The sequence below is a fragment of the Mixophyes fleayi genome, chromosome 5, assembly GCF_038048845.1.
Source record: "Mixophyes fleayi isolate aMixFle1 chromosome 5, aMixFle1.hap1, whole genome shotgun sequence".
NCBI lineage: Eukaryota > Metazoa > Chordata > Amphibia > Anura > Limnodynastidae > Mixophyes > Mixophyes fleayi.
Window position 1 is genome coordinate 4,428,208 of NC_134406.1, and position 61,837 is coordinate 4,490,044.

At 44.3% G+C, this 61,837-nt stretch overlaps 1 protein-coding gene across 3 annotated transcripts; it reads right to left on the minus strand.

Annotated features, from left to right (window-relative positions):
* Nucleotides 1–23,132: 23,132 nt before the first annotated feature.
* RHPN1 (rhophilin Rho GTPase binding protein 1) lies at nt 23,133–58,956 on the minus strand. 3 transcript variants are annotated; one of them, XM_075211616.1, is made up of 16 exons: nt 58,868–58,956; nt 57,657–57,743; nt 45,707–45,822; nt 38,156–38,284; nt 37,567–37,642; nt 36,829–36,906; nt 36,569–36,693; nt 35,848–36,014; nt 35,185–35,372; nt 32,860–33,016; nt 29,063–29,182; nt 28,430–28,624; nt 28,091–28,167; nt 27,132–27,278; nt 25,611–25,769; nt 23,133–23,600 (listed from the first exon to the last, which is right to left on the minus strand). In XM_075211616.1, the coding sequence occupies exons 1-16, from the start codon at nt 58,898–58,900 to the stop codon at nt 23,385–23,387; spliced, it is 2,070 nt and encodes a 689-aa protein (XP_075067717.1). In that variant the 5' UTR covers nt 58,901–58,956; the 3' UTR covers nt 23,133–23,384. The 3 variants fall into 3 exon arrangements, with proteins under 3 accessions (XP_075067717.1, XP_075067718.1, XP_075067719.1); XM_075211617.1 differs by having other exon boundaries at nt 58,838–58,956; XM_075211618.1 differs by lacking the exons at nt 45,707–45,822; nt 58,868–58,956 and having other exon boundaries at nt 57,657–57,744.
* Between the last annotated feature and the right edge of the window lie 2,881 nt (nt 58,957–61,837).

Below are 61,837 nucleotides of genomic sequence, written 5' to 3' on the forward strand. Positions count from 1 at the left end.
TGAATGTAAACACCCTGAGCAGATTATGGAAGATGACAGCAGGTAGCCCCTTATGTATATGGATGGAAAATATGCGGCCAGTATGTCAAAAAATCAAAAGCAATATACTATTTTATAGTTACATGGCTGCACCTTAGCCTATACACTAGTCCGATACATAAATTAAAACATAAGTTATATAAATTGGTTATTTCATAATAGACCCAACACGATGACCGGGAATGTTTTGTAGCTGGGCTCCTAACCGCTAGTCCTATGAGCTGACATATATCTCTTCATCATAAAGAATGACCCTTAGATATGATTTCCTCACATGCACCCGGATTAGGAGGGCGATGGGAAGGAGAGCACACGTCTCAGGGTTGGGCGGAATTTCTGAAATAATACGAGAGGTGCCGCTAATATGACCAAAACTAAAAGCGCTATTTACAAAGTGATTAGATCCATTATTACACTGAAATCTACACCTGAATGAGTTGGGTGAGAGACAGGAGAGCAATGTGTGTGATGGGGTTTCCTTAGACCCTCCGAAATGACCTCTTGGTGAGAAGTGTTTAGGGACAGGTGTGGGAGAAGTAAAAACGTAACTTTTGTGCAAAAGCCCCGATTTTCTGTGTAGGTCTATTGATTGTGGAAACAAGACGGCAACACTTGCAGGGTTTAGGGGTTTACCTTAAATATGTAGTAGATTAGCACCAGCGATAACCAGATTGTTGGCGGTGATAAGGGTTGGGTTGGATATATCTATAATGAGAATTACGACACACAGAATTCCTGCAAAAGAAATCCGAAAGAGTGAAAAAACGAAAGGAAATAAAACAGACTTACCTTGAATCCGCCGCTGGAGATGACCGATGGAAACAGCATGCTGACAGTAAGCCATTCCGATGAAAGAACTGTGCCGCACTGCAATTTGACATAATCGCGACGTCTGTCAATCTAAATTTAAAGCGGCAATGTGGGGTTAAGTGTTTAAACACTTTACCTTACTGGTCCCCACATTGCTGCTTTAAATTTAGATTGACAGAAGTCTTTTTCATTTTCTTTAGTTTTTCACTCTTTCGTTTTCTTTTTGCAGGAATTCTGCATGTCGGAATGGATAAACCCGCTGGTCTATCATTTTAGACTTTGCTTGGGGCAGTCTATTTATCAAGCATCGTGGTGGTACATGTACCGCAGCATTGCCCGTTCTGTTAGCGCCATCTCAGGATGCCACATGTAATGAAGATGGCGGTAACAGAAGAACAGAACGAGGAAAAAAAAATATTTCTTATTTTTTCCACTCCAGAACTGGACTTTCAGGCCACAGGAGGGTGTGAAGCTGTTTTAGGGATAATGTTTCAGCATCCAGGTATAAAGATTATACCGAGAGTGGTACATGCTCAACTGGTGAAACAATTCATAGTATAAAGCCCAGAGTAGGTAGGATGGAAGGGGCCCCTGAGACCGAGGTTTCCATTCCGAGAGGAGTGACTGGGTTTAATACCCTCTGGATCAGGTGAGAACAGAGAGCAGATCCGCACAAGAGAGAAGCTCACAGATCTCACAGGCTTTTCATTACTGCCACTGAGCGCGTGTTGGCTGCACAGGGAGGAAACTCACAATCTCCTTTGAGGGACAATCTCTGACATCCTTGTCATTCCCAATTACTTGCTAATTACCTACATGACGTGCGGTTTTATTAATCAAATTAATAAAACCCACTGGCCTGACCTCAACGGATCTGCTGACATAGGGTGAATCTGCACAGGAGAAGCTCGGAGGGTGGGGGGAGTGGGAAGATGGGGGGGTTATGTGTTAGGCTTTGTGGGTGGAGAGATAGTAGGAGTTTGGGGAGGGGGGGGCTGTTTTATTTTCCTTGTTTTGCTTTCCTTCTAATTAAAGTGCAGCTGGTTTACTGAATTCAGGCTCTGGGGAGATTCAGGGTTATTGCTTACACGTAATGTAAAAAGTTTCTCTTTGTGGGACTTCGGATTTAACCCTTACATGCCCAATGCGTCCGTTTTTGCTTTCTCCTGTTGTACTATAAGGTCTGCTCTGACATAACTACACAATAGATCAGGGGGTAAATGTATCAAACTGAGAGTTTTCCGGCGGGTTTGAAAAGTGGAGATGTTGCCTATAGCAACCAATCAGCTTCCAGCTATCATTTTGTAGAATGTACTAAATAAATTATAGCTAGAATCTGATTGGTTTTTCAAACCCGCCGGAAAACTCTCAGCTTGATACATTTACCCCCAGGTGTTAATATAGGTGACATAAAGGACTGTGAAAAAATGTCACTAGCCCTGTATCCTGTCCCTAAATGTTCTGCACCCTAGGCACATGCTCAAAGTAATCCGGGCCTATCGCTCAGAAATTGTGATTATAATGTGACTCATACTGACCATGGAATCACATTCAGAGACAGCAGCAGGACCAGCGAAAGGGGCAAATTTGCACTTGGACAAACCATCCTAAGGGGCAAGTGGGGCAAATGCAATTCAGGTTTTGGTAAAATGTTTGCAGTAATGCGGCAGCTGATCACATTTCTTTGTGTAAATTCAGTTTGGTGCTAGCCCATTGCAGTCCCTACTTTCTGAGCGCGCTCTATTGGTGATATGAGCAGACAGACTGCACAGAACAACTTCTATCTGTGTTATATCACACACATCCATTATACGACAACTACTGGTACACACAACGGCACTGAATATAGACTACCAAACAATCAGGACAGTTGGGAGATACCATTGAGCTTGTTTTGCCTATGGAACTAGGCCTTAGGTGTTCTAATAACAGTGGCAAACGAGGGTTATGGGGAGTTGCTCAATGTTCTAGAATGTCCAAGAAAGCGCTCACCTGTCTGCAAGGTGGGCGAGGATGTGGTGTGATGGCGGAAATCACATTATCAAGACCCGCCCACTTCTTCTAACACTGAGAGGGGAGGGGCTTGATGATGAGCTGAGCATCACCACAGGTCTTCTCCCGCCCACTTGATGATGTAAACGGCATCAAGCCACGCCCAACTCTTCATTCCATACCTTGCCTCCGTATCTCCCAGCAGCAAGGTATGGAAAGCAATAAACTTTTTTTAAAATGTATTTTAATAACCTTTGTCTGTCTTTAATTGTTTTTGGTATAATAGACCCCGTCCCATATACTAGACCACTGGGGTAGTAAAGTAGCCACTCCTGGGGTCCAATCTTGTAAATTACCCAGCCCCTATAGCTTACCTCCCACTACTGAGGACATAGGACACAATAAGCCTCAACCCCGATTAGCTCAACCCCTGCCCACGCCCACCCTAAAACATCCACTTTTAGCCGAAGCTCCACCCCTTTTGAGGTCCATGAATCGGGACTGTTCCATCAAATTCTGGGCAGTTGGGAAATATGCCTGGGAGGGGGGGGGGCAAGTTGGAAACAGCACAAGTGCTTCTCAGCTCAAGCAGTGACGGCCCTGGGACGGGTGGGGAATGATGCCCCCCCATATAGGCAACAAGCTCTAAATTAACGTTATAGATGTTGATCCAGCGTTTATGTCTCATCCTACCTCTCCTCTGTATTTAATCTCCATCCACACCTCCATGGACCTGTGCGCCCACACTGACCTGTATACCCTGGTGAGAGAGCGGGAGACTGGGTTACGACTGGGCGTTTGACCTGAGGACCGGATGGTGTCAGGGAGCACCTGCTATCACACCCCCCATCTGGGCAAATAAGGATCACACACAATTGTGTCAGTAACAAGCACATTTTTACAAAGTGTCAGTAAATAATGTTTTCTCATGTTTAGATCCCTGTCGTCAGTACCTAGAAGCTTATTCATAGTGGTATCCAAAGTGTGGGATCATATTGCATGTTTCTCTGAATCTCTAACGGAAACAAGTTACGTCAGACTTTACACGGTTCACGCCTAGACATAACGGTCAGACTGTTACATGAGTTTTCAGGACACAACCCTGTCGTCCTGAGTCAGGACAGAAATCGCTCTGGCTGACAGTATACCACCGGAATAAGTCGGAAGAAACGGGAAAACCCGGGATAAACTGCTTCATAGCGCAGTTCCTGGAACTCCACTTTACAGATGAATTAGCTCAGCTGAACATGTTAATGTTTAACTGTGAGTGTTTGTTTAATTGACCTTTGATATCTGCCTGTCTATTGATTTGTGGCAATTTTGCACACTTTAGGTTATATGGTTATTTTTTATGTTCAGACAGAGCATATCAGGCTGCAGCATAGGGCGCAATATTTTGGAGGGGTGCCCTGGCTTAAAGGGGGTTGAAGAGACTGCTGAGAGAAGACTAAGACACGTGTCAGGCTATCAGCAGGTAAGTGACTTAAAGGCAGCCTGCCGCTGGTGAGATGAAATGTCTGGGAGGGTGAGGAAAGGGCAGAAGGGGCTCATGTATTGGCTTGGGGTTGATATAATTGCTAGGGGGGTCATTAATTTGTTGGGAGGTGATAAATTCGCTGGGGGGGTGATGAAATGTGTGTGGGTGGTAATGAAATGGGAGGCGGTGAATTGGCCGGGGGGCTGATGACTTGGCTGGGAGGTAATGAGATGGCAGGTGGTGAATTGGCTGGGGGTGAAGAGATGGCAGGGGGTGATGAATTGGCTGGGGGTGAAGCGATGGCAGCGGGTGATGAATTGGCTGGGAGGGTTGATGACATGTGTGGGAAGTAATGACATGGCTGGGGGGTGATGAATTGGCTGGGGGTGAGGAAATAGCAGAAGGGGCTGATGGGTCATTAATTGGTTGGGGGTGATAAATTCACTGGGGGGTAATGAGATGGTAGGAGGTGATAAAATGGCTGGGGGGCTGATAACATGGCTGGGGGCTGATGACATGGCTGAGTGGGTGATTAAATGACTGGGGGGTATTGAGATGGCAGGCGGTGATGAATAAGTAAATTTAGACACATTGTCAAAGAAGTGTAACATTGATTCGTTGCTGGGGAGGGGTGTTGGGGATGCTACAGGTGTATTACCTATTACCCTAGGGCGGCCGAAACCCTCACTCAGTCCCTGTGCTCAGCAATACACATCAGATGATGCATAAGTTCCTTATTTCAAGTTAAAGGATATTAAAACAAAACTATTTGACATGTGGTACACAGACTTTTAAGAATAAGACAAAATGTAATTGGAAAGATTTCATGAAAGGTTTCTGCATTTTTAGCTCAAGTCTTCTGTCCATTTGATTAGGGGTCTGCAACTGGCGGCCAAAATTGGCCAAAAAACAGTGCGCCTTTTGCTGGTGGAATTTAACATAAACTAACCCCAGCCCCACCACATAGCAGAAAGAATTGGACGTCCCCCTCCCTGCTTTATTCATAGACTGTAAATTAGGCAAAATGCACATTTACTGATATATCCAGAACGACAACGAAACCGTGAAACTTGAAGATTGTATCGTCTAAACTTTGTACCTCTTCGAAACTCAATTTCTCAATAATCTTGATTTCATTTGAAACATTTGGCAAAGTTTCTAAACTACCCAGACATTATTAGATATTAGAGATGTCCCACCTGTACTAGGTAACGGATTGCGCAATTACTCCAGAACTCCGGCGCCGTTGCGTGCTAGTTTCCTGAGCGCATCCCACAGATGAGAAAAGCTTTCTCTGGTCTCTTGCGAGGAGACCGTATCGTCTTACTGCATCTCTCCCCGCAGATACAACTTCAATTAAGTTCGGAAATACATTTTTTAATAGGACTTTCACCTCAGCTCCCTCTCGGGCTATTAAGACGGTTATTGTAGAGTTAAGTAAAGAACTAGCAGGGAGGTAATAAGCTTAAGAGGCTTCTGCTGTCATAATATGTTTATTGAGGAGACGATGTTTTCTTTATTAAACATTCAGCAGCCATTCCCTTCCGCTGCGCTCTGTCCCTCCATTAAAGACTAGACAGCGGTGAGCAACATTAATGACTGTGGGAATCTCGTTTTCCATTTGTACTGGGAATTGCAGATTGTTCCTTTCTTACTGTAAAACAGAACGGCCGTGGACGGCAGTCTATCAGCAAATCACTGTCGGGGGCTCTGCAATTAGTGAGAGAGAGACATTGAGACAGAGTGCGGGGGGAGCACGTCCACAGCAGAGGACTGGAGCGTTCATGCTGCAGAAATGTGGAGAATATTTGGGTGTAGTTCCATCACAGAACACTTACACACTGAGTCACGTGACATCGCTGCTCTCTGAATATAAGAGTATATATTATATTAGTTTGTACATTCATGTTATAGTATATTAATATTTACCAAACTTAACCACAGAAAACGTTTAAATTATCAATGAGCCTCTAAACCTAAAAGCAACCTAGTGTGTCGCCTGCGGAAAATGACCAGATACACACAGATCACGATGCAACCACTGGGACAACCACAAAAGGCCCCGGGTGGGGGGGACCAGTTGTCCTTGTAGGAATTCCTCAACATCTCGCATATAAAATACGGATTTTCTTTCCTTCACTGCAATCCGCAGCACTCAGGGAACAAAGCACAAGACACACAGGGACAAACAAACACAAACACAGGGACCACTCACCAGAAAAGTGGGAGCAAACAGAACACAGACCATCCCACATGGCTGATGGGCCCTAAACTACGGCTAGTGGTACTCACCCACTGTAGTCTACTTACAACTGCATCGGGTCCATGTGTAACACTGCAGCTGACTAGGCCTGACCAGACCCTACTCACTATAACGCACTCTCCCTGACCAGACCCTACTCACTATAACGCACTCTCCCTGACCAGACCCTACTCACTATAACGCACTCTCCCTGACCAGACCCTACTCACTATAACGCACTTGCCCTGACCAGACTCTACTCACTATAACGCACTTGCCCTGACCAGACCCTACTCACTATAACGCACTCTCCCTGACCAGACCCTACTCACTATAACGCACTTGCCCTGACCAGACCCTACTCACTATAACGCACTTGCCCTGACCAGACCCTACTCACTATAACGCACTCTCCCTGACCAGACCCTACTCACTATAACGCACTCTCCCTGACCAGACCCTACTCACTATAACGCACTTGCCCTGACCAGACTCTACTCACTATAACGCACTCTCCCTGATCAGACCCTACTCACTATAACGCACTCTCCCTGACCAGACTCTACTCAGTATAACGCACTCTCCCTGACCAGACCCTACTCACTATAACGCATTCTCCCTGACCAGACCCTACTCACTATAACTTACTCTCCGTGACCAGACCCTACTCACTATAACGCACTCTCCCTGACCAGACCCTACTCACTAGAACGCACTCTCCCTGACCAGACCCTACTCACTATAATGCACTCTCCCTGACCAGACCCTACTCACTATAACGCACTCTCCCTGACCAGACCCTACTCACTATAACGCACTCTCCCTGACCAGACCCTACTCACTATAACGCATTCTCCCTGACCAGACCCTACTCACTATAACGCACTCTCCCTGACCAGACCCTACTCACTATAACTTACTCTCCGTGACCAGACCCTACTCACTATAACGCACTCTCCCTGACCAGACCCTACTCACTAGAACGCACTCTCCCTGACCAGACCCTACTCACTATAATGCACTCTCCCTGACCAGACCCTACTCACTATAACGCACTCTCCCTGATCAGACCCTACTTACTATAACGCACTCTCCCTGACCAGACCCTACTCACTATAACGCACTCTCCCTGACCAGACCCTACTCACTATAACGTACTCTCCCTGACCAGACCCTACTCACTATAACGCACTCTCCCTGACCAGACCCTACTCACTATAACGCACTCTCCCTGACCAGTCCCTACTCACTATAACGCACTCTCTGACCAGTCCCTACTCACTATAACGCACTCTCCCTGACCAGACCCTACTCAGTATAACGCACTCTCCCTGACCAGACTCTACTCACTATGATGCACTCTACCTGACCAGACTCTACTCACTATAACGCACTCTCCCTGACCAGACTCTACTCACTATAACGCACTCTCCCTGACCAGACCCTACTCACTATAACGCACTCTCCCTGACCAGACCCTACTCACTATAACGTACTCTCCCTGACCAGACCCTACTCACTATAACGCACTCTCCCTGACCAGACCCTACTCACTATAACACACTCTCCTCCTTGCAGAATGTCATGAAGAGTGATCAGATGAATTGCAATTTAATTTTAAGTCCCTCTTTGCCATGACAATGAACTTGATCCCAAAAACAACATTTCCACTGCTAGTACCTAAATCAACCATTTATCGGATCATCAAGAACTTCAAGGAGAGAGTGCAACGGTTGTGAAGAAAGCTTCAGGGCGCCCAAGAACGTCCATCAAGTGCCAGGACCATGTCCTATAGTTGATTCAGCTGTGGGATCGTGGCACCACTAGTGCAGAGCTTGCTCAGGAATGGCAGCAGGCAGGTGTGAGTGCATCTGCACGCAGAGTAAGGCAAAGACTTTTGGAGGATGGCCTGGTGTCAAGAAGACCAGCGAAGAAACCACTTCTCTCCAGGAAAAACATAAGGGACAGACTGATACTCTGCAAAAAGTACAGGGATTGGACTGCTGAGGACTGGTTTAAAGTCATTTTCTCTTATGAATCCCCTTTCAGATTGTTTGGGGCATCTGGAAAAACGCTTGTCCAGAGAAGGAAAGGTGAGCGCTACCATCAGTCCTGTGTCATAACAACAGTAAAACATCCTGAGATCATTCATGTGTGGGGTTTCTTCTCAGCCAAGGGAGTGGGCTCACTCACAATTTTGCCTAACAACACAGCCATGAATAAAGAATGGTACCAAAACATCCTCCAAGAGCAACTTCTCCCAACCATCAAGAACAGTTTGGTGACGAACAATGCCTTTTACAGCAAAAGTGATAACTAAATGGCTTGGGGATCGAAACATCGACATTTTGGGTCCATGGCCAGGAAACTCCCCAGACCTTATTTTCATTGAGAACGTGTGGTCAATCCTCAAGAGGTGGACAAACAAAAACCCACAAATTCTGACAAACTCCAAGCATTGATTAGGCAAGAATGGGCGGCCATCAGTCAGTATGTGGCCCAGAGGTTGATTGACAGCATGCCAGGGCGAATTGCAGAGGTCTTCAAAAAGAAGGGTCAACACTGCAAATATCGACTCTTTAAACTTAATGTAGTTATCAATAAAAGCCTTTGACACTTATGAAATACTTGTAATTTTACTTCAGTATAACATAGCAACATCTGACAAAAAGGTCTAAAAACACTGAAACAGCAAACTTTGTGAAAACCAATACTTGTGTCATTCTCAAAACATTTGGCCATGACTGTACCATTGGAGATAGGAGAAGACCTCCCAACTGTCCAGATTTCTGGGGTCGGCCCCAATTTTAGAACTCTGTACTGCCCGAAGACATGTTTGGGGGAAGGGAGGTATGTAATGACAGCCTAGTGTTTTACACATTCGGGAATGATCCTTTTTGAATGTTCACATGAGATTAGTTGTCACAGGATCTTCAGCCCAAAGGATAGCCCACACCAGCCGCTAATGTACAATAAATGACGCAGTACCAGACAGAGAGGGAGGGATTTTTAATAGGGGATTGTTTTTAATAATGGTATGTGCTAATAAATGTATAGTACAATTAACCTTGCACTATTAATATTAGAGATAACCATGTACTTTAAGTCCTGTGATTTGTGGGAAGTTTTATATGTGAATGTGATACCAGATGGGTGTAAATAGGATTAATGTATAAATATTGTCCCTTTAGTGTTATGTAAATGGGAGGAAGGAGATAGGATCAGCTGTTGCTATAATCCTCACTCCGGGACTTTGACGAGATGGATAAAACGTACAAACAGGAGTTTCTAGGTTTCTACACAGACAGATCCTCCGTTGATTTGATAAAACCACCACTGATGAAATTCACAGAACTCGAGGGGTCACTTTATAACGTTGTTCTTTGTCCCTATTAGATATCTGTCGTATTAACTGAAATCTCGCTCGGTCGGGACCAGCTGGTGCTCATAATATTCTGATATACTCACCACATATGATTTGTGTGTAGTACACGGGTAGCGCTATCTGTAAGTCAATAACAGGCGGCGTGAATCTAATATAAAGAACCACTACAAGTTATATTACATAAGTTACTAATAATAACGTTCAGCAAAATTCTTGTTTTGCTGCCAATTCTCGCAAATTTACAGGGATAGTCCCAGGTTTTAAACATTACGCCTCAAAAATGTTTGACCCAATTTTTCAATAATGTCCTAATGGTTTTATCTTTTTTATCTTCGCTATATAACACCCAGAAAATCCTAATCTACGGCCGAGCGACTACTAAAGTCTCAAAAATTGTCTGTGAATCACTCGCAAAACTCTAATTACAAGCGGTTCGCTAGTTCGGGTGTTCAAAGTCATCTTCATCCGCTACTTACACCCCCCCCCCCCCCCACCGACCACCGTTTACTTTCTGAGTATGCGCAAATGTGCGCACGTCTCACTCAGAATCACGCCCTTAATATTCAAACACAGGTTCATATTTGGTTCATAACAAGATTTGGTGTTTGGGACAATCCTAAAATACGGAACGGAAGATCCTAGATAAGACATTGGTATTTGTATGGGGCTGACTTAGAACTAGATGTAACTATTGCCCGGGGAAGATTTTACAGCCAGGGAAACCTTGTTACACCGCAAGGGGTGCAGAGCCCTGCAGAGCATACACAGCGCTCTGCACGTGCACAGCAGCCGGATATATTCTCACAGTTTCGTTGGGCTTTGCAGTTTCCCCTTCACCACTTGATGCCAGGTTGTACATTTTATATCTCCCAACCTGCAGCGCAAAATGATTTTTACAGGTATAAACCTTGCACCCTGTAGCTGAATTTGCTCTTAAATCAGACCCTGCAGAGCATGTTATGTATTTCTATGTAATTGCTTATAATTATCCCTGGTTACATTGGTACAGAAATGTAATAAGGTCGAGTAAAGAGGAATCTGTGTCTGTTTCTGTGTTGGTGAATTGTGAATAGTGCCAGAAAGGGCTGAAATATACCGATTAGGACCACTAAACATAACGACTTTATTTAACCCTCCATATGCCTCACCTGGGGCGAGAGGATCACTGTGTGCTTTAATGAAAATGCAAAAGTGGTCCAGAGTAGATACTAAAGACGATGTAATGATGGATCTACAGACCCCTCATCCTCATCCTCGGTGTGGAAAGATTTCAGGGGACCAGTAAGTGTCAATCTCTCCGAAAAAAATAATAAATACACAACGTACAATCAGAGAGCCCCTCCTCTCCCACCAGTGCCAGCCCCTCCATCCGGTCAGTGCCAATAGGAATACGGTGGACTGTCCTCCCCTTAAATAAGGTCACATTCAAGGCCTGAATTTGAATAACTGAGGGGTGTAGGATGAGGGGCGAATCCTCTGACACCATCCACGTCTCTGCCCCCAGCACCTAGAGCAGTGTTGGCTAACCTGTGACACTCCAGGTGTTGTGAAACTACAAGTCCCAGCATACCCTTCCAGCAATAATCTGCTATATATTGGCAAAGCATGCTGGGACTTGTAGTTTCACAACACCTGCAGTGTCACAGGTTAGCCCACACTGACTTAGAATCTTACGGATCCGTCAGTGACATTTAGACCCCCCCGATAGTTATAATAATGCAGACAGATGTGATAATGGCAGCAGAGACGTCAGCTCTCTAACCACTCTCAGGAGTGTTATATGGGTAACACCTCTTACATTACAATCTATTACAATATTGTGTCTCTTCCTGCTTTCTACATATGAGATACTCTGCAGCGTATATCAATATGTATCTGATAATGGTCAGTGGAACCAGTGTAATACTCTGCAGATCTCTGGAGGACTCTGTAAATTATTTACCAATTATTAGTAAAAAATAAAATCTCTAGATTGTAAGCTCTCGAGGCCAGTGCCCTCTCTCCGCCTATCCTGTCCTGCCACCTATCAGGTACCTTCTGCCTGCTCACTGTCTCCTCCTTCAGCGTCTCACACCTCATTGTTGCGCACTTGTCCCCGGGCGCAGTCTTGGTGCCGCCACGATGCTCCCGGCTTATCCCCTTCCCCTGTCTGTATTATGTAATTTTGTTGCTGTTTGTTCATGTTTCATATTTTGGTTGTTTTGTTTCTAGTCCCCTTTGTACGGCGCTAACGACCTTTGTGGCGCCTTCTAATAATAAAAAGAGGGACTCTGGATGGTGAACGCTTCTATATGGATCATGTTCAGGAACTATAAGGAATAATTACCGTGAGGAGCAGCCGCCTCCCAGTGCGATAATCCCTAAACATGAGGCCACACGTCCCCATCATTTAATCGCTCCGTTCACACCTCCGTGAGCAAAGTACTTACTGCGCTAAGCACAGGAAACACGGATGTAACAGGCACTTTATATACATGAGCTCTGAGATGATCGACACGGACACAGGAGTGAGGGACGTTTATAAAAACAGCAGCTGACAGATTGCTCTAAACCCCGTTATATGTAGTAGCAGATTTCCCTCCATGTTTGCGAAGCTGCGTCACAGAAGGGAAAGAGCGTAAACAGCTGTAATGTACTTTATTTACATTAATATATTAACCTTTATCTATATGGTGCACATGAGGTCCGCAGTGCCGTACAGAGGACAGACAACAAGGCAGTACATGGTATAACAGTACAATACAGTAAACAATTAACACAACAACTCAGCGCAGACTGAAACCTGTGCCCATCGGTGTGGGCGCAACTAACAGGTTTAGAGCCACTGACAGAGGTGCAGAGACAATGGAGGAGAGGAGACAATGGGCAGAGAGCCCACGGAGGAGGTGCGCAGTGTAGCTGGTGAGCAAAAGTTATAGGTAATGAGAACAGGAGGGAAGAGGGCCCTGAGCTTACAATCTAATGGGAAAGGGGCAGACAAACAGTTGACACATGGGGGTGAGTCAATGTAAGGGGATCTGAGGGCAAGAAGCCAGAGTGGCAGAGATGGAGGATGAGGGTGAGGTGTACTACATGGTGACATGGGTAAATGGAGGACTATAAACAGGTGGGTATTCAATGACAGTTTGAAGCTATACAGTATAGGGGAAAGTCTGATAGAACGATGGAGATGTTCCAGTGCTGGGGGCAGCACCGGAGAAATCTTGGACACGGGAGTGAGATGTGGTTACCAGAGGGAGGAGATGATCACTGGCCGATCGGAGGGGCGGGAGGGAGTACGTATGGGGATGAGATTTGAGATGTAGGGAGCGGTGGAGTTGGAGATGTAGGGAGCGGTGGGGTTGGAGATGTAGGGAGCGGTGGGGTTGGAGATGTAGGGAGCGGTGGGGTTGGAGATGTAGGGAGCGGTGGGGTTGGAGATGTAGGGAGTGGTGGGGTTGGAGATGTAGGGAGCGGTGGGGTTGGAGATGTAGGGAGCGGTGGGGTTGGAGATGTAGGGAGCGGTGGGGTTGGAGATGTAGGGAGCGGTGGGGTTGGAGATGTAGGGAGCGGTGGGGTTGGAGATGTAGGGAGCGGTGGGGTTGGAGAGGACCTTGTACGTGAGGGTGAGGAGTCTGAAGAGGATTCTGTAGGGGAAGGAGTTATATTAAATATTAATATTAAAGTATTATCTTAACATAAAATGATTATTAGAAAACAAGGGGAAAATATTTGGATTTGTAGCCTCTATGGAGTCACCTAAACGCGTATAATGTATGTGGGTTTTACCATATAAGCGTGATGTTTGTATGTGCGATATATTTGCACACACTACATACATTGGTCAGAACATTCCTCGCGGATGTATGAACTACACAGATTCATCTGGACTGAGCTTTTATAAACTTGTTTTACTTTTGTCTCTTTTGTCATCGGTTTTCCACTACAAATAATTTCTATGGTGTTTGTTTAGTGCAGGGATCAATGATCCCTACACTTAGCTCTATTACTGCGCTGATCATAGAGGGCTGTACAGAATGGGGAATAGCATTTCTGTATAGGAGCCGTACTGACATAAATATAACAGTGTCTGTCTGGACATTATAAATGGGATAATGTACTATTATAAATTATTATAAATCACGGAGGGTCTCCATTATACAGGTCATGGGTGTCCCATGTGACTTCTAACATCCAGAATAATTCACAGTATGAGTGCCTTAGTCCTTATAATACAGATTTTCTTAAATGAACACTGAAGTGATGAATTTATAACTCATCGATTATACGGATATTACTTATTTACACAAAATTCTAATAAGACTTTAAGTTGTAAAATATTCTAAAAAAATGCGATAGGTAGCCAAGTCTGCCACAAAGCACTCATGCACGGTGAAACAATAGAAAAGGATATTTATTAAAACATTCTAAAATCCACATAAAAATGGTATACACATTATAACCACATGTTGGAGATCTCATCTCCATTACTACAATCTTAACGCTCCAAACTGTGGCTCCACGATCATCGGAAATATTGTCTCCATGCAACATTAAATACATAGCGCTATATTTCAATAAGACGAGTGGTTATAGAAGCTGCTGGACTGGGTATATACCAATACCTTTGATGATTTGAACATCGTGTAGGTGCACCTACTTAGTTATATGTTCTAATTGGCACTGAGATCTCCAACATGTGGTTATAATGTGTATACCATTTTTATGTGGATTTTAGAATGTTTTAATAAATATCCTTTTCTATTGTTTCACCGTGCATGAGTGCTTTGTGGCAGACTTGGCTACCTATCGCATTTTTTGAGTGTATATATCTATTTTTGGGGTGCAGATCCCCAGCGTTGGTACCTTGTCTGAGCAGTCATCTTTAGTGCCGGAATCTGTTTTTATAATTGTAAAATATTCTAAGTTGTAAATATATTTTAGTTTTTAAAAAGTAGTTTTTTTTCCACTTCATAAACAAATAGACATTTATAGGTCAGACTGGGACATTTCCTGGCTTCCTAACAAGCAGCAGTAATTCAGTCTGTAACACCACACAATGTGTATTCTGTACAAGTGACGATATTCTGCGGTGTTAACGCTCCCGCTGTGTACTCATAACTTATGTAGAGACGGAAGCGGCGGAATAAACGGCGATATAATGTTAGAGAATACGTGGAGTAGAAAGGAGAACGATGCTGAAGACAGAGTAATATAGGATTTTCATTCCTCCTACGTCATAAAATAGCATCGCCATATGCTTTAAAAAAAAAATATATATATATATATATATATATATATAAAAAACAACTGATGACATCCTACAATTTTCCAGTTGTATCTAATTAAATTGCTGTATTCTAGGACCTCTTTGTAGATATCTCTCTCTACAGGTTATACAATGTATCCATCCCTCTTTCTGGATATCGGTGCTGGAGGGGTTAAATGAAACTTGTAATATGACAGAATCCCTTTCTACCTGTGTCTGTATAATAAGTACTCACTAGTAGAGAAAACATATTATTATTAGACAGGATTGCACCAACATGTGAGGCAGCGCTGTACAGAGACGCCAGTATAAGGTATATAGAAGTAAATGTCACTTATGTACCTGGGAAAGTGGCAAGAAGGAAGATATACCCCATGTACTGCCCCGTTATACAGACAGGAAGGGGCAGAGGAGTTAGTGGCTGTTCGGGCCCAGTAGACAGTGAGCCGGAGATCTGGACTCTCAGAGACTTCTCCTGCCCAGAGGCTCTTGTGAATGTGATGACCAAGCACATGTTGGCAGTGATACAATGTTACACCGACTATAACCTACTAACACACACACCAACACTGCCATCTAGAGTATCTCTGTGGAACTGCAGGTTTACAATATTAACTCACTCACGGCCGCACGGCAGTATAACAGCGAACGGACATACAAGGCCAGCTTATCCTGTATCAGATGTGCTCAAACCCCAACAGGTCATGTTTTCAGGATTCCTGTCTGTGGATACAGGTGGGATAATTACTGACCCAGACAAATAGATTAACTCCCCTCTGTATAATCAAGGAAATCCTGAAAACATGACCTGTTGATAGCCCTTAAGGACTGAGTTGGGGCAACCCGGATTTATATCATATCTACCAGGCAGCGTGACCCATCGCCCCTGGGGCACATAGGTCCAGTTTATCCCACTAATGTCACAAATGTATAAACCTGGGAAGAATTGAAAAACTGAGACTAACTCAGGTCAAAGTAATACAAAGTGGGAAAACCAGAATGGACCAACATGCCCGGGGGGAAATGGGTCAAAGTGATCGCGTTGGCAGGATTTGTTTGCGCTCTTTCACCTAAAAAAGTGTAATTGTAGACTAAGCCAGTGTTGGAGTGTGTAAGAGAGCACACAAATTATGCAAATAAAATTTTTCATATTTCTATCCTGTCCAACGTACCCCAATACACCCCCAAAAACCATCAGTGTAGCTTAAGGAAGTAGGGTTAAAGAAAATTTCTTGACTCTATCACACAATAGATGTGTTATGATTTCAGGATTATCCTGTGTGAGGACATCTATATTAATCATATATCATGTTTGTTATGTGCTATGTAATGATCGAACCTGATACTTATTAAGGAAATTCTCATCCTAACTACGTAGCTCAGATTCTTCATCTAGTCATCATCATCATTTATTTATATAGCGCCAGCAAATTCCGTAGCACTTTACAATTAGGAACAAACAGTAATAATACAATACTGGGTAATACATACAGACAGAGAGGTAAGAGAACCCTGCTCACAGCTTACAATCTAAGATGCTCTCTGTCCCCATCCTTCATGTCTGTACACAGAACAGATTTTAGGGATCTCTCATATTTTTATTGAATTTATAAAAAATGAACCCACAGGCGTGTTTAGTCTGTATGTTCTTCCCGTGTTTGCATGTTTCCTCCCAGTGCTCCGGTTTCCTCCCACAGTCTAAAAATATACTGGTAGGTTAATTGGCTGTTAAGGGAAACGAACCCTAGTGTGTGAGTGTTGTAGGGAATTTAGAGTGTAAGCTCCAAGGGGCAGAGACTAATAAAATATTCTCTGAATTCCGCTGTATAATATAGTGGTCCTATAATAAAATAAATCACAAAATTTATGGACGTTTTTAATGTTTGTAAAACTCATGTAAATGAACCCAAAGTTAGAATCATTATCCCTCATGTTACCATAACCAATGGTGCTTAAACTCGTTTTGTGCCCCATGGTATGAAGGTAGCAGGGTCTGGAACATTAATTGTTCCATATCTGTGTCTCAGCGTCTGGGTAGAGAGAAGTCGGGCTGTGGTCAGCACTGAGGGTGTTTGTGGGCGTGGAGGAGAGAATGGGAGTGGGTTAGACATTTTTTGTCATATTATGAATGCCAGAGCGGTATGTACACAGAGAGGGGCTGGGGCGGCATTTGCTCACTGGACCAGTCTCTCCTTGGGCTGTGTCACTGGACTACCTGTCTTTTTTTAATAGGCCGCTGAGCTTAACCTCACCCACTGGGCTAATATTTGCCAGATAGCCCCCTGCACACAGGACTAAACCTCTTACCCCCACACAGTAATCTGATTATACTAAGATAAATAGAAGCCCAGATCACCCAGCCATTCGGTCACACATGAAGATAGATCCGATTGACCAACCAAAATTGCTCCATGAATGGACAACTTTATTGCTGCAATGGAGTCATCCAATCAGATTTATAAAGCTTGGAGATAAATGACCGAGATGTGAAACTAGAAGCTGGACAAAGGAAGACACCAGGAGGAGGAGGAAGAACAATGCAGGTTTATATGGTTCACTTATTAACACAACATACCTCCCAAGGCATAATCCAGACAAGATCCGCCTCCAATCAACCAGGACATGCCCACTCTGCAAAACTCCTCCCGTCTCTGTAAATCTCCACCCCTTTCTAGGTCCGCGGGGGTGTGCACAAGATGACCGACTGAAAAGGTTCAATTAGTATCTTCAACAAGCTCAATAGACAGACGGGACATAAATAAATGAATACACAACAGTAGATCAGGAATCTAACGGTGAACCCGTTACCCCTAAATACATTCAGCTTATTTTCATCTATAATTATCTAATTAGCGCCTGGGAGATCCAGGTGAACAAGTGGTCTCAGAGATAATCACTTTGGAATAACCACTGCTCAGATTACCAGCTTTCCTCTACATATTACACTATTATATATTCTATTAAGCAGATGTCAAGTTCCAGTCGTATTTATAGATTAGAAAACGTCTCCTCTTTCTGCACCAATCTCTGTCTGCCCCGATAGGACCCCTGGGTAAGGTCATTAACCCTTCCTCTGCCAGCGATGCCATGCACTGAGCCATACGACTGGCGGGCATCGCATTTACAATAATGAAGACTTAAATAATAGATCAGGGATTGTTCCAGTGAGCACAGTTTTATGATTAGCGTCTTGTTAAATTGGGCGGCTCAGCCAAGTTATGTTGGGCCAAGGTGTCTAGACGGGATGAGCCCGTTACCTGCAGCGGTTACATTAATACTGGGTGTGATAACAGCTCCATACAAGGGCTAAGCAGTTATTAGTGGATGTGATATAATGCTGCCCTCCCGTCTATCGTACTTGTGAGGGAAAGACCTCGGGGCACTGCTGCCAAGTACCAGATCTTCTGCTATAATTATGTATTAAGTATCTCCTCAGAAGAACGTTACTCACAATCACTAATCACCTCTCACTAAACAACTCCTGTCCAAGTGGTGGCTCAGTGGTCTCACCACGGTGACTGTGGCCAGAGGCTGTCGGGACCGGCAGGCAACTGCCCCCCGGGCCGGTCCCATAGTGGACTACCTTGGGCTGGGTCATCTGAATTATTTTCCCTTTAAAATGTTCCTAATAGACTGCTGAGCGGAGTCTCACCCCCCAGGCTAAAATGTTCCAGCCCTCCCCTTACTGTGGTCAATGGGCCGCCAGGGGTTGAATTAACAGATATCATCATCACCATTTATTTATATAGCACCACTAATTCCGCAGCGCTGTACAGAGAACTCGCTCACATCAGTCCCTGCCCCATTGGGGCTTACAGTCTAAATTCTATAACACACACACACATACACACACACAGACAGAGAGAGACTAGGGTCAATTTGATAGCAGCCAATTAACCTACCAGTATGTTTTTGGAGTGGGGGAGGAAACCAGAGCACCCGGAGGAAACCCACGCAAACATACAAACTCCACACAGATAAGGCCATGGTCAGGAATCAAACTCATGACCCCAGTGCTGTAAGCAGCTGGGGTTATGAGCACTAAGCAGTGGCTTAGTGCTAACCACTGAGCCACCGTGCTGCCCTAACATATATGTCTAGAGCTGCCAATAGTTGATTCCCTTTCAATCTGCAGTGACCAAGCGACAGAATTCCTATGTACAAAGATGACAAAATCCAGGTCTGCCGGATACACAGGTCAGCGGGATACGTATATTAGACTTTGCACATGGTCAAAGGATGGATTATGTAATAAATACACACTAAAGGGCTCGGTCTAACTGGGCCAGGGGGCTGGAGAACATTCAGCAGAAATAAAAGGATGAACGGGAGCCGGGGAATAGTGGAAACAGAAATCTAAACAGTTTTCTCTCTGATTAGACCCTTTATACGTCTCCTGTCCACGCTGGAAATTCATGGTTTTTGTTATCGTCCAATAGAAAGAACAGGACAGGCACTCGCCAGGGGTAACATTGAAGGATTCACATTAATAACTAGATATATGGCAGTGACTCAGCCTCAGTGTAACAGTGAGAATTTATAATACAATAGAACAGAGTCATGTTCTGTCCAGTAATATTGGCGAGTTGTAGCGTTATATTATATTTCAGCCTAGAACCTCCTGATGAACACAGCACCGGCCTCTCAGACAGTCACCATTAGAGGGATGTACCCAGGGCCTGGGGTAGGTGCAGAGAACACCTTGTGTTGTGTTACGTCCAGTAAGAGCCCATAATCTGATGTCTGTATAATAGATCAATATACACTGGCCAGAGAGTAACGCTGCAGTCTGTGTCTTTATATCTCTCGGGTGGTTTTATTCTTTATTTTCTAAAATAGATTTCCACCGTTGTATAAATATTTTTCTATGGTGACAGAAAATTGTATTATAAATATTATAAAGTATGTTTTTTTGTTTTGCTCTATAATTATTCACAAGAGGCATCATCTAATATATAAAAGAGAAAATTTGTCCTTCTGTCTGTCTTTCTATACAAATCCACATTTTTCAAGCGAAGATCATGAAATTTTGCATACGAGTGTATTAAAACATGACGGAGGCAACTAAAAAAATTTGAAATTGAAATTCATTACGGGGTGGGGGTGGCGAGGGGGGTAACACCTAAAAATCATCGAAAACGACCATAACTCTGGAATGTCTGGAACAATTTACACCAAACCTGGTACACATATGACTTACAGTCTGACAACAAATATTGTGGGGGCAAGACACCCCTAGCACTCCTAAGGGTGGGGGTGGCGAGGGGGGTAACACCTAAAAATCATCGAAAACGACCATAACTTTCTCTCTCTCATTTTCACTTTTCACCTTCTACTGGTCCAATTTTAACATGATATTTACATGTATGTTTAATATTTAGATTGATTTTTGTAAATAAACATTCTTTAAATCCCGGGCAACGTCGGGTATTCTGCTAGTATCTTATAATACAGGTTTGTATATATCCTGGTCAAAATGTGTTACGTATACCAACACTGCCCTCTAGTGGTAAAAGTATGGAAGTTACTTCCTTTTAGTGCTGTCCAACTTGTTTGAAATCCGCCCCTAGATTGCAAACTCTATAAACTAAGCTAGAGTCACCTTTTTATAACAGCGCAATTCATTAAGGAATTTTTTATATATATATATATATATATCTATCTAAAACTTATAACTAATACAGAGCTGGCTGATTTCTGGCTATAGAGGGACGGATTTCAGTTATATCAGACGCCAAGAACATTATAATGTATTCACCAGGCAGCAAAATCACTGGACACCTCTCCAAGTAATTCTCTATATCGGGTACATAATCGCAGCTCTAATAGGAGTACATGCAATATAAGAAAAAATTAGTTAAGACCCCAAAATAACCACAAATGTGGTTTTAGCAGCAGCAAATGTCATCTCCAACTGTACAAATTATTTATCACAGTCTGCAACAAGAGGTAACTGAACCATGACCCATTTCAAACACCCAAGGGAGTGCAGAGAATAAATTACACCACTTATTCTAAATTAATATCGAAACATAAAACTTAAAAAAAAATTACAAAAACATTTAGCGCCTGATTCATCACGGAACGCAAAATGAACGTAACGTGAGGTTTTTAAAAAAACGCACATAAAACAGAGGATGTGAAGATACGTCTGGTGAGGAATACGGGTCTGGGTCCACTCTACTATAACAGACTGCATACTATATCCACTGCAGGATACGTCCAGTACATATGTGGAATATAAAGTCCCAAAAGAATGCACAGGAAAAAAAAAAAAAAATTCATCTGTTAATAATATAGGGCCTGATTAATTAAGGAAAGTTAAGTAAAAAATTCAGTAAGTAGTCTCCTGGACAAAATCATGTTACAATGCAAGGGGTGCAAATGAGTGTTCTGTTTTGCACATAAGTTAAATACTGACTGTTTTTTCATGTAGCACACAAATACTTGATAGCTTATTTGTACACTGAAATTTAAAGTTGATATTTGTGTGCTACATGAAAAACAGACAGTATTTAACTTAAATAGAAAACTAATTTGTACCCCTTGCATTGTAACATGGTTTTGTCCAGGAGACTACTTGCTCAATTTTTTTTACTTAACTTTCCATAATGAATCTGGCCCATAGTCATTAATGACACAATAAAAATAAAAATGTCTTTTTCCATAAAATACATCAGTATGTAATGTCTACTGTACAGAAATATTTCTTTACAGTTGCTCCTGACTGCAAACACATGTTGTAGCTGTATACACAGCCGTCATCACCTGTAATCAGCACTTACACCTGACCTGTAGCTGGGGCGTTCTGTGCCGTATGGTTCGGTTCTGGACTGGCTCAGCGCAATTTTAAGGGAAATACTACATGTATCGGCATTTATATTCCATTATAAATCAGGCCCTTACTGTATAATACTACATGCTAAACACGATAGATGTAAATGGAATATATACAATAAGCAATAATCCTAGTATAGGATACAAAAAATAAATATTGAAGGGAACAGATACCCAACCTTCCTGCCCCAGGACCTGCTGGCTGCAGTAATCTTACCAATCAGAGGCGTCTAGTTCATGCAGTTGTGCTGCTGCCCCCTACTGGTCCCTACACATATTGCAGCATCCTCTGACTCTCTCAAGGACAATAAACCTTATTTTAAGCTGGGACTTAGAGTGTTAAAGATTTCCGGGGCCCCAAGGTCAGCATGAAAGATTTAGGGGCCCAGAGTGTCAGTTTGCCAAAGATTATGGGACCCCGACTTTACTTACTGATCCTTGTTTGTCTTTGTATGTGGTGGAATCCACATTAATCATTTTGAACTGATTTGTGCTTATTAGATAGAATATCCTCGTTGTGTTTAGTTACCTAGAACCGCGTCACATTCAATAATCCACAAATGTATCAGGGAGAACATGAGCACAATTCTCAGTCCTGACACCGAGCGTTTGTCTGGACTGTCGAGCTTCCAAAAAATTAAGAAAACTGCGACATTTCTGGTCATTCTGGCACCACCTGAACCTCACATAAGGAACACAAATAACATCTGTTTAGCTCCAGCCCAGGGGGGTGACAGAGACACAAAATGATGTGTTGTGCAGAGAGGAGGAAACGCGTCAGCGCCGAGTGCTCGTATCCCAGTAGTGTACAGGGCGATGTGTTAGACAGATGATCACTAACAGCGCCTCACTCTTGTTACCATATATTAGTATATATAGTAAGCAGTAAATCACATCACTGAGATCTATCATTACTGAGGGGCAGGAGAGACCTCTGTTCTCCTAGAACCAGCTCCAGAATGTCTGTACGTACTCATCCGCCAGGCTCCACCCACCTGGCGATGGAGCATGTGCCACAACCTGAGGACTGGTGCACACGCTCTGCTGGTTTTAATCACAACAAGACCCCAATCCCCAGACTACAGCCCTCCACCACCACCACTGTACTAATAACAACCAGTTTTATTTCTTCCCTAAACAGCAGATTTAGTGAACACAAAATATCACTCTCAGCTCCGACTCTCTCACGTCCGCTGAGGTCACAGAGCAATTTATAAATTATCTTTTACATTTATATACAGAGCACAGATAGGGAATCATCTCTCTGCCTTGTAGACTGCAGTACGGGGCAGAACATGGATCCGCGGGGGCTGGACCCGTCTATGGGCCGGCTACACAGTCTCTGGTCACTGACTCAGTACATGGACTCGCTGCTTTGCACCGCGCTGAACGGCAGCTGGAGGGCGCTGAGATTCGGGATATTGGGGTTCCGTTTCCCGGCGTTGTTTCTTCTATTCCAGAGGAACAGGGTGCTGGAGTGTTTACTGACTACGATGGTCTTCCTGCTGTTCTCCTTATCGCCTTTCAGTATCTCGCTGGAGGTCAGCATGGACGACTTCTTGTCCAACACCTGGTACAGGACAGACAGCAAATGTCAAACAATTATATTATAATACTGGTGATGGGAAAATCTCAATAAAACCGTCTATAAAAAAAACATTGACCGATACCGAGAAATACAAACATTACAATATGGAAAACCCTGCGACAGTTCTCATATAAATTCGTGTCCTTGTGATACAGTTACTGCAGGAAGCAAATAAATTATGTCTGATCCTGTACAGGAAATCTGAGGATCTTCATATAATAGTGACTGTGCCGGAAGATATGAGTGATCGCCACAAGCAGCCAACGGGCAGATCGTATGGGCCGTAACTAGGGCTGTGTGACAGGGGCGACCGCCCAGGGCGCAACGCTGAAGGGGGGCGCAATTTAGGAATATTTTAGGTTAATTTGTCTTTCTCGCCCCAGGGCACTAGAATTCTAAGTTACGGCTCTGGCAGATCGTATGGGGCACAGTCATTGTCTGAGCTCAGTCTCCAACATACGGACAGATTCAGCTCAGCACTTGTCAGGATCACCCGGCACTGAGCTCATTAGCAGGGATTCTGCCGTTCCGTTACATTATACGGGATTCTAGAGAGGATCCCACGTTGTCCTATAAAATAATTGTGTCCTAAAGATAGAACCGCGCTGATAACCAGCAGTAACGCTCCCGGAAATGACAAAGACCGCGTTACAGATTATGTACAGAGGTCGTACAACAGACTCACAGGAGGATATAGGCCGAGTTGTCTTTATACCACTGCAGTAATAATAGCAGCAATTATCTGTAATGAAAGTTCTGTCTTCCAGATCAATGATCAACATTGTTATTCTAATACTATATACAGCACAATATGTCCCCTTGTGGCTGGGAAGCCCAGGTCTGTTGTGTTATGGAATATTGTAAACTATCCATGAAAAGTCACAATTACAAATCATTTTGGCAACAACAAATTGCCCTTAATTCTGTTGCATGAGATCATCCTAAACAAACATACACTCGGGGGCTGATTCAGGGTAGAAGTGTGAGAATAACTAGCACACGTGTGTGCGTATGAGCGCTGAAAGTGCGTCCAGATCTGAACGAGCAGCAGATGCGTCCGCTGGACAACAGACACTGACGTCCGACTTGCAGACATGTACAAAAACCTTTTATTTTATGTATTACAGACACAATTGTCATGAAGCATCATTTAAAACTTCATTCACCTAATACAGCAGGAGCAACTTCCTAACATAAGTACAAAAAAAAATAAAACATTTTTATCTTTGCTGCAACACATTCGGCAAATCCTAATCTATGGCCGAACGGCTACTACAGGCTCAATAAGTGTTGGGGAGATGAATTCACAGACCTCTAATTAAGAGCGGTTCGTTAGTCTGGGCGCTTCTCATCATCATCATCATCCGCCACTTACACCCGCCCCCGCCCACCCACAAATAAAAACACTTTTCAGCCGTATCTCCGACTAAGCCCCTGTCTGCATCCGTACGCAGCGGCTCAATCACGTCCTTACTGTACATAGCCCGCGTTACTTTATTGCTACTACAATGGTTCAAATGCAAAGATAAATTTCTAATACCATTGTGATCTACAAAGATATATTATATTTATATTCACAAAACATCATTTTATACAGATCATCAGATTTAACTGTAAAAAGAATAATACAAAGAATGTATAATGCTGGGATGATTGACAGTCAGGTGTCGGTGTAGAATAGTTGTATTTCTACGCTAGAGGAACATGCTCGGCCTGCACTTGGGACGGGGGGAGTCAGGTCCTCCACTGTACCAGGGGCCTAAAGCCAGGGACTATCTTAAAGATTAGGATGAGTTACGATTCTGTGACCATGTGTAATATCTGTCCTGCGTAATGCCGAGGGCTGCAGTATGTAAATTAGAGGGAGGAGTCAGACTCAGCAGTGTTCTAACAGTGTAAGAAGACAAAAGGTTGGTGAGAGACAGAACGGACATCACACCGGCCTCACGTCATGTAGACACGTCAGACACCACTGTAGTTGCGTGTGCTTACCATGTTCTGTATGTCGGCGCTCTGGAAGGTCACAATCTCGATGTCCGCCCCGTCTTTCCCGGTGTCTTTCAACAACTGAACCACGTCAGAATGTTTCGCCCACTTGCAGTCTTCACCATTGACCGACACAATGTAGGCGCCCTCCTTCACGCCGCCCCGCTGAAACACGGGTGAGAAAAGTATTATAAGAGCTGTATCATACCTGGGAGAAGTATTTACATGGGACAGGATTGCTGGGATACGTACGGAGCCAGGGATTACTCGTACACTTCTTTATATTTTAGTTTTCATAGAGACCCACAAACCGATCAATAATAGAAACATGAACAACGATTCCTGATTTTAGTTTTAAAGACTAAATTTAGTTTTGGGTGGAACCCGAAATTTAGAAATAATTCTCTTTCCTGCCGAGATGGGCGTGATCAGGTTGTCAACGCCCCTCCCCTTAACATCATTCCCATGAATGAGACGGATCTCCTGATTGGATCAGTAGATGCATCTGGGTCTGACTGACCGGATCACAGGATCCCCAGAGTACTGATAAGTAAAACGGAGTTTTGGGTGGAATAAAATCTTAGTTTTGGCTGGGGTTATCCCTTAAGATATTGTACATAGTCACTGACACACAATAAGTGGAAGGAAATTTTGAAACACTAACAAACTTATTTGTAAAACTGTCCTGAAATCAACTGAAACTGGACGTGATCTTGTTTGGGAGCCGCTGCTACATAACCGGCTAGAAAATGATAAATTTACACAGCAATTCCGACCATATATTCCTGCAGATTATTCCTCAGACATCCGATGAAAAAGAGATAATTCCCCCAATATGTTATATAACTTGGAGAGCGGATACATTATATCCTCTGCATGGCTGTATTAGGATGTCTGCATTGGGCTCTCACATAGGAAGACTCAGGCTGAAGACAAACGGATTCCTATAGAACAGGGACTCAGTGCAGACAAGGACCTGAGACTTATTAGAATAAATATAAAAGATTTAAGAAAATATGTTCCAGAATAGTAAATATATCAACTTCAGATTAAATGACGTTACTAACGTAACAAATCCCCAATTTTTTATTACTTACAGCACAATTTATGTATTGTGATCGTTAATTGTAGAATGTTGTGTTTTTAATTAATAGTTTAAAATTGTATCTAAAAGACATGTATTTTATGACTATAATGAGCTCTGTTCCACAAGTACCAGCATAAGATGAGTATAATGTGAAATAATTATGCTGGTTATCTGTCTTTTTTTGACTTGCTGCTATGGATGGTAATAATGGAACAGCTTCATTTTAAACTTTAAAAGTGATAATAAAGTTGCTGGTTTGCAGTTTTGTCTGGATAGGAATTTATAAACACACACACACATATATGTATATACACACACACACACACATATATGTATATACACACACACACACACATATATGTATATACACACACAAAGTTTTGTGACAATTTGGCCACTTTCATCTCTTCACAGTATAATATACAGTATAATGTACATACGTCGGCGCAGCCTCCAGGAACCACGCCAGCGATCAGCACCGGTGAATCCCCTCTCAGAGTGAACCCAAAACCGTCCTCCCCCCGAGCCAGATGAACCTTCTGTGCCGGCCGCCACCTGTGCTTGGCCGAGAAGACGGACAGCGGACCCTGCGAGATGAGCAACGTACAGATTACATCTACATGTGTGTTATATACAAGTGTTATCTCTGACCTAACACGTATTAGGATCATCCTCTTCTACTTCATATTCTACAGCGTTATTCTTCACCCCCACTTATGATCATACCTAAAGCTTCATTCTTTTTTCAGATTTTGCTGCCCCCACCTCCTAAATAAGGACATTTACATAGAATATGGTGTCAAATTGTACAGTTGTTCTATCAGAAATATTTGCAGATCCCCCACTTGTACGTCATATCCCCCAATGTGTAAAACACCCAACACAGGTTTCCTCCATGGACTTGCAGGGGACACTAATGTAAAACATCAGCTGCACAGAGCGGTGTCCTGGGGCATAGATGCAAAGAAAGTGAATGTCAGCTCTTGGGGTGAGCAGTAGGATTCTGTAGCTACTGATCGTATGCCAGTATACCACCTCCGGCTCTCCCAAGTGCCCATACCCTTTCCCTCCACCGTATCTCTCAGCCATTATACGGACATCTACCTATAGTACACATATACCATATGGTACATTACATAATTATTCCCAAATTCTCCTGTATGTACTGCAAGTCATCACAGAATGAGCATGTGGGCACTGTAAGGGTTACACTCCAGGATTCCCTTGTAGCTGTTGGACGCCCTAATACAACGACTTCCAATGTAAAAGATTTATGGACACTATGGTCACATTGTCTTCTTCTGCCCAACCTCAGTGACTCAGTCACAACTCTCTGCACTTGGCTCTTAATACCACATTATAAGACGTCATTCTTGTATTTTCCAACCTTCGTACTTACCAATCGGTGGAAAATATCCGTCACTTTCACCTTGGAGAAAATGGGGATCTTTATCTCCGGCTTCTGATGGGTATTTGCTGGTAACGAGATAGAGGAATAAGTCATGATGTCCGGTAGAATATGTGAATAAGCCCCCAGACACGTTGCCCCCCACCCCCCCACCCTATGTACATCAGCACTAACATTCTGTTTTAGTCATGTTAATAATATGTAATAGGGATCTAATACTAAAATACTAAGGTGAACAGGATGAGGGATAATTATTAGCTAAACACTGGTCGCGGGAAGTAGTCCTATAACGAGGTGACTCATTACAGGCAGTGAATAAATTATTCTTACGCTGAATGTCAGGGGCTTCGCCGGTCTCGAAGAAATCTTCCTCATGGTCGATGTCGGAGTAGTTGTTGAGCGACCTCTTGTGCGCCAAGTTGAGGACTTCTTGCAGGATGTCCATCTTACGCAGAATCTTACACAGGCCGTGGACCCTCATAGCTTCTTCATGCTTCATCACAGCCTTCTTCAGATGGGCCTTACCTGCAGGTACTCAGAGCTTTATATACCAGTCCCAGCCTCTGTTCCCTTATATGCAGGTACTCAGAGCTTTATATACCAGTCCCAGCCTCCCTTCCCTTATATGTAGGTACTCAGAGCTTTATATACCAGTCCCAGCCTCCCTTCTCTTATATACAGGTACTCAGAGCTTTATATACCAGTCCCAGCCTCCCATCCCTTATCTGCAGGTACTCAGAGCTTTATATACCAGTCCCAGCCTCTCTTCCCTTATCTGCAGGTACTCAGAGCTTTATATACCAGTTCCAGCCTCTCTTCCCTTATATACAGGTACTCAGAGCTTTATATACCAGTCCCAGCCTCTCTTCCCTTACCTGCAGGTACTCAGAGCTTTATATTCAAGTGCTAAGTTCGGGAATAAACAAATATCTCAGGGTGACGACTATGGGGAAGGAATGTTACCTAGTTTTCTGCGCTCCTCTTGGTCTTGTAGCAAGAAGATGATGTTGGGGCCCTCTGGTGGTGTGGTGTGGAACTGCAAGAACATCTTCTCATGCTCAATCAACTCTAGTCCTGGCGAGGCTGAAAATGAAATCTGATATTTTAATCCTTTATGTCATAAGCAGCCCACAGTAATAATAATACAGCTGTCACTACACAATGTATCTATCAGAGCTCATGGTCTTTAGTACATTCCTATTTATCTTTCACTCTATCCTTATTTTCCAATCATTTTAACCACAGCTAACTAACTAGAACTTTACATGCTCCCAAATTAAGTAAGTTCCAGTGTTAAACTTCATCTAGTCCCAATGATGAAGAATTAGGTACATCTTATAGCCTGAGACTTACAGTCAAATGTGTGTCCCCATTTTTAATGTCTGATGTCCCTGTATTTAATTTTAAAGAGAGCCCTATAAGTGTTGGGTCCCCCTTCTATAGTGCACTACTTGCCCCCTTCCCAGAGACTCCCCAGCACTACACTGAAAAGTGCCGGGGTACTTCCTGATTGCCCCAGACTGGGATCCCAGGAGTGGCTTGTGATTGGCTGGAGGTGAAGGGGAGTCCCAGGAATTCTAGCTGTGATCATTTGGCGGCAGTCGTTCATAGCGAGTGGGTTGGTCGTTTTTATGGGGCTCATTCATGTGATACTCCCGGCAGCCTCATATCTACAATCATTCAACGGCAAACCGTGTGGTCAGCCATGGTATTGCAAGTAAAACTAATTAATGGTTTTATATTTAATGCGATCATTATGGGGTCTATTTATCAAGGTTCAAACCATCCGGAAATGGCCTTTTCTGCATGGTTTAGGCATATTTTTGTATGCAGATTATTTAACGAAAGCCTAACACAGGAGATATCATATCTCCTGCAGAATAACCATCACAGAATACAACAGTCCCCATAATTCTGAACCAGGACTGTGGACTGGACCAATTAATAAAGACCTGGAAACCTTAGCTTTTCGGAGCTTGATCCCGATGGCGTTAGCTGTTCTCACCTATGGGGAGAGGATCGCAGGACAGGGATCTTCAGATGCTCCTCCCCCTAGATCTGAGTAAAGTGATCGTGATTGCTACAGGCTCTTCGCTGCGCTCCCCTATCCTGGCGGAACAATTTTGTTAACTTACAATGTTAAGTAATTTCTTATCAATGTGGTAAGAAATGATAATGAACTGAGAAAATGCGAAGGGGTCATAAATAGACTATGTTTGGAGAAATTGTACTGCAAAGTGTTAAAAGCTTGAAGCTTGCGTCAAACTACAGTCAAATCTGCCCATATTATTTGTATTATTTAGTACCTTGAAGGACAATGAAAGGGGACACTTACATGGCTGAGAACAGATAACAATAGCTTGAACTTAGCTACGCAGTGTCTCTAAAATACGGGATATTTCTATATATAATAATCCAGGACTAGAGCTTTGTATTGTACGATTACACAGTGTGTACAACAACCAGCACGGAAGGAATTCACATAAAGAGATTGCGGACGATAATCTGGGGATTTATACAGAGCTGGGAACAGGAGACTGAAGAATGGGCACATTGATGGGCTCGGGTCAGTATTATAGCTGGGGGGCGACGGGGGGGATTAAGCGCAGCAGCCGCATTTTCTCTCTCTGAATTTATGGCATTTACAGCATCAGCGCCTTTAACCCCGTCAGTGCCGGGTGCACGGGGTGTTTTCGGGTTTCCATACCCCGACATGAAAGGTTTCATCCCGTCCGCCACATGGAAGTTACAGTGTAACATCGGGGAGTCTATAGAGGGGTTAAGTCAGAACCCGGTTACTTGTTGTGGGACATGGTAAGAAGGGAGAGATCATTAATTATCAGATATATAACTGTACTGGTAACCGCTGTGTATCGGACAGAGGCTCTATAAGCTGCAAGGACAGATTACACGTTAGAGGATATTACATCTGTACAAGACGATGGGTGACCAGGACTTCGGGTTTGTTCACACAAGCAATTATGTCAGAACGCAAATTGAGAAAACTGCTGGTGAAAGATCGCGCTCCGCTGTTCTACGGTGTTCACAAAGGGTGGGACCTAATTAGTCCTAACCAGGCGGAAGCTGCTTTTTATAAGTAAAATGTTAAATTTAAATTTAATAAAAGAGTCTTCAGTAGACAAATATCATGGCCTAGGGAAGGCCTCTTATCGGATGCGCTGTCACGATATGACTTAGTAGTAAATTCCCCCGAAGTGTCGTCTGTCATCGTGGCGATAACAGATAACACATTATGGGGCAAAAATCCGGTAATTATTAAATATGTCCCAGAGAGCGATAAAACTCACAGCTACGAGATTACACCGCTCTTATCACTCGCAGCCGCGGTGGCGATAGTCAGTGGTGAAACGCTATTTGCGTTCCACCACCCCACTTCCGGTCCCTAGGCCTAGTGCCAGAAGTGGTGATTGTGCAGATACCCAGGGGACTTATAACAACGTGCCCATATCCATGTCCATCTGGTAGGGATCCTCATACAATCATGTTCCAGGTTTTTCTATTTTAAACATTTTTTATGTATCTTTTTTCTACATGTGTGTTATGTATGCAATATGTGCAATAAAAGTGTTTTTTAGCTAAACGGTATCACGCTAGATCTTTTTTGTTTTTCTTTCTCCATACGGATACTGAAGGATTGTACCTGGAAGGAATTCTCAACATTTCCATGGAGGGAAGATAAAAGATCTAAAGAAAATTGATATCCGGCCCTTTATCAATTTTCCTCTGGTAAGTGATTTCACTTAAGGATCTGGGTGGTGACGGATCAGACATCACATCGAAACTATTTGAGCACTGAAGGCGATTGTATATTAATTGTTAGTAATTACCACATAGGAGAGAAACTGGTGGAAGAAATCATATGGATTGAATCATGTTGAAGAAGAATTTTTCAACAATCTCATCCAGTTTATGTGAAATAATTTGGTCTAAACGATGTCACACTATGTTATATTTAAATTTTTTTACATGTAATACATCACAGAATATTGTGATATATAGGTCCATCCATCATTTGAATATAAGTATATTTTTCAATATATTTATTTATTAATGTTTGTATTTGTCATTGTACCAATTTTGTGTAAGGTGTTATCCTGTTGAGGTTTCAACAATATCTATCAAATAAACACATGGGAGAGCGGGTTTTATGTATATATATATATATATATATATATATATATATTATACATACATACACTTGTAGAGTCAGATGAGTCTCAGTAAGAAGTGATCAAAATAAATGAAAACTAATATTAATAATATGTTGTACATTAAATATATTTATAATACCAATGTTATTGGATTTGTTCATAGCTAACAACTGCCACTATCCCTGTCCAAAGAACCTGCAATCGTAAAATACATTAAAGAGGAACTCCGGCTAAAAGTAATGTAATCACAATAACACCCCAGACCTTACCCCATTTAGTAGAATGACAGCCAAAGTATTTGTTGCAGAACTGACCGGTGATCACATCCAAACACCAGAGCTTCTACTAGTTGGTAGGTGGGTTATTGTAGAAATGTGTTTTGGTGGAGTTCTCCTTAAATATTAAGCAATAAAATGGAACCTTTCTGTTGCACAGCTGACTATCTAAGTTATAAGGCATCAGCTGACTATCTAAGTTATAAGGCAACAGCTGACTATCTAAGTTATAAGGCATCAGCTGACTATCTAAGTTATAAGGCATCAGCTGTCTAGCACCCCCTATAGGACCATAAAAGATGCAGCTACTCACTGGAAAAGTCACAGAGAGCATTAGCAGCGTGGTAGTGGGACAGTGCTTTGAAATGTTCAGCTTTTACACGGACCATGGTGGTCCACGAGAAAGGGACGTAGTCTTTTACAGGTGGGTGCATCATGGTTCTATATACCAGAGTATATACATCTTCAACCTGGAGTAGTGGAAACAAAAGCAACATAACAGTCAAATACCAAACAGAGGTGGATACAGACAGAGGAAAAGATCCTGAGCGGAGGTGGATACAGACAGAGGAGAAGATCCTGAGCAGAGGTGGATACAGACAGAGGAGAAGATCCTGAGCAGAGGTGGATACAGACAGAGGAGAAGATCCTGAGCGGAGGTGGATACAGACAGAGGAGAAGATCCTGAGCAGAGGTGGATACAGACAGAGGAGAAGATCCTGAGCGGAGGTGGATACAGACAGAGGAGAAGATCCTGAGCAGAGGTGGATACAGACAGACGAGAAGATCCTGAGCGGAGGTGGATACAGACAGAGGAGAAGATCCTGAGCGGAGGTGGATACAGACAGAGGAGAAGATCCTGAGCGGTGGTGGATACAGTCAGAGGAGAAGATTCTGAGCAGAGGTGGATACAGACAGAGGAGAAGATCCTGAGCGGAGGTGGATACAGACAGAGGAGAAGATCCTGAGCGGAGGTGGATACAGACAGAGGAGAAGATCCTGAGCGCAGGTGGATACAGACAGAGGAGAAGATCCTGAGCGGAGGTGGATACAGACAGAGGAGAAGAAGATCCTGAGAGGAGGTGGATACAGACAGAAGAGAAGAAGATCCTGAACGGAGGTGGATACAGACAGAGGAGAAGAAGATCCTGAACGGAGGTGGATACAGACAGAGGAGAAGATCCTGAGCGGAGGTGGATACAGACAGAGGAGAAGAAGATCCTGAGCGGAGGTGGATACAGACAGAGGAGAAGAAGTTCCTGAGCGGAGGTGGATACAGACAGAAGAGAAGAAGATCCTGAACGGAGGTGGATACAGACAGAGGAGAAGAAGATCCTGAACTGAGGTGGATACAGACAGAGGAGAAGATCCTGAACGGAGGTGGAAACAGACAGAGGAGAAGAAGATCCTGAACGGAGGTGGAAACAGACAGAGGAGAAGATCCTGAGCAGTTCTGGATATAGATAGAGATCTTCCTGAACAGAAGTTAAGACAGAGGAGATCTTTCTGTGCAGAGTTGACTACAGATATAGGAGATTCTCCTGAGCAGAGGCTGATACAGAGACAGGAGACAGGAGAATGCACGGACTAACTTGACTTTTATTTGGAAACGGGGGATTATTTGAGGATAATTTTGCCTAAAATAAACAGCCAACAATATTGCTACTTGTAAGCCACTACTGAGCAATTGGCATGATCTTGTAGTACCTGAAAACAGTCGGGAATTTTATATCTGTTCAACAACTTCTACCCCAAATCTCAGTGGGAGTTTTCCCAATAGAGAATATAATTTTCAAAATTGCCTAAAATGTGCAATACATGTTTTTCGTGTAAGTGGGGTTACAAGAGACATATACCAAGCACAACAAGAGAACAATGGACAAGAAAGGACAAGGATCGTGATTATTGAGCTGATCTCGGTTACAGGACCAGTCAGTGGCAGAGAGGTTAGAAATGTTTCTATACTACACAAGACGCACGACAGATAGTTCTCAGAAAGGTAACAGCTATCCTACATATTCACTAGTTTTCAAACTTAAGTCTTGCTGCTGGTTTTCACTTTTATGCGACATTTAAATCATGCAACAAAATGGAATAGATGGGAAGTTTGGGATCTTTGACTGAATGAATCAAAGGGAAAGATAATGCACGCAGGACACAAGATCCAGCTGCACAATGCGAAGTGTATAATAATGTCCATCACAGAGGAAAGGGATGTTGGGGTTCCAGTCTCAGATGATATGAAGGTCAGTGAGCAGTGTAGACACCAGCGATAAAAGTCAGAATAGATGGTTCTACAGAAAGAGGTATTAGTACCAGGATTAGGGAGGCTTTATTGTCACTTTATAGGTCTGCAATTCTGGAGGCCCAATCTCCAAAAACACATTGATATAATAGAGAAAACATTCAGAGAAGGGCGACTACAATGGTGTTTGGGCTGCGTAAGACAACCGATAAGGAGAACCTTGTAGAGCTGATTGTGTCCAGCTTAGAGACAGAAATCTGATAGATCTGTGGTTTCCCAGCAGAGGTGGTGAAGGTTAGAGGACCTCCCCCCACCCAACCTGAGAGGTACGGATATATCGGTAGACTAGATGGACCACTCAGTGTAAATAAAGTCCCAGCACAGAGCACTTACTCGGGCCGCCTCCTGAGCCAACTGGAGCTGGCAGAAAAAGCTATTCTGGGGGTTCTCCAAGACAAACTTCTCGAAGATGCATTCCTGGACCTGGGCGATCATCAGCCGCACCAGCATGTTCAGAGAAGCCGCGCTCATGTCCAGGCTCGGGGCGTTGGAGAAGTTTTCCTTTAAGTAGCTGAAGCATCCTGGAGAGAAGAGACCGGAGCATTAACAAGGACTTTGTCCGCTCCCGGGTTCATCTCAGAGGGAACTTAAATACATTTAAAGTGGTTTTTTGTGGTGGCCAATGTTGTTAGGTCTCTATAAACACATATATGTTGCTGTACATTATTGTTTTACCAAGCAAAACGTTGTCCATCCATCGTGTTGGTAAATTCTATCCGTGGTGTAATAGAAATTAACTAAGTCTTGTTTCTTATTTTTTGTAATTTAAATACACGTACAGTTTGTCTGTAAGATTGAATTTGAAAGGCACTAGATCAATGATGTTACATATAAGAGACTGTAAATAGAGACAGAATATGTACAGAGGCAAAGGATCATTAAGATCCTCACGAGATGTTACACTAAGCTCGGAAAACAAACACACATTACAGTTATAAAATGTAGAACAGGTCAATGAAGCCTCAGGAGGAGAATATACAAATGTGCGACACTCACCCGCAGCCTTCTGAAAGGCATCGATGGCTGTGTGTACACCTTGTACCGACAGACGATCCTGTCGTGCCCCAATCTGGGTATACAGAGCACCCATATTGAACAGTACACTTCCCTTCTCAAAAGCCAGAGCGCGCTGGCAGGAAGGCACGCCGGTCAGAGAGTCGTACCTGAAAATCAAACGTGATGAGACTACGGCTTCACTTTGTCAAGAGCCTCTACCCCAATTACACAACTGTTCAAGGGCCTCTACCCCATTTGCACAACTGTTCAAGGGCCTCTACCCCATTTGCACAATTGTTCAAGCGTCTCTACCCCAATTACACAACTGTTCAATGACCTCTACCCCAATTACACAACTGTTCAAGAGCCTTTACCCGTTCCCCCAACATGTATAATAATTAAATGGCACTAACCAAGGGTGATCCCCACTCATGGATGCCAGGAGCCAAGAACGGCCTCTAGCAGCAGCAGCTTTTATTAGTACAAAGATTTGATTTTAGTAATTTTAAGAAATTTGACTGAAGACAAAATCATTTTCTAATTATCGGCCCTCATCCTGGCAGTTTCAAGTCCAAGTAAATTGAGAATTAGTCCCAGAACGTGACAAAGAGCTCAGCAGAACTCCACGGCTGGTGATCTGTCATGTTCTCAACAAGCCGGGCTGAAGGCTGATTTTTGGGTGACACTGAATGAAGTAGACAATTACTGGAAACATACTGACCAGTGGAAGAAGACGCCCAGAGTCCTGTTAGCGGGGACGAAGCGGTTGTCTAGAAAGTACAGCTGGTTGTAATACTCCATCAAGAGCTCGAGGCCGGCTTCACTGCGACTGGGGGTCCTCATGGCCTGGAGAGAAGAGTCTGCAGATACTTAATCAGTCTTCTGCTAGGAAACTAGTTTTACACGTCGCTAATAATTATACATAATTGTACATGTTACTCCTTAGTGACCTGCAGCCTAATTCCTATAGAAGATACCGACCTGTCGCAGATTCATGAATTCATTGATCTCTTTCTCATAGAGGTTGCCGTCTTCTCCGTAGTGGTCAGCAATGAAATCCTGGATAAGTGTGAAAGACAAGAGTCAGGAGAATCAGATCTGCATATACTGGGTTCATGTGAGGAGTGTGGGGGGACTGGGGCTTCCCCAAGACCACAGAGACTTCACTCACGACACAAACCCTGCACCTCCAGACACACCTATGAGGACGCCGTCATCGATGGACTGCACCAAAAATGTGATTTAAGAGCTGTGTTCCTTATATTTTAGGGAGGATTAAAACAGAAAGATATCTTGCAGCAGCAACTATGAGGAAATGTGAGGTTAGAACTTTCTGCTGCAAAGTTTTAATATGAGCTGTGACTGGGTCAATGACAGAAGTTATACAGAACCGCTCTATGCGGTATATAGTGTGATTAGGGTACAGAATCCCAGAATGCACAGCTGCAGGGGAGGCTCTATATGTCGGGTGTCTTAGTAACATGGCATTATCCAGGGTTATAGAGAGTGGCCATTAGGCCAATGGGAATGCCATCCCCATGTACTAAATTCATCTTTCACCCTGATTGCTGGAAGCACAATTATGGACATATCTGATCTATGAATCCTTAGGTAATCAGAGCACCCATAGCAAAGCCAAGATGTTTCCTAGCCCCCCTCGCGCACTTAACCCAGACATGGAGACCCCAATGTACCGTGTAACGGGCAACTGGAACTTACTTTCAGAGCTTCCACCAGGTCGAGATCTTTAGTTTCTTTCAAGCCGAGTGGGATCATGGGGACACTGAGGACTTCACTAGAACCACAAAATCATTTACTAGAGTGAGAATCACGTCTACCACGTGGTCTATCAGTTCTTATTATGATGTACATAAAACTCGTCTTTCACCCGTATTACATGGACGTTCTCCAGATTAGTATTTAGAGACATTAATGAAGATACCGGAAGAGGCTGAACTCATGGTGAAGGAAGAAGAGCAGAGCTGCCATAAAGGGGGAAATATGGCTCCTGGTCCTTCAGGCATAAAAGTAATTAACATACAAAAGTCTAGATACAATGTACAGCATAATGCTGTCCTGCGTGGACCCATCTATCATACATCAGTTCTGGGTCAGCTAATGCTCAGTGGTCAGGCCAAGAGATCGGATCTGTTGCATACGTGCTCTCACATCTAACATACGTGCTCTCACATCTAACATACGTGCTCTCACATCTAACATACGTGCTCTCACATCTAACATACGTGTGGAAGCAGAACGTCACGGAGGGCCTGTAGAAGGACACAGCAGGGACATTGAGTGACCTCACCTCTCGTTCTGATAGACCTCCACCGAGCTGTTCAATTCCTCCAGTTCCTCCTTCAGGAGCTGCAGGTTGGAGTTGACGTAACTGAGCTCTAGGGCCACGGTCTCCTTGACTTTGTGGTTTGTGGTGGCTCTGTAACAACACATCACGGTCATTCCATAACGCCAGGGGGGATCGTTACACCCAAACATCCTTCCTAATGTCCAGCAACAACTAGGGTCAGAAAGAGTAACTATAAAGCCCCCACGCTAATGGTCCACCCCATAGATCCAGCCACACACCGGATGTTCGGAACCTGCATATTATTATTACTATTTATTTATATAGCGCCACTAATTCCGCAGCACTATACAGAGAACTCACTCACATCAGTCCCTGACCCACTGGAGCTTACAGTCTAAATCCCCCAACACACACACAGACACAGACACACAGAGACACACAGAGACACACAGAGACGGGTACATTTGTTAGCAGCCAATTTACCTACCAGTATGTTTTTGGAGTGTGGGAGGAAACCGGAGCACCCGGAGGAAACCCACATAAACACGAGAAGAACATGCAAACTCCACACAGATAAGGCCATGGTTGGGAATTGAACTCATGACCCCAGTGCTGTGAGGCAGAAGTGCTAACTACTGAGCCACCGTGCTGCATAGTGGAACACGTCACTGAATGAGATTAGAACAGCGGATGAGGACATTCATATCCCCCCTAATTATAATAGGGGCACACACCCTACTAAAAGAAATATATTTATTAAACAGCTGGCAATCAGGTTTTCTTTACTTATATTGCGCTCAGCACAGAAAATAATATGAGCTGGACACAGATTTAAGTTATACCTCGATGCAGGCTGGAAGCAAACCTAGGAGCGCTGTCTGCTCTTTGTCATAAGCTCCTGCATTGTGAAAAAAGTCATCACTCTCAGCAAGACTGTCAGGAGCGCACTTGGAGGACATAAAACGGATTGTCAGGAAGAGAAGGCAAACAATGGTAGCTGCACTGAATGGTGAGATCAGCATGACGACTAACATCACTGAAACTACATAAAATATTATAATTTTCTATTTTTTTTTTTACATTCATCCCTATAGTGAAAATGGGGAAAAAAACATTATAGAGCAGATCTATACCCCAAAGTGTATAAAATCATTTAATTAGTGGAACGACAGCAATGATAACGCAGAAAAAAGATAAGGGGTTAAAGTTTGTGTGGGAGTGGGAGCACCGATTGCATTTGGATCAGCAGAAAGAAAAAAACACGGATTTGTTCCAAAACAGGAAAATCCTCTCTGGCTGTCAGATTGGAACAATATCCTGCACTAGGACAGACAGGAGAAATATGGTCAACAGAGCAATAGTCACAGCGCAGGCTGGTCGGGAAGGAAACGTAAAAACAAATTAAAACTATTTCACTTCGATGCAGGATCTGTGACAAAGCTCAGAGGGACGGATCAGTATTATTATGTATTAGAAGACACAATGATCTGTGTATAGTAACAACCATGTGCATCCTGAACCACTTTCATATATTTTTGATTGGTTTAATCAAATCGGATATGCAAATAAAGAACAGATGAGCAGCCCTTTCATTTTTTGATGGTACCGAGCCTTTAAAAGATGGCCGACGGCCTACACTGAGTGTGAGTGTGAGTGAGCGCCATTCACTGCAATGAATGAGATTATTCCTTCCAAGTTGTGGATTTTTATTTTTTATTTCCAGCACAGAGAAAGTTTAGTTTTTGCATCATTCATTAGTGATGTCATTGCTTTATATCGTACAGCAGTGTCCCTATTCTACGGTTTATAATATTATATATAACACATTATAATAACATTACTTCTAAGATGACTGGTAATATTCTGAGTACATGAAAACATGTGTCCCCATGAGATGGGGGCCACAGGAATACTGAATACAGACCCTTCCTCGCCATTCCAAAAAATGATGATTCGCAACTAATGGACTGATCTATAGGTGATGACTGCTGGACACTCGTGTGGTCTATAAAATCTTTTTGGGGCCGATTCATCTTTGAACATAATGTGATCTATCGTTTGTTCCCCACATCGAATCTATATCTAAATCACGTTACATACATCTAAAGAACATTTCCAGAATACGCACATATCTGACACAAGACACCGCAAAAACCTTAATTCTTGCACTCATCATCTCCCGCATCGACTATTGCAATTCCCTCCTTACTGGTCTTCACAAAATCAGACTCAAGCCCCTACAATCTATTTTGCACGCAGCGGCTAGATTGATTTTTCTTGTAAACTGTTCTTCCTCTGCTGAGCCACTCTGTCAGTCTCTACATTGGTTGCCTGTTTTTCAATGAGTCCAATATAAAATTCTTCTACTAACATACAAGGCCGTCAACAAAATTGCACCAACGTACATCTCCTCACTTGTCTCAAAATATCTCCCTACTCGACACCTCCGTTCTGCACAAGAACTACGTCTCTCCTCCACTCTCATGACATCCTCCCATTCCCGGTTACAGGACTTTTTTCCACTTTGTGGAATTCCCTCCCTCGCACAGTAAGACTTTCCTCTAGTCTTCAAACCTTCAAGTGTTCTCTGAAAACCCAGCTCTTCAGACAAGTTTATAATATTCCTCAACCACCCTCTTAATCTCCCTAGATTACCCTATTACCACCCTCTACACAGCTAACACATCTAACATACTAACTGATCACAAAGCCCACTCAGTGCGTTCTAGCTGGACCAATGTGCAATATGATGTAGCACATGCCTTTGTGTTTCAAACTTCCATTGTCCATAGACTGTAAGCTGTGAGCAGGGTTCTCTCACCTCTCTGTCTGTATGTATTACCCAGTATTGCCGACTGACTGTACGTTACTGGCCGTATGTAGACAGAACAGACTGCAGGATACTCACAACGCATAAGTGCAATATAAAGTCCCATCAGAACACGAGATGTATTTTTATAGTTTCTCTTACTTGCAAACACATGTTCTGGCAAACATACGTGTAATCATCACAATCAGTCGATACTTACACCTGACCTGGAGCAGGTGCAAATGATACGACTAAAAAAACAAGTGCAAGATGCCCTGAACTTGAATCAAACACATCTGCATCATCACTTACTGTACATGGCCCGCGCGTGTCGGCCGCCCCCTTACTGTACATGGCCCGCGCGCGTCGGCCGCCCCCTTACTGTACATGGCCCGCGCGTGTCGGCCGCGCCCCCCCCCCTTACTGTACATGGCCCGCGCGTGTCGGCCGCCCCTTACTGTACATGGCCCGCGCGTGTCGGCCGCCCCCTTACTGTACATGGCCCGCGCGTGTCGGCCCCCCCTTACTGTACATGGCCCCCGCGTGTCGGCCTCCCGCCCCCCCCCCTTATTGTACATGGCCCGCGCGTGTCGGCCGCCCCCTTACTGGACATGGCCCGCGCGTGTCAGCCGCCCCCCCCCTTACTGGACATGGCCCGCTCGTGTCGGCCGCCCCCTTACTGGACATGGCCCGCGCGTGTCGGCCGCCCCCCCCCCCCCTTACTGTACATGGCCCGCGCGTGTCGGCCGCCCCCTTACTGTACATGGCCCGCGCGTGTTGGCCGCCCCCTTACTGTACATGGCCTGAGCGTGTCGGCCGCCCCCTTACTGTACATGGCCCGCGCGTGTCGGCCGCCCCCCCCCCTTACTGTACTTGGCCCGCGCGTGTCGGCCGCCCCCCCCCTTACTGTACTTGGCCCGCGCGTGTCGGCCGCCCCCCCCCTTACTGTACATGGCCCGCGCGTGTCGGCCGCCCCCTTACTGTACATGGCCCGCGCGTGCCGGCCCCCCCTTACTGTACATGGCCCGCGCGTGTCGGCCGCCCCTTACTGTACATGGCCCGCGCGCGTCGGCCGCCCCCTTACTGTACATGGCCCGCGCGCGTCGGCCGCGCCCCCCCCTTACTGTACATGGCCCGCGCGTGTCGGCCGCCCCTTACTGTACATGGCCCGCGCGTGTCGGCCGCCCCCTTACTGTACATGGCCCGCGCGTGTCGGCCCCCCTTACTGTACACGGCCCGCGCGTGTCAGCCGACCCCCCCCTTACTGGACATGGCCCGCGCGTGTCAGCCGACCCCCCCCTTACTGGACATGGCCCACGCGTGTCGGCCGCCCCCTTACTGGACATGGCCCGCGCGTGTCAGCCGCCCCCCCCCCCCCCCCCCCCCTTACTGGACATGGCCCGCGCGTGTCAGCCGCCCCCCCCCCTTACTGGACATGGCCCGCGCGTGTCGGCCGCCCCCCCCTTACTGTACATGGCCCGCGCGTGTCGGCCGCCCCCCCCTTACTGTACTTGGCCCACGCGTGTCGGCCGCCCCCTTACTGTACATGGCCCGCGCGTGCCGGCCGCCCCCTTACTGTACATGGCCCGCGCGTGCCGGCCGCCCCCCTTACTGTACATGGCCCGCACGCATCCCGTTACTGTGCGTCTGTCGCGCCCATACTGAACATGGCCCGCGCGTGTCCACCCCTGTCACTTGCATTTGGACATGAATTGCGTTCACTGGCGTAAGTCCGATTCTCAACACTCACAGAGCAGCCAGATACGGCAGGAACGGGACGTCCGTCTGAAGATGGCTCAGTCCCTGTAGGTTTTATTTTCCACCTTCTTTAAAGAAAGATTAGATATGTGTCCTGGTCAAACTACTGCTAGATTCTAGTCGTACCGATAGGTTATATCTGACATTGTACTATTTTGTTGTACTTTATATATATTATCTGTGTGATGTTGGACTATTTGGGACGGAACAGCTGGAATTAACGTTTACAACTTAAGTTAAGAAAACCTATTACTGGGTATTTGTGGTGGATATATTACTCTGTATACAGATCTATTCCTCTTTATAGGAGGACGGGCAGCCGCAGATTAGGACGGGTTTATTGGAGCCTCCTGTTGCATTGAGCCAGAGGTAGATATTGCTCACTCTGCGGCAGCGCTGCCCTTTGTGTGAGAGAAGCATTGATAACATACAAAGCCCCCCCACATCTATACACACAGCTCATCGCTCAGCCAGACAAAGGCTCCGGGACCTGATAAGATACTTCTGGGCAGCGATGAGTCATTTCCCGGACCCTTTGTGTTGCCGTTATCTGTGTGTATAACAGAAGGTGACACATTCTCCTCTCTCATCCTGAATGTTTTATGTGCAGATATGAAATAACAGCCACCGTGAGAGGCAAACAAAACAGAAAACAAAAACACAGGTAGACGACGGGGGTCTGTAACCGAACCCCCCCTTGAGCTTAGTACAAAGTGCTGAGATCTGGTCTCTCGGTCTCGCATGGGGGAGACAGCGACAATGTGAGATCACCTGGATGTATTTATAGTAAATCCGGGAGAATATATTCCTGAAACAAAACAGGTTACATAATCCAGGTCGGCAGACGTTTATAGATCGCTCTGTTGTCTATAACCATTGTCTAGAACCCAGGATCTCACCGGAAAACGGGGCAAAATACAATGTATAAATGTGGAGTGAAATCAGACGCAAAAGAACATTTCCTAAGCAAAGCGAGCTCAGTTTTTATGATATTTAGGGGATCCCAAAAAAAATAAAATCTATTTCCTACTTTTTATTTTATTCACCATTTACCATAACAAAATCCCCGTAAGGTTCTATGGGGACTGTGGGAACCCACAAAATTTCTCCAGCGTTCTCCCCTTCATAAATTGTGCGATGGCCGTTTCAACGGCTTCCTCCGCTGATCCCAGTTTTGTAAATAGAACCCTAAGTGTCGTTAGTTTGTTTGTCTGAGATGCCTCATCCTTCCGGTCACTGATTAACCTGTCACTGTCTTCTAATAGAAATACTGAAAAGTGCATCAGTGTATGTTCAGTACGAGGCTTGAGGCACAAAATAGTGCCTCAGTGATGTTGCTCGTTCCTAATATTTAGGGAGATTACATCCTCATGAATAATGACCTCTGGTGTTTCTGGCCCACAGATCCTTCACATCGGGACATACAGATAAATCTTATTATTACACCGAGCGATGCCCAATGTCACTCACACAAACCCTACACTGTACTAATAGTATACCCACAAATACTCACACAACAACACACGTCCACTCATGTTTAAAGTGTGTCTACCAACCTGCTACTGTCACATCTGTGTGTTTTTCCACATCATCAATACAAATCTGTAGCTGTGAGACTTTTGTGGATTATTATTACACATGTACATTGGCCCAGGTCCCACCATAGCTGCTTCCGCTCGAGTGGAGGTGAAGAGTGCGCTCGAAAAGCAGCAACGATCACAACAATACAATTCGTGTAATAATTCTAGAAAATACATTGTTTAGGTCAATGATACTTTTTGGACAGAATATATTTAAGAAACGACATCTTGTGACCATTTATCTTTAAGTCATTACTACAAAAGGTCCAGTAATGCGTTTCTACCCTATTATCCCAGCGAGGGAGAGGACCGAGCTCTGAGTCATCTCTTCCTGGAATTGGGTTGGGAGTCAATAAGACGCCCCCCAAGCAGACTGCTAATGTCCCTATAGACTGCAGCAGAGGCTATTTATATTATATAAGGATTATTGACGGATTTCTATGGTCTAAAACCAAGAAAGAGATTCCCTGACTCAGATACAGATCGTAAGTTAATAAATGATTTGGAGTTTGCAGAACATTAATACCAGACACCAGATCGCACCATCTCATATCTGGTGGTCTCAGAGCTTTGCCGCTAAGGTCCCCATATTAAATGACTGGACATTTGTATTTAATCACCATTGTTAATTAGCTATTAGTTTTGGGGTGCCTCTCAGTTACGCACACTCTGAGTCACTCTCTACTTAAAACTAAACAAAGAGAAAGTAAAGGAAAATAAGCAGAGAATGAGTCAGACGTCAGGATGATAAATCAGCAGCAACAGAACAGCGATCGTCCTGCTGAAATAATCACAGCCAGCGACGGCCTCTGTGGAGATAATTACTGAAAACAACCTGGATTCTGGGACTGTTTTCTCTGCGGTGGATGCAAAAATCTCCCACGTCTACTAATTACATCTCCCTCTCCCTCCATGTCCCGGACGCTGCTCAGAAATCAAACCCTTGTATGAGAAACAAGACATCCTAATACTCAGGTTCATCCGTCTGTCATCTGTATGTACTCAAGAAGCAGGCTCCTCCCACTTACATCACCTGACAGCGTGGAAATGTTCCATGCAAGTAACTTGTTTAATACAGTAGCTGTGAATGGGACCAATGAGTGTGTCTTAGTTTTTCTATGGAAATCCACCTTTTCCCCCCCAAAAAAATATTCAGCCGGTTTTACCTCATTGGGACCCAACAGAAAGTATTGGAGCGATTTTATACTGTGAGCCAACTGCAGGTTCCACGGTGTCCCCTATTTTCATTTTAAAATTCTGGGGCCCCAGCCCTCATATTAGATGTGACATATTACACGTGGATGCTAATAACACAGAGGAGCCGTCCTCCGCCACTGACATCATCTCAGTACCACACGGCGGCCATACGGCAGCTATAAGAATATTAGTCTGTCCCGTACTGACCGGAAGAGGTTCTCTGCTCCGGCTCTCATCCTCATCTCCTTGTTGATCTGCTGGTTGATGCGAGCGCGTCGGTGCTGCAGCTTACTGCGCTGCGTCTGGGCGAGGGGGTCACATCCCTGTAATACAGAGAGAATCCGCCTTTATACTGTACCCATAGCCCCCATGTGTACAGGTAATTAGTGTAACCAGAGGGAATAAAACAGGGATATAGGAGGATAATACCGGACACATCCCGTAACACAGAGAGAATCCGCCTTTATACTGTACCCAGAGCCCCCCCATATGTACAGATAATTAGTGTAACCAGAGGGAATAAAACAGGGATATAGGAGGATAATACCGGACACATCCCTGTAATACAGAGAGAATCCACCTTTATACTGTACCCAGAGCCCCCATCTGTACAGATAATTAGTGTAACCAGTGGGAATAAAACAGGGATGTTGGTACTCTCACTAATTAGAGTTAAGAATGTCTTATTAATGTAAGCATAATAAGTGTAGGTGACGGCTTGACACATCTAAATTAGGGGCCTATTAATCATTAGCCCGTTTGCAGCCCGGCATTGTGGTCATTGTTTTGATGATGATGATGATGAACCACTAACGTATGCGGTCATACTGCAGCGCTGAGGACGAGCGCTGGCACCAGCTGTGTTTCATTGGAATCTATAAGACATTTATATTACCCTGCTGCTGTACCCTGGAGAGTATGAGACTAACCCAGCGCGGACTTTACTTTATAAGTTATCATCACAGGTAATAATGCTGTTGCTGAAAGGAAGTCTTCATATATTATGCGGTGTGATAATAAAACATATTGCCTGGTTTCCACACCAATACGGTTCTTCACCCGATGATAAATCGACCCCCAAAGAGATATCTGGTTAACACAGCACGGTGGCTCAGTGGTTAGCACTTCTGCCTCACAGCACTGTGGTCATGAGTTAGATTCCCGACCATGGCCTTATCTGTGTGAAGTTTGTATGTTCTCCCTGTGTTTGCGTGGGTTTTCTCCGGGTGCTCCGGTTTCCTCCCATACTCCAAAAACATACTAGTGGGTTAATTGGCTGCTATCAAAAATTTACCTTAATCTCTGTGTGTCTGTGTGTCTGTGTGTCTGTGTGTCTGTGTGTCTGTGTGTCTGTGTGTGTGTGTGTGTGTGTGTGTGTGTGTGTTAGGGAATTTAGACTGTAAGCTCCAATGGGGCAGGGACTGATGTCAATGAGTTCTCTGTACAGCGCTGCGGAATTAGTGGCGCTATATAAATAGATAATGATGATGATTATTGTAATAAAAATCTAAATCTATTGTAAACAATTGTTAAGTGTGGGATACAATGTGTGGACTTCCCTTAGTGTAATATATATTCATTTCCCAGTTATGGTCTCATATTATTACCGTGTGGCCTTTGCTTGGTGTATCTGCAGATTCCGGGTGATTTATTAATCCTGGGACATTTAGTTTTTGTCTGAAGATATCAGAGAGAATCAATCCCATTCCGTCTCTTACTTTTTATTTTTAACCAATAAGAGATGTAAAAAGTAGTAAAACACAGAAGCAGCAGTAACTTGTTACATATTTGTGGTTCTGTCCCCGGACATTATGTTAATCTCCACAAAACTCGGTCACAACACAAAGACCCCCACAAGCTCCAGACGTGAATGACGTGAGCTGGGGGCTTTGTGTCAGATAATAGAGGGCTGAGATTTGGGGATTGTGTGCGCCCGGGAAGGAGGGGAAGAGAGACAGAAGGGTCATTGTGAGCCCAAAACAAAACGGTCACTTCAAAGGGAGAGCGGCCGCTTGACAGCCCCCTGTGAGCGGTTAATGAGGCCTCACACTGATGGGGGGCAGCCGATGGGGGTCAATGTGTATAAAGACGTAGCTGGATAGTTCTACATCCGTGTGACCGAAATACCACCGCTGGCCACCAGGAACATTCTCCATCAGTCTTCTGAGAACCTGCTCTCCAACCTACATACTACACGCTGCATATCTGTCCTAAGACACACGGAAGTAAGATAGCTACATATATACTGACCATATATGTTCAGGAGACATGGATACAGTTACCTGAGGTGACTTCTAATATCTATAATAACTTACACTGATCATACATAAGTGATGACACCGGAACGCACCAATTATAATGATATAATTTATAGGTTTATATACACACATTAATACTCTGCTATGACCAGCTCATGACAGATACATTGCTAGAAGTCATTATACTGCAATCATCATCATCATTTATATAGCGCCACTAATTCCGCAGCGCTGTACAGAGAACTCATTCACATCAGTCCCTGCCTCATTGGAGCTTACAGTCTACATTCCCTAATATAGGCACACACACAGCGGACCCTAACCACAGACACACACACACAGCGGACCCTAACCACACACACACACACACAGCGGACCCTAGCCACACACACACACATGCGTGCAGGCCGATTTGGTCTGAAAATGTCTCTCAAAACCGCCCCATCTGAGCTCACCTCATAAGTGGATTTTATTTATATGTTATGCAAAAAATGTATCCCCCATACACGTATGTAAGATACATACTAGGGATAATACTGCCCACGCCTTCATTATAGTATCGTTAAAAAAAGTGAATTATAATATATACTGCAAAAGCAATTATACAATTATATACACACGTTACCGACGGGACACAGCAGAATAAGATTATCTAAGAACTATACGCATTGAGTCATATATGTGCTGATAAATGGGAAATGTTCGGATGCAGTAACTAGTTACCCGTCTCTGTACGGACAGCGGTAACAGGGGTAACATTCGTTTTAGGGTCTGTGCCTAGTTCCTTCCAGCAGCATTCAATAATCTCTGCGCCGACCATAAGAACATCTACGGCCTGGGAATCTCTCCCTTGGTTGTGGTCCCTTAAAGCACCCGGCTTCCACCAAACAGGACTAATCAGCCACTAGCAGCGGAGCATTATATTGTATGTCCTGAGGGCGGGGGGGCCACAATACAAGGTCTCACGGCTGGAATATGTATATGATTAACAGCGTCGGCTGCAGGAATTGCGGCCTGTACAGAGTTATATATGAAGGCGTCAGTCTCTGCCGCGGTACCGCTAAGTGTCAGGACTGCGCTATATATACACTGAGCTAATGGGACAGCTTTATGCTGGCGGATATGTGATCTGATTACTGACGCCTGGTTGGTAACACGTGGGGTAGACTTTCACAGAAATATGGCAACCTGTTCAGCACCTAACAGGATGTTCTGAACAAACAGTAAATGGAGCATTTCACAGATCAAAACAGTGTTAAATTCCACTTTGTATATGAAATACCTGCACATTAACAACACCCACCACGGCCCCCTCTATTAAACTGACCCTTGTAAAGGTTTGGCTGGGTACATTTTCAATTTTAATTATGCATTTTTTTTGCTGTGGAGTAAAATACAGTAATTCCTACATCTTGTTTAATAAAAAATTATGACTTGGTAAAACAAACTCCATTTTATTATAAAGTGGTATTATAATATATTTTATTATACACTGGCGTTTCCCACGGTTCTCCACAGACCACAGTGTTATTCTTTGTGTAACATTGAGTATTGGATCAATTCAGAGCCAAATTCAGACCCCATGTGGTCCCAGCCCACGTACTGGTCTGCGCCCCCCTCTCTCACCTCCACTTGTCAGGAATGAAAAACAAAAAAACACAACATAAACATGGATAAGAGTCATCTATGTCCCTTAGTGCCCTGAGCGAGGGCCCAGATTGCCTAATGGATGATCGAACTTTGCATTAATTTCACGCTGCAGCGACACCACCAGCACACAGCCGTATCTCAAAGTGTACAACGGAGGCAGACATCTTGTGGGAGGAGCCAATACTCACCTCTCAGTACACCAAGAATCAGGGAGGTATAAAACAGACATCACTTTCACTAGTGAGTATTCAGCCAACTGTGTCTGGTGAAAATCTGAGACAATACCAAGCAACTGGCCCAATGTCACAGACAGACAGGGTGGGCTCCATGATAGTGACCAGCTGGGTGGGGGGGGTCATATAGTCTGTACGGATGAGAACAACGTAACACTGCTAAATCACATGACATAGAATCCGGCTTATATGCAATATACTAATACTGCATAGAGCCCAGTGTCACTGGCATGTATCCTGTAAGAGGCCATAGAATGTTCCCCCAATACCCCCTACACATAGACCATTTACAAGCTGAACCGTTTCTCTGTAATATAAAGTAATCAGTCCATACACACTGTAATATAGAGAAGTTAGTTTCAGCTCAAGTAGAAAACCCAATAACGCTAAAATAAAGATTTTTATTGCCCTCTATTTGCACCTGGTGGAGAGTGATGTGGGGCCCTCAGGGTGATGTGGGGCCCTCAGGATGATGCTGCTATTTGCAGCAGACTTAGTGTGTGACATCTGTGTACCCAATATAATATATGTCACAGGTGATAGCCGAAGACATAGTCTGACAGCTCCAGGTACTATATACCAGTATGCCCATTACATTACCAGCTGTACAAAGCGGAGAGTATAAATAAATATAGATAATAAAAATTACTATGGACCTGGTCTGTGGAAACTGTGAGCTGACTGCTCCTCCGGTCCTCAAACTGCAGCATGGCAGCATTTCAGGATTCCCCTTCCACCTTCCTGATACACAGCAGTAATCAGGGGAACCTGCTCAGATACTGGGGGATTACTGGATCTACACAGATCACTGAGGATCACTGGATCTACACAGATCACACCGCCAATACCATAGTGACGGGACAAAGTAAGAGTAACTATGCCAGTTAGCACAGAACCCTGATCTAGGACGTATCACCACTTTATAATGGCTAATGATAGTTATACGATACCATATAATCCTCAGGGAACAAGGAGCCACCAAGTTACAAAAAATAAATCACTCTATAAATGTATTTTTTTTTTTTGTAGCAAAATAAACTGTACAGTTCAGTTATTGCTCAACTATATATCAACAAAACAGCTACAAACTACAGCAACAGAGAATACAGCTTAGTACATAACACAAGAAGTATGAATGTGTATGATTACACATCGCATGTAGGACGTAATAGGCAAAGTACAGGACAGACAGTGTAATACAGAGCATACAAGAAGTATAATACAGGGATGACCGGAGCAAAGGAGGCCCTGAGAGCTTACAATCTAATAGTGAAAGATTTATACAGATATTAGTTTATATTTCCCTCACTGGTCCCATCCAGCACATAATACATCAGTAAATGGAATTATTCTCACTATATTTGTTCTCCCAGTTCTATATCTAATCTCAATGTAAAATACACAAAGGAGATAATTGAGGAATTCCAATAACACTAACAGATAACTTATCATTCACGGTTTATCTTTCTGTGTATAATTTACCAGACAGGACTTGTTATACAGAGAGGGGGCAGATGGGTGACCAGTAAGAAATAATCATCATCAGAAGCTGGAGTCACAGAGGAGTTAGAGGGGCTAAGAATGAGGGACCACAGGGTGACGGGGGGATCGGGTGGCGGGTGACTGAGCGAAAAACCCGCAGGAGACAGCGACTGATGGACAAAGAGGATGAGCAAATGGGTCCATAGACAGGTAAGTACTTGGCACAGAGAGAGGGGGGTCCATAGAGAGGTAAGTACTAGGCACAGAGAGGGGCTAGGGAGGTAAGTACTAGGCACAGAGAGAGGGGGATCCATAGAGAGGTAAGTACTAGGCACAGAGAGAGGGGGATCCATAGAGAGGTAAGTACTAGGCACAGAGAGAGGGGGGTCCATAGAGAGGTAAGTACTAGGCACAGAGAGAGGGGGGTCCATAGAAAGGTAAGTACTAGGCACAGAGAGAGGGGGGTCCATAGAGAGGTAAGTACTAGGCACAGAGAGAGGGGGGTCCATAGAGAGGTAAGTACTAGGCACAGAGAGAGGGGGGTCCATAGAGAGGTAAGTACTAGGCACAGAGAGAGGGGGGTCCATAGAGAGGTAAGTACTAGGCACAGAGAGGGGCTAGAGAGGTAAGTACTAGGCACAGAGAGAGGGGGATCCATAGAGAGGTAAGTACTAGGCACAGAGAGAGGGGGGTCCATAGAGAGGTAAGTACTAGGCACAGAGAGAGGGGGGTCCATAGAGAGGTAAGTACTAGGCACAGAGAGAGGGGGGTCCATAGAGAGGTAAGTACTAGGCACAGAGAGAGGGGGGTCCATAGAGAGGTAAGTACTAGGCACAGAGAGAGGGGGATCCATAGAGAGGTAAGTACTAGGCACAGAGAGAGGGGGGTCCATAGAGAGGTAAGTACTAGGCACAGAGAGAGGGGGGTCCATAGAGAGGTAAGTACTAGGCACAGAGAGAGGGGGGTCCATAGAGAGGTAAGTACTAGGCACAGAGAGAGGGGGGTCCATAGAGAGGTAAGTACTAGGCACAGAGAGAGGGGGGTCCATAGAGAGGTAAGTACTAGGCACAGAGAGAGGGGGGGTCCATAGAGAGGTAAGTACTAGGCACAGAGAGAGGGGGGTCCATAGAGAGGTAAGTACTAGGCACAGAGAGAGGGGGGTCCATAGAGAGGTAAGTACTAGGCACAGAGAGAGGGGGGTCCATAGAGAGGTAAGTACTAGGCACAGAGAGAGGGGGTCCATAGAGAGGTAAGTACTAGGCACAGAGAGAGGGGGGTCCATAGAGAGGTAAGTACTAGGCACAGAGAGAGGGGGGTCCATAGAGAGGTAAGTACTAGGCACAGAGAGAGGGGGGTCCATAGAGAGGTAAGTACTAGGCACAGAGAGAGGGGGGTCCATAGAGAGGTAAGTACTAGGCACAGAGAGAGGGGGGTCCATAGAGAGGTAAGTACTAGGCACAGAGAGAGGGGGGTCCATAGAGAGGTAAGTACTAGGCACAGAGAGAGGGGGGTCCATAGAGAGGTAAGTACTAGGCACAGAGAGAGGGGGGTCCATAGAGAGGTAAGTACTAGGCACAGAGAGAGGGGGTCCATAGAGAGGTAAGTACTAGGCACAGAGAGAGGGGGGTCCATAGAGAGGTAAGTACTAGGCACAGAGAGAGGGGGGTCCATAGAGAGGTAAGTACTAGGCACAGAGAGAGGGGGGTCCATAGAGAGGTAAGTACTAGGCACAGAGAGAGGGGGGTCCATAGAGAGGTAAGTACTAGGCACAGAGAGAGGGGGGGTCCATAGAGAGGTAAGTACTAGGCACAGAGAGAGGGGGGGTCCATAGAGAGGTAAGTACTAGGCACAGAGAGAGGGGGGTCCATAGAGAGGTAAGTACTAGGCACAGAGAGAGGGGGGGTCCATAGAGAGGTAAGTACTAGGCACAGAGAGAGGGGGGTCCATAGAGAGGTAAGTACTAGGCACAGAGAGAGGGGGGTCCATAGAGAGGTAAGTGTAGTAATTCTAGTGTGCCCAGAGAAATGAGAGAAAGGCCCCAACATGAAACCCCCGGACATAGAAGACCAGAGAGGAAGTGGAAACGTGAAAATACTACTTGTTACATTATAATCTTCCCTGCACTGGAGGTTATAACTCAGTACTAGTTTATAATCACATTGTTAATAAATGTACCTGGATAAATTAATGTATAATAGAGAAACAACAGTGAAATCTCAGAGCCAAGAGGACAACCTAAGGCCTCACATGGTGGCTGATTGTAGAGTTGCCCAAGGTAGGTTGCTCCGAAACTGAAGGAGTTGTGAATACACGGAGGTGCTGATCACTATAAGGTCGCACTGTCGGTACTCCCAGTATAGTCTCAGCTCAGCCCGAAAACACACCAAACGTGTCCAAGATCCGTCTGGCATTCAGTCAGTGCCGTCCATCCACTAATGCTGCATTCCCTCACAGTGCAGATAGGGAAACGCACAGTGTATATATACAAACATTGTATTTAAGTATAAAATGTGCAGTAAACCACAACACCCAATCAGGGATGAGTTTGTATCTGTTTAAAGCATGTGAAACAATGAAAGCAGGCACCTGATTGGCTGATGTGCCTTAAGGTCTCTCTTACTGAGTGTCGGTCATTATACAGCAGTCGCTGTCACCTGGAGCTAGCACTCGCTCTGATCTCAGTCTATTATAGACCATGCGATCAACCAGACGGTTATACAGACACACATACATGGCAGCCAAGCGACCGCACAATGCCACATATATAACACATACAGCTACACGCCGGATGATATTTATTCCTAAAGTAAAAACCATTTGTGAAATATATAAAACTTCAATGAACCACTTTATCCAGATCTTCCAAAATATCAAATCACGACAGAGAGGGACGTGTCAGTGGTGTCTTGTGTGTTCATAAACACATCCGATAGGAATAAACACAATACATTGTGTAACACAGGAACACTCAGTGTAGGTTCTATATATTACATTTAGGAGAACAGCGAGGCTTCTGGGAGCCCCCTCTGCACTATAATATATCTTACAGCTCTGGGTTATTATAGATCATGCAATTATCATCCCTGTACCGGTGCTAAGAAATAACCAATCAAATTCATCAGACTCAACAATGAGGAACATTTATAATCTGTCGAACAGAAACCGGCTACTGAAAACCGAATGATACAGATGCACCGATAGTTTATATACACCGGTCAGTCACAACACTAATCGGTGCAGATAGTTTATATACACCGGTCAGTCACAACACTAATCGGTGCAGATAGTTTATATACACCGGTCAGTCACAACACTAATCAGTGCAGATAGTTTATATACACCGGTCAGTCACAACACTAATCAGTGCAGATAGTTTATATACACCGGTCAGTCACAACACTAATCAGTGCAGATAGTTTATATACACCGGTCAGCCACAACACTAATCGGTGCAGATAGTTTATATACACCGGTCAGTCACAACATTAATCAGTGCAGATAGTTTATATACACCGGTCAGCCACAACACTAATCAGTGCAGATAGTTTATATACACCGGTCAGCCACAACACTAATCGGTGCAGATAGTTTATATACACCGGTCAGTCACAACATTAATCAGTGCAGATAGTTTATATACACCGGTCAGTCACAACACTAATCAGTGCAGATAGTTTATATACACCGGTCAGTCACAACACTAATCGGTGCAGATAGTTTATATACACCGGTCAGTCACAACATTAATCAGTGCAGATAGTTTATATACACCGGTCAGCCACAACACTAATCAGTGCAGATAGTTTATATACACCGGTCAGCCACAACACTAATCGGTGCAGATAGTTTATATACACCGGTCAGTCACAACATTAATCAGTGCAGATAGTTTATATACACCGGTCAGTCACAACACTAATCAGTGCAGATAGTTTATATACACCGGTCAGTCACAACACTAATCGGTGCAGATAGTTTATATACACCGGTCAGCCACAACACTAATCAGTGCAGATAGTTTATATACACCGGTCAGTCACAACACTAATCGGTGCAGATAGTTTATATACACCGGTCAGTCACAACACTAATCAGTGCTGATAGTTTATATACACCGGTCAGTCACAACACTAATCAGTGCAGATAGTTTATATACACCGGTCAGTCACAACACTAATCAGTGCAGATAGTTTATATACACTGGTCAGCCACAGCATTAAAATCCTAATATTGTGCAGGTCCTGCTCATGGGGACTTGTTTTTCCAGCACATCCTACAGATTCTCCATCGGATTGAGATCTGGGGAATTTGGAGGCCAAGTCATCACCTTGATCTCTTTGTCATGTTCCTCAACCATTCCTGGACAATTTTTGCAGAATGGTAGGGAGCATTATCCTGCTGGAAGAGGGCACTGCTATCAGGAATACCGCTGCCATAAGGAGTGTACTTGATCTGCAGCAATGTTCAGGTAGGTGGTATGTGTCACAGTAACATCCACATGATTGCCAGGACCAAGGTTTCCCAGCAGAACATTGCCCAGAGCATCACACTGCCTCTGCTGGCTTCCCATAGTGCACCTTGGAGCCAACTCCTCCCCGGGTAAACGCTGCGCATCCATTCAGCCGTCCACATGATGTCAATGAAAATGTGATTCATCAGACCAGCTCACCTTCTACAATGGCTCCATGGTTCAGTTCTGGCGCTCACATGCCCCATTGTAAGCACTTTCAGTGGTAGGTGGGGGTCAGCATGGGTACTCTGACCGGTCAGCAGCTACGCGGACCCATACGCAGCAAGCTACGATGCACTGTGTGTTCTGACACCTTTCTATCATAGCCAACATTAACTGTTTCAGCAACTTGTGCTACAACTGCTCTTCTGTAGGATTGGATCAGACGAGCTAGCCTTCGCTTCCCACACACATCAACGAGTCCTGGGCACCAATGACACTGTCACCAGTTGTCCTTCCTTGGACCACTGTTGGTGGGTACTAGCCACTGTGTACCTGGAACACCCCACAAGACCTGACGTTTTGGGGATGCTCTGACCCAGTCATCCAGCCATCACTCACTGGTCGCTCAGATACTTACACTTGCCCAGTTTTCCTCCTTCCAACACATCAACTTCAAGAACTGATTCTTCACCTGCTGCCTAATATATCCCACCCCTGACAGGTGTCATTGTAACAAAATCCTCAATGTTACTCACTTCTCTGGTCAGTGGTTTCATTGTTGTGGCTGATGGGTGTATATTAGGTATATATATATATATATGTATATTAGGTGTAAATTATATGTATATTAGGTGTATATTATATGTATATTATATGTATATTATACAACATGAAACGGAAGATTCCAGCACAAGCTGTTTTATACATATTGCTCTCTACTGAGGTAGGTCCCTCCTAAATGCTCATCATAGGTTCAAAGCAGCAGTAGAAATAAGCAAATAAATGTTCGGCTTCTGCACATTAAGCTCTCAGATCTCAGTATAGAAGATATACTATTTTTGTGTCACATCATTGGATCACACAATATAGAAATCTAATGGATCAGAATAGGTTTTCTTTCATCTCATTCACAATTTAAAGAGTAAAAGCCAGGATTTGATATTGACGGCTGCCTTGTTAGGGGGAGGGGCTTCTCTACCTGAGTAGTCACAGAGTGACTGACAACATGACAGTCTTGCTTGGGATATATGCACTGTGTGGATTGGTTGATTCATACAAAGCGGCAGAGCCAGTGACATCACAGCAATTGCAATGCCGGTAGATCCACTTTTTAGCCACCACCAGATCCTATTACACTGTCCTAAAGATGTGAGAGTTGCTTAAGAAATCAGCAATGGAGGAGATAAGAGTTTACTTTCTATCAGAGCTGCAGCGGACTGTCAGGGTTACACTGAACAGTGTATTATACGTCTATGGTTTATATCTGAAGAATGATATCTTGGGGTATAGTGATCCTTTAATCTCCTTGAGACATCCTGATAATATTTATAGCAAATCTTACAGGTGCAATCCTTTTATCAAACAGAAAACCTACTTAATACCTTAAAAGGATTATCCAATTAAATGTAATAATGTCTAAGGCGTCAATCCCAGAGAAAGGATGATACGCGTCCTGCTATGTCTATGGAAGAACAATGCACATGTACAGTTCATACGGAGTTATTTTACCTGCTGCTTCTATGTGATGTCATCTACAGGCTCAACAATCTGTAAAATAAATATGTGACCCTACAAGCTGCACCTCAAGGGACAGAGGGAACTGCAGCTACATAACGATCATCCTCAGCTCTACACTCAAGCAACTGAAACGACCCGAGGGGGGACCCCCCCTTGTATTCCTAATATACCGGCTCTGTTCCCTGGAAGTGAGTTCTGCATCCAGTACATGAGGCTGGGACACTGCAGGACACCCTGACCTGTAACCCACAGCATTAGACAGGGCTCAGCAGAAAACATGCTACTGCTGGCAGAGAATGGGAATGGGTATCATTGTGCAGGTTGGAGACGTAGAGGTCTCTCACCTTCCGGATACTGTCCTCCGTCTCGTGGAGCGATGGGTACAGATCGCTGTCTGCAGTTATAGTCTCCATGATCCTTTGGTGGTAAACCTGCCAGGGCAAAGAGCCAGAAATGTATTATACTTCCAATACCCAGGTACCCCTGCACCATACACGAATATATATATATATATATATATATATATATATATATATATATATATATATATATATAATGTCTCCCTGCACCATACAATATATGTGTATTAGAAGTCTCTCTGATGTATCTTACATTACATCTGATTACTCCATGTGTCTTTCCCATCTCCTGAAAATCCCAAATATACATATACCATATACATATGCTGCTATAGTGCATTTCTCATATTGTATGCGTGTGTAGTCTACAGGTGTGTGTGTGTGTGTATGTATATATATATATATATATATATATATATATATATATATATATATATATATATATACACACACATCCCCTTCTATATATATACCCTGCATGCGCCTCCAAAACATACATTACACATATACTACTAGAACACTTATCCCATATATATGTGCATGTCCAATATTATAAGTGCACGTAGTCAATATATGCGCCTTATACATATAATGCTATACTGCAATTTCTATACATACCCTACACTGTGCATTCCTTATATACTCTATATACGTATAACTCCTATACCGCACATCCTACACACATACCCCTACATATGTACATAAACTCTACATATATATATACACATATCCCAGATATATATATATATATATATATATATATATATATATATATATATATATATATATATTCATACCCCATATATACACATACCCCATATATATATACACATACCCCCTACATATATCTACATACCCTATATATATTCATACCCCATATATTCACACCACCCATATATATATATACACATACCCCCTACATACCACACATATATATATTCATACCCCATATATATATACACATACCACCTACATATATCTACATACCCCATATATATATATATATATACATACCCCCTACATACCACCAACATATATCTACATACCCCATATATACACATACCACCTACATATATCTACATACCCCATATATACACATACCCCATATATATACACATACCACCTACATATATCTACATACCCCATATATATATATATCTACATACCCCCTATACGTAGATGAGCAGCGGCCTCACCCGTGTCCCCGGGCTCCCGGTATCTCCGCTCATCCCGGTACATGTGTCCGGGAGCCGGATAACGGGGACTCACACTGAGGGGGGCGGGACACACACTGCAGGGTGACGTCTCACACTCCCCCTCCACCAATCGCATGAGCCCCCTGCCCGCGCCGGGACCAATCACAGTCCACGAGGGGCGGGGCTCGGGAGACAGCGCTGAGGTTTACAGAGGACCCGGTCTCCCTGGCAACCGTCAGGATTGGAACGCCAGAGGGTGGAGCCCAAACCAGGGCGCAGATGGGAGTATTATGCCGCCATCTAGTGGGCGTGCTGTGGAACTGCTGTGTTATTTACGGTGCGCAAAGTTCCCTCCGGCCGCGGTCGCTGTGTCCAGGATGGCAGAGCCGGAGGGGGGGGGGGGGGTGTCTGTGGGGGAGCAGTGTCATACAGCAGCCAATGGGGGAGAGCTTTAGCTTAGAAGTATAGGAGAGATCATTTATTTACAAGTTACAAAACTGACGCTCTGCTTCCCAAAAATAATGTGTACAGATGCACGTAGATATGCGCCGGGGCGCACGGGTCAGGGAGGAGGAGAAGCAGAGAAGCAGCGGTTAGCACAGAGCGCAGGCATTCCCAGACGCGCCTTGTTTTCCGCAGCAGTGCAGAAATTATATTATAAAGAGGTGGCGTTGGCGCACTTTGAGGCGTATTCCTCGCTGTGCGCGGCGCAGCGTAAACATGTTGGTCGGGTTTCATCCTGTACGTTTAATGAGCAGGGCCGGATTAAGGGAATGGAGGCCCCTGGGCTAAGGGGGCCTCCATTCCCCCGTGAGGGCCCCCCCCCCCCCCAATCTGATCCGAGCTGCCCGCCCACCCGGCACTTACCTCCTTCTCCGGGCGCGATGTACGCTCTTTACTGAGGAGATCTCGTGAGAGTGAGACTCGAGATCTCCTCGGTAAAGAGACTACAGCGTGCCGGGGAAGGACCGCAGTGAAAGTGCTCAGCAGCACTGATCGCGCCGGGGGCGCCCCCATCCCCGACCAATCAATACTGCTGCTGAGCACTTTCAAGGGCCCCCTGGATGCCATAGGCCCCTGGGCTGTAGCCCAGTTAGCCCTATGGTTAATCCGGCCCTGTTAATGAGACATAACAGTTCCCGTGTGCAATGTACAGTGTAAAAAATTACACAACCGGGCAGCGTGGCCCTCCAAGTCTTTATTACTAGAAACGGGTCTGGTCTCCACTATAGCTGACGCACCGTGTTTCCTGCAAACTCAGAGTGGGCGCTCGCCTCGAACCGCACTGGTGCAACCTTGTAGGTGCACTCAGCCATAACTTAAAATTCTAACGCCTTGGACGAGAAAGACAAATGGCGCCACCATAGCCAAATGAACCTAAAATATTCCTAAACTGCGCCCTCTTCAGCGTTGCACACTGGGCGGTCTCCCCTATCACACAGCCCTAGTTACGGCCCTGGCTGACTCGTGAAACTAGGGTTCTTGAGGTGCGCATAGAGCGTGCTTTGTACATCTAATCCGCTGGAGGTCAATGGTGGCACAATGACGTTTTATGACCTCATGCACTTAGTATTGCGCACTTGCCCCAGCCTTTACAGAAAGTGCTCCACCCGCTTATGAGCTGGGCAGATTGGTGCCCTCCTGTCTGAATGCAGATACACGGAAGACTTTAAATTGTGTCCACATGTAAAGAAAAAATGTAATTTTAAAAGACATTCCATGGGTAGAGAATGCACAGTTACCTGTCATAGGCAGCAGGAAGCCACAGACTGAGAGTTATATAGTGGAAGGAGCAGGGTCCCCCAGCAGCACAGAGTATATCAGGAGATGAGTGATGTGTTAGTGAGGACAGAGCTGCATGTGACAGGGGCAGTGACATGATGTGAGGAGGGGAATGGAGGTAGCAGGAAGCCACAGACTGAGAGTTATATAGTGGAAGGAGCAGGGTCCCCCAGCAGCACAGAGTATATCAGGAGATGAGTGATGTGTTAGTGAGGACAGGGCTGCATGTGACAGGGGCAGTGACATGATGTGAGGAGGGGAATGGAGGCAGCAGGAAGCCACAGACTGAGAGTTATATAGTGGAAGGAGCAGGGTCCCCCAGCAGCACAGAGTATATCAGGAGATGAGTGATGTGTTAGTGAGGACAGGGCTGCATGTGACAGGGGCAGTGACATGATGTGAGGAGGGGAATGGAGGCAGCAGGAAGCCACAGACTGAGAGTTATATAGTGGAAGGAGCAGGGACAAGTATCACAGAATAGTGTTGTGAGGCTTGTTTCACAATCATGCGGGAAGATTGTACTGTCAAACACTCTTAAATATGAAACTTGAAATATGAAAGTTCATAAATCTTTGTCACAGATTAATTGCAATGTCACATGTCAGTAAAATTATAAAAAATAAGAAAAATACAACACCACAGATAAGTGATAGCATAGTGGTTAGCATTGCTGTCTCGCAGTGGTGTGAGGTATATATTCAATCCCAACTTGGTCACTATCTGCAGAGTTTTATGCTCTCCCTTTGGTTATATTGGGTGCTTTAATGGGGCAAAGACTGATGTGAATGGTTATATATTAGTTGTAAAGTGCTGCGTATGATGTAGGTGCTATACAAGGGTCATTCCATTGTAATTTATGCATTTGGATAATTTTATTATTTGTAATTTAAAAAGAGGACCTTTGGAAATCATATATTTATAAATTCATGATTTTTATTTCTTTTAATTGATCCAACAAGGTCATGGAATGTGCCGTCAATACAGTTATCAATATGTAACATGTTTCACATCACTTGGCATTATGCCACTAGGAACCACGCTGTCCTATTCAATCTTCCTTCGTGGTAGCAGGTGTCACCAGCTGATATAAAACACTTTACAAGCATGAACTAGTTTCCGGAATTTGTTTTTTCAGCCGTGAGCAGCCCCCCACACTGTATACATCATGGGGGAGGGGGAAGTCCTGCC

What these genes read in the sequence shown, in the direction of transcription:
- RHPN1 (XM_075211616.1), bottom strand. Translation starts at nt 58,900, where the DNA reads ATGAGCGGAGATACCGGGAGCCCGGGGACACGG. An exon ending in TGGCTCAGGAGGCGGCCCGA is followed by an intron (nt 33,017 to 35,184) that starts GTAAGTGCTCTG and finishes CCACTACTCCAG; the next exon opens with GTTGAAGATGTATATACTCT. An exon ending in GCGCCGACATACAGAACATG is followed by an intron (nt 23,601 to 25,610) that starts GTAAGCACACGC and finishes GTCCTGTACCAG; the next exon opens with GTGTTGGACAAGAAGTCGTC.